Raw genomic sequence first — 72,089 nt, forward strand, 5'->3', positions numbered from 1 at the left:
AGAAAATATCTTTTTAAGGCCGACTGGTTGCAATACAACCAGTTACATCATCTATTGCATAATCCAAATATTTTGTCTCAATTAAATAGGCCCCTGAGAGCATTTGAAGAAGCCATGTTGGAACCGGTACCCAAAATGAAAGGAAAAACTGCGGTTATTTATAAAGAACTAAGCAATTTAAACATGCCCTTAGATAGCTCCATTATGAAGGCTTGGAACAAGGATTGTGGGATTACTATTACTCAAGAATGCTGGTCTAAACTCTGGTCATCTTATTTGTTCCATTCTCCCATATTGAATTTGAGGTTACAAAACTTTAAACTTTTCTCCAGATGGTACCTGACACCATTACAGACTTATTACGCCAAAAGATCAAAAGATGCCAAATGCTGGAGAGGATGTGGTCTCCTGGGCTCATTTATTCATTGCTGGTGGGAATGCCCTGTTGTGATGGAATTCTGGAGGAAGATTTTACCCACTATTGAACATATAATTGATCACAAAGTGCCCTTCACACCTGACTCCATATTGCTTAACCTATGGAAAAACGTGGAATTGCCTAAGCATAAACATGATTTGGCCTCAATGCTTATTTTAGCCGCAAAACTATTAATAGCTCACCATTGGAAAGCCTCTGTCTTACCTTCTAAGCGTGATTGGTTTTTAAAAATTTGGGACTTAGTAGTAATGGACAAGTTGGCTACTACCATAAAAAACTCTGAAGCATCCGATTCAGGTCTGGAAAAAAACACCTTTGTGGAGAAATGGTTTCATTTTTTTGAGTATGTACAATCTGAACAAAATACGCTGTGTAAATTACCGGATAAGTACTTAACTTTTGCTTTGTATTAGATCTATACTCTGTATAGTATGCTCATAACGCGATGGCTTGTAAGGTAGATTCTATGGTTGCTAGTGTTTTAGTTGATGTTTGTTGGATCGTATTTTTGTTATTATTTAATAAAAAAAATTAAACTCAAAAAAAAGAAAAGAAACACGATTTAAAAACACACAAAAAAAACAAAAACAGGAGAACTTAGAAGAAATTTGGAGAAAATTTAACCCTGAAGTAAGAGACTATACATTCTTCTCAGCAAGACATAACTCTTTCTCTAGAATAGACATGTTATGGGGTTCCCAAAGCTTGAGCCTCATAACAAAAAAAATTGAGATTCTACCAAAGGTTTGGGCGGACCATAATCCAATATGTTGGTCTACAAAATTGCAAAAGAAAACAAGAAGATGGAGAATCAATGAGGACTTACTACAAGACAAAGACATTGTGGCATCCTTAGAAAAGGAGACTGCAGCATTTTTCCAAATAAATGAAACTGATGTTATGGAATTTCAAACAGTATGGGACACCTATAAAGCAGTAATGAGAGGACTATTAATCACATTGAACAATAAAGATAAAAGAGCCAAAGAAGAAAGGTTGTCAGCATTGCAAAATGAAATAAATAAAAAAGAAAGGGATTTGAAAAAAAGGCCAGGAAAAAAGAAATTAATAAAAGAAATTATGATATTACAAACCCAAGTTAAGCACTTGCTGAACAAAGAATTAGAATGGAATTTAAAAAGTTTGAAGCAGAAATCGTTTGAAAGTGCGAATAAACCCGGAAAATATTTGGCCTGGCAATTGAAGAAAAAGAAAGAAAATAAAACCATAAATAAAATTATGGTAAATGGAAAAGCAATAGTAAATCAAGAAGGAATCAAAAGAGAATTTTTAAATATTATGCAAATTTATTTAAAGGTGTGAACATTAGGAAAGAAAAAGTGGAAGAGTATCTACAGAATATCCAAGTGGCATCTCTGACTGAGTATATGAAAAAGACTTTAAATGACCCAATAGAGAAAATCGAAATAGAAGCAGCAATAAAAACAATGAAAGAAGGCAAAGCCCCAGGGCCAGATGGATTTACATCAAAATTTTACAAAACTCTTAAGGATGAGATAACACCCAAACTGATGAAATTGTTCAATACGATAAGAGAAGAAGGGAAAATTCCAAATACTTGGAAGGAAGCTGTAATTTCTTTGATTCCTAAAGAAGACAAAGATATCACAAATGTAAAGAATTATAGACCAATTTCATTGCTGAATAATGACTATAAGATTTATACAAGAATTTTAGCAGAATGATTGAAGCAGTATTTGACTAACTTTATAAACAAAGACCAAGCCGGATTTCTTCCTAAAAGACAAATAAGAGACAATGTAAGAGCTGTTATTAATGTTGTGGAATACTATGAGAAGCATCCAGAAAAGGAAGCGGCCTTATTCTTTGTGGATGCAGAAAAAGCCTTTGACAATTTGAACTTGGACTTTATGTTTGCGGTAATGGAAAAAATAAACTTAGGGGAACAATTTATAAAAATGACAAGAGCAATATATACGGATCACCAAGCAAAATTGTGCATAAATGCAGATCTTACCAAAGAACTGAAAGTAAGTAAAGGAACAAGGCAAGGATGTCCGTTATCACCATTGTTGTTTATAATGACCCTTGAAATTTTGTTACAACAAATACAAAAGGATAAAGAAATAGGAGGACTAAAAATTAGAAGATTCTCTTATAAATATAAAGCTTTTGCAGATGACATAGTGTTCATATTATAGAATCCGATTCAAGTGTCACCATTGCTGTTAGCCAAGATAAAAGAATATGGAGAGTTAGCAGGACTATATATAAATAAAGAGAAATCGAAATTCTTATGTAAAAATATGCAACCAAATAAAATAAAAGAATTGCAAAGGGTGACGGGCTGTGAGGTCACTACTAAAGTCAAATATCTTGTAATAGAGATAACAATGAAGAATATTGATCTATTCAAAAATAACTATGAAAAACTGTGGTGTAAGATGGACAAGGATTTGATGAAATGGAACAGACTTAACTTGTCCTTATTGGGCAGGATAGCTGCAATTAAGATGAATATTTTGCCAAGAATAATGTATTTGTTTCAAACCATCCCGATTGTAAAAGATGCCAAACAATTTAACAAATGGCAAAGGAAGATTTCTGACTTTATATGGGCCGGAAAGAAACCAAGGATTAAGATGAAGATTTTAATAGATGCCAAAGAGAGAGGTGGTTTTCAACTCCCGGATTTAAGATTGTATCATGATGCGGTTTGTTTGACATGGATCAAAGATTGGATAATGCTGTTAGATAAAAAACCTTTGTGGTTAGAGGATCATGGGAATAAATTCGGCTGGCACGCGTATATGTGTTATGCGAAGAAAAAAATGGATGGTTTTTTCTCTCACCATTATATTCGAAACAGTTTACTAAATACTTGAATAAAATATAAGAAATATGGAGATGAGAGAAAACCACTGTGGATAGTGCCAGCAGAAGTAATAAAAATAACAGCTGAATCCGATGAAGAAAGAGAGATGTCATATAATCAACTGCTTAAGATTCAAGGAGACAAAATTGAATTAAAATCCTCAGAAGAGCTAAATAATAAGTACGATTGGTTTCAAATGGTGCAAATTAAAAGCTTGATGGAAAACGATATTAAATTGGAGGGAATTAGACGAGAACAAACAAAACTGGAAAGGGTCCTGCTTGGAGATAATGAAAAATTGATATCGAAAGTATACAAATTATTATTGAAATGGTCTACAGAAGATGAAGTAGTAAAGTCTCAAATGGTTAAATGGGCAATAAATATGAACAGAGAAATACAAGTGGATACGTGGGAGTACCTTTGGAAGAACTCGATGAAGATCTCAACTTGTCAGAGTATCAAAGAGAACTGTTTTAAGATGATGTATAGGTGGTATATGACTCCGAAAAAACTGGCTAAGATGAGTAAAAAGATGTCGGATAGATGTTGGAAATGTAAAAAACTTGAAGGTTCTTTCTTTCATATGTGGTGGACTTGTGAAAAAGCGAAAGAGTACTGAAAGATGATACATCACGAAATCTCCAAAATTCTGGGTTACGACCTTAAGAGAACTGCAGAGACTTTTTTGCTTGGATTACAACTAGAAAAATGTCCAAAGGAAGACAGGACTTTAATTTGGTACCTGCTCTCAGCTGCTAGGACATTGTATGCGCAGCTGTGGAAACAAGAAAAAATACCAGAGAAATGGGACTGGATTAAGAAAGTTTTATTGTGGAGTGAGATGGACAAACTAACTAGAACCCTAAGAGACTATGATTTAGATATATTCAAAAAGGAGTGGAAGAAATTTAAAGAATATATGGAGAAAGAGTGGAATGTAAAAAGACATTGGACAATTTTTTAGTATTAATGAGAAAAATATATATATTGAACTTTGATTGGTTAGTAGTACCTTTAGTATTGAATTTAAATCTATAACTTCAGGGAAGTCAACATTGGAGGGAGGGGGGATTGAAATACCATATGGGCTAATACAGAAAATGTATAATTAAGTTTTGTAACCATATGTTATCAATAAATTGTTAAAACACACCATTGCTAAGTTGTCATGCTCCAAAAAAGGGGCCAGCTGCCGCACCTGCTGAAAGTGCAAAAAGGCGGATATCGTAGTAGCTGCTATCTGGGCCTCCAATGTCAGAGAGGATTCCAGTAGCACTCCCAGGGTCTTGACCTTAGGGGCTGGAATTAGTGGCACCCTATCAAAAGCTGGGAAAGGGATCAACCTTCCTGGGCCACCCCAGCTCAGATAGAGAACCTCAGTCTTCATCGGATTCAGCTTCAACCGACTCAGCCTGAACCAAGATGCTACGGCTTGAAGGACCAAGTCTAGATTATCCGGGGTACAGTCGGACTGGCCACCCATCAATAGATAGAGCTGGGTGTCATCTACATACTGATGACATCCCAGCCCATACCTCCTGACAATCTGGGTAAGGGGATGCATATAGATGTTAAATAACATTGGGGACAGAACCGCTCCTTGTGGCACACCACATACAAGTGGGTTCCTTCAGGATGAGTCTTCCCCTATCACCAACCTTTGTCCCCAACCTTGGAGAAAAGAGGCCAACCATTGCAAGATCGACCCCTGAATCCCCACGTCAGCGAGGCAGCTAGACAGTAGCTGATGGTCAACCGTGTCAAATGCGGCTGTCGGATCTAATAATAACAGCATTGTTGAGCTGCCCCAATCCAGGTGGCACATAAGATAATGTATGAGGGCGAGCAGAAGCCGGACTGGAATGGATCCAATGCAGAAGTGTCAAGGCTCAAAAAGCTATGATCCCCGCCATAGCTTTGGCCCTCCAAAGTTGCCATTTTCCCAGGGAAACTGTACTTTCTAATTGGAGGATCAACAGTAACCTGGGGAGAGCTCCAGGCCCCACCTGGAGGTTGGTAATCTTAGGGAGGGGCTTGCTTGCTGTTTTGAGTTATACAGTGACAAGAGTGACCGAGCTGCCAGCCCACCAACCCACAAACTATCTGCTAAGGACAATCAGGAGGTAGGCAGGAGGCCTACCTAGAGTTGCCAATCCCCAGGTGGTGGCAGGGGATCTCCCAGTTTGGAGGCCCTCCACCCACTTCAGTGTTGGCATAGGAAATAATGCCAGTAAGGCATGAGGCACTGCTGCTGATCTGACAGCTACTGTCAGGTCCATCAGTGGCTATTAGCCACAGTGTGTGTGTGTGTGTGTGTGTGTGTGTGTATATATATATATATATATATATATATATATATATATATATATATATGGGCCATTGGCCTGATCCAACATGGCTTCTCTTATGTTCTTAAGATATTCATGCTGTATGTTATGGTATCTCCTCACCTTAGCTGTGTCTTTTTTTCTAAACTAAAAGGTTCCAGCTACTTTAGCCCTTCCTTAACAACCTAATCAACTCTACTGGTAGATCTGGTTGCTTAAAATAGTCCAAAGAGAAATGTCAGGGAAATGTATCTGAAGTGAAGACTTCAGAAGTTTCTGTTTCTGAAGTGAAGACTTATTAATGTTCTTGGGGGACACAGTCTCAAGGGCACCCAAAGATTTATTAGAAGCATTAAGTCTTTGATGCTCATCCGTATCACCTTTTTCTTTCCAGAAAACCTTTTGCATGGAGCACCAGCATCACAGCTGTGCTGCTCAGTAAAAGTACAGTAAAGTACAATAGATTTCTCCCCCAACCCAATGCTGACAGAAGATTTTTGATGATTTTTCTACTGGATGGAACAGTGCTTTCAAAGCTCTTGAGGTACAGTAATGGGAACAATTACAGGCAGCAAAGGCAACGGAAGTGGGACCTTGAACGGCTGACAGAGTCCAGGGGAAAAAAGCATTTGTGCTTCTTAAAGGAAATTATGATCTTTGGTAAAATTGTGGCTAGAAAAGAGAGAATCTGACCAATGAAACTGAGGGATTGTGAGGTATTTCAGGATTGTCAGCTGCATTCATAATTTGTACTTAATTGTAACAAAGTGCTTTCCTCCAGTTAGACTCTTCAAATTCCAGTTTCATTCAAAGACAGCCTGCCATCTTTATGTATGGACACTGTCGTGTTATTTTTCTATGCTACTGGGGAATGAAGTCTCTCTGAAAAATGTGTGGAGGTCCCTACCTGCCCGCAAGGAGGGTCTTTCATTCAGTGCACTGAACAACTGGAAGACCAGACATCTCCTCTCACAAAACCCCTCCTGATCATTCACAGGTCTGTGAAAAAAAATTAAATGTGTTTTGATTGATTTCCCTTCTCTCCCTCTCTTTCCCCACTCCAACACCAGTTTCAGAGCATCTGTCTAAACTAGTCTCTGTATACTCTCATATGGAATGGAAACTTTTGAAACTCCTGCTGATGCTGACAATTTCTCTGTCTTCATCTCATGTTTCTTGGTTCTGGTGGAAGAGTTCCATTCTGTGTGTTCATTTTACACCTGGTGTTACACTAGCCATAAGTGGCGTGAGACAAGCCAGCTATTTCATGGTGAATTCTGTCCAATTCATTTCTTCTGAGGTGTTATAGAAAATCATGAAAATAGAAATCGTAAAGAGACAATCTGCTTTTCACATCCTCTAGTTTTGATGGCATGAGCTATGTACTTTGTAAACCTCTCACCTCATCCTAACTGGAAAGCACAAGATATACAGCAGTACTAGCAATACAGAATGTCTATTTAAGAGATTGGTTTATTAAGTATGCAGACTGATCACATGGTAAACCAGTGTGGCATGGCCATTCCTTTTGTAATTCACCTAGATTTAAAGAAGCACCAATTGGCAGAGGACTTTATTACCTTTTATGGCTATCCAGACCAAATGGCCAAGCCACACTGGTTTACCATGTGATCAGTCTGCATACTTAATCAACAGACTGCTTGTATTTCAGCCCACAATACCTGAGCCCCTCGTCTGATGAAGTGTGCTTAAAGAGCACACGAAAGCTTATGTTCTGAAAAAAACTTGGTTGGTCTTAAAGGTGCTTCTTGACTCCTGCTTTGTTCAACATATATGCATACAAATAGATAAAACTTGCCAATGTGAGTCAAGACAAAAGAACCTTCTAAAAGGGTCTATAATCTGTACAAAAATAAGTCAATCTGTCTAATACAAATTTAAATTACAACACATTACTGCGTATAAGAAGAGCAGCCTGCAAAAACATTGCCACAGCATCAGTTGTGTCTCCATCTTTGTTGTTTAATAGATACAGCAGTTTATATGAATCCGGAAGCGCTAAGATACTATCAAGAATTAACGATAAAATGCTACGCTGAATATTAACATAATAAAAGCATTCTAACAACACATGAGGCACAGTTTCAAGGGACCCACTTGCACAAGGGCATGGTCTTTTAGCAAAAGGTGTACCGTTAGATCTCCCAGTTAATATCGCTGAAGGGTGGGGCATGGAACCAAGCAGGAGAAACCAGTGTATTCTAGTTAATATTTCTTCTGGAGCTGTATAATTTTTAAATTTTAAATTTTTAAATTTTAATTTTTTTATTATAAGTACTATATTTATTAAGCTAGAGGATGTTTGACCACTACTGTATTATTTGTCATATCTCATTATTCATATTAATGACCTATATGTTATTTTCACATTTACTTTTTAAATATCTTTCGTTTTACTTATTTAGGTCCATCTTGATTTTTACAATTTTTATGTGGTGGTTGTTGTTGGCCTGCATTGTGCTGTGTATTTGGTCATGGACCGTAATAAAGCAAACTGAACTGTATTGATTCTGCGTAATGCTGGAGTCTGAAGTTGGTAAAAGTAGCTACCAGTGGATAAGATCCCATGACTAAGAGACAAGCATGTCATTAGCTGCATTGTACAGTTCAGATAGCGCTACCTCAAATAATCTGTCCCTAATTGCTCACACCACCCATTAAAAGTCTGCCGTGAAAACGTTGTGAAAGCAATGTCACCCCAGAGTCGGAAACGACTGGTGCTTGCACAGGGGACCTTTCCTTTCCTATTGTTCACATTGCCTCTAATTCTGAAAGGGAGAGAAGAGATTCAAAGGAAATATTCAGTGTTCTTAGTTTGTTTTCAATATTCACCAGCCATGGGGAAATATTAGATTCTGTCAAGAATTGGCCACAGCAGCTAGAGGGCTCAGATCTATAGCACAATCAAAGCCAAAATTTAAAGATCATAGACCTCGCACTTGCGGTCATAAAATTTTGGCCACATTCCAGGCATAAGGCAGCATATGGTACCCAAGATGGAACACCCAAAATCTTCTGTAGAAAGCCTGACTGTACTTGTTCAACTGCTTTATTTATTGAATCAATCCAAATAGGGGTTCCATAGAGTAATTGAGGGTCAGTTTTCAAATTAAAAACTTTTAGCACAGCTGGAACATATTGATTCCCTTTTTCAGAAAAACAGAAGCACAGAAGTGAGTTAACATTTGCTTTAGCATTATTAATTGTTACTTTGCATTGTTGGGTCCATGATGTAGTAGCCTGGAAATGTAAACCTAAATACTTAAAGTGTTTTACTTGTTCAAGCTCGTGGTCACCCACCCTTCAAGTATATTGCTTTCTAGATTTGGAGAAGACTAACACTTTTGATTTCTCATAATTTAATTCTAATTGATTGATTTTACAGTACTCCTGGGCAGTGATTTAATAGCCAAAGTAAAAAATAAATAACCGTTGACATTTTGATTTCTGAGATTTGGAGAAAAGAACTTGTGACCATCTTTTTGCCGTAACTTCATTCCTACCTACCCTGTGCAGAAGATTACTCAAAGCGCATGTTTTGCTATTACTTCTTATTTATAATTCCTTATTTATAAGTACCCAGAGGAACAATACATTCTGCGAATTTAGAGGGAGGTATTTGTGAGTTTCCTACATTGTGCAGGGGGTTGGACTAGATGACCCTGGAGGTCCCTTTCAGCACTATGATTCTATGACTAAATGGATGTGATCTGAAACGTGGACATCCCCTTTCTCCCTAACTGGATGCCATGTCTTTTTAGCATTTCTCTTTCTATGGAGACAAATAGCCAGATGAGATTATATCGTATGCAATGATGACTCTGTTCTCTAATTCCAGATGGAGTTCACCAACAGGACAGTTCAGGAATTCATTTTGGTGGGCTTTGAAGTCGGGCAGCTGCAACGACTCCTACTCCTCACCTTTTTCACTTTTCTTTACATGCTTGCTATGGCAGAAAACATCACCATCCATCACGTTGGTGCATCTTGACACCCAGTTGTCCCGGCTTCCCATGTACATCCTCCTGAGCAACTTCTCTTGGCTGGAGATCTGCTATGTGAGCACCACTGTGCCCCGCATGCTCTTAGACCTGGCATTGTCCAACAAGATCATCTCCTTCAGTTCCTGCTTCCTCCAGTTCTACATTTTCTTCTCTCTTGGCAGTACAGAATGCTTCTTCCTCTCTTCTATGGCCTTGGATCGGTACTTGGCCATCTGCCACCCACTGCGATATCCACAGATCATGTCCCCAAATTTTTGCTACATCCTAGTAACTGCTTCTTGGGTCCTTGGCTTCCTGGCATACATTGTCCCAGTCACACTGATCTCCAAGATGTCTTTCTGTGGTCCTAATATCATTGACCATTTTTTGTGTGACCCTGGGCCAATTCTGGCTTTGGCTTGTCCTCCACTACCAAAGGCTCCCCTCATTAGTCTGATTTTCATGGATGTTGTGGTGATTCTCGGCAACATCATGTTTGCTGTGCTGTCCTACAGTTCTGTGATTGTCACTTTGATGAAAAACTCTAGCAAAGGCAATCGGTTAAAGTCTTTCTCCACCATATCATTCCACTTGTTGGTGGTCACGCTTTACTATGGCCCTCCAGCAGGGCTGTATGTAAACCCAGGAGGAGAAACGGATTCAAATGTCATTAAGACAGTAACACTCTTCTATACTGCCTTAACACCCTTTCTCAACCCCCTGATTTACTGTCTGAGGAATGATCAGGTAAAGGAGGCACTGTTCCGATTATGGAGGAGAAAGGCAGTCTTTTTGAAAAGAAAAGTGACCGTGTAAAAAAAGAGGAACATGCCATAGTAATCTCCAAGATAAAGCTGATGCAGTCAGTGCTAGACAACAAAGGCACAGATCCCTGTTCAGTGTTTCTGACTCCTTTTGTGCACTGGAAGGCAACAGTACACATTTCCACTAGAATCCTGTGCAAGCACTTTTCAAGTGTATGTTCTGTAACAAATACAATAAAATGAATTCTCCATTATTTTATAAGGCACTCACAACTGTACAATTTTTATGCATTCCAGCTAGTTCGATAAACATAATTGTATGTGGAAATCATTATTGTTTCTCTATATGATCTAACTGTAGGTAATGCTAATTTATATGTGTAGACACATGATAAGGATGAATATGCAAGAATTCATTTGCATATTAGACCACACCCACTGATATCACAATTGTTTCACGTAAGGCTTTTTTGCAGAAAAAGCCCAGCAGGAACTCATTTGCATATTATGCCACACCCTATGCCACCAAGCCCACCAGAACAGTGTTCCTGTGTGTTCCTCCTCAAAAAAAGCCCTGGAGAACATGATGGTGTTTGCTTGCCCCTTTCCTAATACCTGATATGGGCAGTGGAGATGTCTTACTTCTGCAAGGCTTTCCTCCCTTCCTAACATAAGGGGTCTCAAGGCTTGCATTTTCCAGGCTTCCTTGCATCCATACTAAGGACTTCATGCCCTGGGCCAAACTACTTCCCTGAGGTCCATTGCCAGAGTCCCTGAAACCCAGAGCGTCACATCCTCCAATGCTTGTCCTTGGGGATGGAGATGCAGCGGATGAAATTATCATCCAATTTTGAGAAGACATCTTGATGCAAATTCACAATGCCACTGAGTAATATAACAAGATATATTTTATCACTGTAGCTGTGACCTGCATGGTCCAGGCTGGCTTGATCTTGCCTGATCTCCAAAGCTAAACGAAGACACCTCGGTTGATACTTGGATGCGAGAACTACAAGGAAGTCCAGAGTCACTACGCAGTGGCAGGCAATAACAAGCCACCTCTGATGCAGTAGTAGCGATAACATCTCTTTGCTGAAATCCCTGCTGCTTTATAGGTCTTTCCAGGGCTTTTTTTTTTTTGTAACAGGAACTCCTTTGCATATTAGGCCACATACCCCTGATGTAGCCAGTCCTCCTGGAATTTACAGCAGGCCCTGTACTAAGAGCCCTGTAAGCTCTTGGAGGATTGGCTACATCAGGGGGTGTGGCCTAATATGCAAAGGAGTTCCTGCTACAAAAAAAGCCCTGGGTCTTCTAAAGAGCTCTGTACCACCATGACAGATTTAGTGTCAGTTCTCTGCCAAGGTCATTCTAGATGTCTCCTGGATCTCTTCCAGTCACCCAGCGGTAAACCGGTAGGGTGATTTCCACAAGAGGTCAATGAGAGGTAAAAATTCAATAACTTCAAGGAGGTTTACAGTCCACAATCCCACTGCAGCCTCAAGAGAACATATGTTTGGGATCCCAAGCATTTTGGAATCCTGTAGGATCCATGACTCTTCACAAGCACAGCACTGTATTCTGGGTCCCTTTCCACGAGGGTTTCCTACCCACTTTGTAGCAGAATGGTCTTGCTCTGTCCTAGGCCCTGTGCTACCCTGCCCTCCAAGGCTTTCCTAACCACCATCACCACCTGCCCTTTGTAGGAATTGCCCCTGTGATGGTCAGGACTCCCAACTTCCCTTCCAAGTTCTGAGGCCTTGCCCCTGCATCTCCTCTGCACCTGGTTACCATGGGAACAGCTTACTGCCTTGAGCACCACTGGGGGAACAGCCACTTGCCAACTGACTGTCCTCCCCTTCCTCCTGGTACTCCTTCGAAAATAGCATGTCCAAGATGGTGGGGGTCTGTGTAGCACAGAAAACCACTAAAAAGATCAAATTGTATAAAGCAGGGGCATCAAACTCATTTGTTATGAGGGCCAGATCTGACATAAATTAGACCTTGTCGGGCCGGGCCATGCATGTCATAAAATGTAATGCCAGATACTGGAGATATAAACTTTATAAAGGACACAGAAAAACACAAATTATTTTAAAAAAAAACTTAAAGTAAAACGCGTTTAAAAGATTAGCACTCTTGCAATATTTTGTCTATCTAACAGTTTCTGATAACTGACACCTCTTGGTTTGAATTATTGCATCAAAATCGAGAGACAATGTGCTGTAGTAATTTTGAGTACGCTGTGCGGGTGTTGTTCAGATGTGTGTCTGTAAGTTGCAAGCCTACCTTTGATTTATTGACATCCATTGCAGAAGTCTCATGGTCAATGCTTTGAGCCTAAGACCCAGGGGAAAACATGAAACGGCTGGGCATTGTGAGCTTATATACATAAGTTGCTTCATGTGCTGGTCAGCCAATAGAGAAAACAGAGGCTTTGCTCTGTAGCTCCTGTGTGGTTGAACAAGCCTGAAAAAGCAAGCCGTGATGCAGAAGGAAGCAAGAGAGAGGAAGAAGGAAGCAGATGACAGTGGGGCCTGATAGGAGCCGTCTGGGGGCCTGATCTGTCTCTCGGGCTGCATGTTTGACAGCCTGGGTATAAAGCCATTATTAAAGCAAAAATGTTCACAGGCATACTTTTAGCACAGTTTAGGGTGAGCAAGGGATTAAAAAGAAATGGGTAAAACACAATTCCTCTGTCCCTCTCTCTCTATATGCCCCATCAGATGTTAAACATAAGGCAAGTTCCTTAGCTTAGAAAGTTAACAGATCTTATACATGGTGTGTGTTTGTGTGGTGGGATAGTGCACACTATACCAGGGGTGGCCAACGGTAGCTCTCCAGATGTTTTTGCATACAACTCCCATCAACCCCAGCTATCAGCCGTGCTGACTGGGGCTGATGGGAGTTAATGACTGTGCTCTACACAGAAGTCATGAACACAGGAGCACATGAAGCTCCCTTATACTGAGTCAGACCATCGGTCCATCAAGGTCAGTCGTCTACTCAGATTGGAAGCGGCTCTCCAGGGTAGCAGGCAGAGGTCTTTCCCATCACCTCCTACCTAGGCATTTTGACTGGAGATGCTGAGGATTGAACCTGGAACCTTCTGCATGCCAGGAAGAGGCTCTACCATTGAGTCACACCCCCTCCCTCATGACAGTAATAGTGAATGGGCATCTTTTAAACTCTTGAGTGAGATCCAGTGTCCAAGGAGGTCGTATTAAGAATCGTTATACAAAGTTTGATTGGAGTCCTGTAGCTACAAGAATTCTTGAGTCATAAGCTTTCAGGAGTCAAAAAAAAGTTCAGGAGGGGCACCCATTTGTTTCTCCATCATTCACCGCGGCATCTCTTTTTCCAGAAAAAAGGCCCTGCATATGTCTTAGGTTGAGTTACACTACTAGATTTTTAGGGTGTTCTGTTCAGAACTTTTAATGATTCTATGCTCTTTGTTGCTTTATCATGTTTTAGGTTGTAAACCAGGTTGCACAGGTTCCCTGCACAAGTGGTGCAGACATGTTCTGAAGTAATAAACAAATAGATTTATCCAAGGAGAAGTTGCTCACTGATTTTGCATGGCTACTTCCTGTCTGAGAATCCCATCCCATTTTTTGTTGTTGTTGTTTGGATTGCAGCATGGATGGCCACGGCCTCTGGTGGTCTGACCACACCATTCCAGCTGCTAATCTTGCTAGATGAGATCAGACAAATACTTTTGCTTCACTATTTCTGCAGCCAATGACCTCAGGACATTACCAACAGTCTTCCAGAGGAGATTAGCTCCAGTATAATTACCAAAATGACTGTCATTTCTTCAATCAGTCGAATTTTCAGTAGTTTTCCAGCATGAAACAGAAAACAAATCTAAAATGAAATCTCCATGTTCTGGTTATAAAAGCTTCCATGGAGCCATTCACTGCTAAAATGAGAGACCATATTGCTACTCGATATCTCATGAGTAGCACACAAAGCAAACAGCTGGGACATGGAAGATAAGATTCAGACGTGTACCCTTTAAAAGTGTGTTGGAAGAGACAGGAGCCATCTGAGTCATCTTCTTGAAACCAGGCTGAAGATAATGTTGACAATACTCTACAGGAGACCCTGAAGAGGAGACTCTACAGAGAGTCCAAATGGAGAAAGGTGTTTTTTGATTGCATACGGCAGAATCTGTAATGTTGAACATATGAAGCTGCCTTATACTGAATCAGACCCTCAGTCCATCAAAGTCAGTATTGTCTGCTCAGACTGGCAGCGGCTCTCCAGGGTCTCAAGCGGAGGTTTTTCACATCTATTTGCCTGGACCCTTTTAGTTGGAGATGCCAGGGATTGAACCTGGGATCTTCTGCTTACCAAGCAGATGCTCTACCACTGAGCCACTGTCCCTCCCCTGCTGATACCGATGCTACTTCCTTGTGTATAAATCCCATAGTATGAAGTGCACTGGAAACCATCCTCCTCAGATTCCACAACAGTCATATCAGCCTGGTGAAATCCTGATTGGTGGAATTGTGTCTCATACTGGTTGTGTTTCGCAAAAGCTTGAATTTAGGCAGCATCCCTGCCAGGTTGATAAATGTTATCCGATGTAAGAGAATCATTGTTCCTCTAACACAGAGGTGGTGGTGGTGGTGGTGGTGATATCTGATTTTATTTGAGCAAATCTGCATATTTGCAAAGCTCAGTAGGCATTTTTAATAATAATGGATAGCATTAAGCATTGTGGCTACCCAAATAAAGTACTCACGCTCCAAGGCCAAAGATTATGCTTATACCATATTGCTTCATTAATAATTTATAAATAGATTGCACTTTTTTTGTTTTGTTTAGCATTTATACACTTTCCTAGATTAGTAAAGAGTTCAGTAGCATCTTAAAGACTGACAGATTTTATTGTGGCATAAGCTTTCAAAAAACAGAGCTCTCTCTGTCAGAACTGTGATGAAGAGAGCTGTTTCTCCAAAGCTTATGCTAAAATAAAATCTGTTAATCTTAAAGGTACTGCTGGACTCTTTACTATTTTGCAGCAACAGACTAACACAGCCAACTCCTCTGGATATATTTCCTTGATTAGAAGGTATATAGCAGGAGGTAGAGATTTTTTTTAAAGCTGCAGTAAATATAAAAAGTAAAAGGTAGTCCCCTGTGAAAGCACCAGTCGTTTCCGACTCTGGAGTGACATTGCTTTCACAACATTGTCATAGCAGACTCATTTTGCCGAGCTCGGAATAATGGAAGGCTGAGTCAACCTAATGCCGGCTACCTGAAACCAGCTTCGACTTGGATCAAACTTAGGTTGTGAGCAGAGTTCAGACTGCAGTAAATATACAACCACCCAAATGCAGGCTATATTGAGAAAAGCCAGTTCTACACAGGGGATGCCAAAACTTGAAAATAAAGTAACGAGGAGGGAACTATTGTTTGAAAAATATAAAAACTTCTGAGAAAAATGTCAGTGTGACATATATGCAAAAATATTTGTATGACACAAGAGGCTTGTGATATTTATCACTACAGACTGAAGCAACTGCGGCATCAATCGGCAAACATTTTTGTCCCTCAGGTTAAATATCTCCTGTATATAAGGCAAAAAGCAGAGAGATATTTTGGGGGAAGGGAGGGTTTGGGGAAAGCAGAACAAGAGTGTCTTCCCCACTGTTCACAACAGCAGAATTCAGAATCACTAAACTGTATTTATTTTAGCAGTATAGGTAGGACAGACATAAAATCTCTGCTGAAGGCTCCTGGATTGTGCATCCTAAAGGGAATTAGACAAATCCATAGATCTATCAAGGGCTATTTGTTTTGGTAACTAAAAGGAACCTCCAGTATCCATTTGAACATCAGTCACTGGCAGATGGCTCCATGTCCAGCTTGCAGGTTTCCCAAGAGCATTATACTATGGGAAATGAACAGAGAATCTGATGGGTCATTTCTCTCATTCAGCTGGGACCTAGTGATGTTCTCAGACACAATACTGTGACCAATCCAGATGCTGTGCATTGAAGCATTCTCTTCTTAAACAATAACTGGTTGTCTTTGCAGCCTGAAAACAAAGTTCTACCAGCATGTCCTGGCCTTGGTGTTTGCCATCTTTGAGATCAATGAGGACCCCACCATCTTGCCCAACATTACTCTTGGGTTCCACATCCATGACTCCACAGTAGATCCAAAATGGATTTACAGACCCACCCTGGACCTGCTCTTCACCGCAGCTGAACTTGTCCCAAACTACAAATGTGGCTACCAGAAAAAAATGGCTGGCATAATTGGGGGCTATAGTTCTGAAACCACATCAGACATGGCGACTCTCTTAAGTCTTTACAAGATCCCACAGGTACGATCAGAGAACTGGGATTATTTGGACTTTCACAAATCTCACACGTAGTTTAATCACCTTTGCTGATCTATTATCAAGTACTGCAAAGAATAAAAAAATAAGGGGCCAATTCTACACAGGGGATTTGGGAGTGATATGGATCTTGAAATGACAGTTGTCAGAAAGGACTCCAAAGGATGCGTGTTGAATATTCAAGTTGAAAAGATGGCTAATAAATGTTTCTAAATAAAATAAAATAATTACAAACAATTATACTAGTAGAAGGCTGAAATATGCAGACAAAGAATATGTGGAACACTCTGAAAAGCAGAGTTGTATTTTATACCATTTACATTGGGGATATTATAAGATCTGAAGTAACATTTAAATGACTTTTAAAGAAGAAGGTGATGAATAGAGTCAAGTAGTCTAATTATCCCTCTATAACAGGGGTGGCCAGCGGTAGCTTTCCAGATGCAAAAAACATCTGGAGAGCTACCGTTGGCCACCCCTGCTCTATAACATGACTTTTTGTTTCCTTCCTAGCTGTCATTTGGCTCCTTTGAATCGGATGTGGATGTCCCAACCAGTCGGTCATCTTTTTACCGCATGTTCCCCAAGGAAGCCCTTCAGTATGAGGGGATTGTCCACTTACTTCTGCATTTCAGGTGGAGATGGGTTGGGCTCATCACTCTGGATGACGAAAGGGGAGATCGTTTCTTCCAGACTTTGGAGCCGATGCTTTCCAGGAATGGAATCTGTGCAGCCTTCACAGAAAAGGCTACAGGACAGGTCCCCTGGGATGACATATCCTTTCTGAACAAATATCTATACAATAGTAATGCAAAGTTCTTGGACAGCGAAGCAAATGCAATTGTCGTCTATGGAGGAACTGGAGCATTTCTTTGGATAACGATCGTTATCTTAATGCCCACGATGGTGATGAATCTCACAGGGGCTGACTACGGGGAGAGGACCTTTACAGGAAAAGTGTGGATTACAACCGCCCAGATGGATTTTGCACTCACTCCTTTTCAAAAGGCGTTTGATATAGAGATATTCCATGGTGCTCTTTCCTTCTCAATTCATTCCAAGCCCATCCGAGGCTTCCATAGATTTCTTCAACTTCTAAAACCTTCCCAGGCAAAGGGGGATGGCTTCATCAAGGACTTCTGGGAGCAAGTGTTCGACTGTGCATTCCCAGGTTCTGTTAACCCAGAACACTCTGGTAAGACATGCACCGAAGAGGAGAAGCTGGAGACTGTCCCGGCACCTTTTTTTGAAATGAAGATGACCAGCCACAGCTACGGTATATATAATGCCGTCTATGCCCTTGCGCACGCCCTACACATCTTGGGCTCATCTAGAATCAACCACAGAGCAATGGAGACTGGAGGCAGCTTGGCTTCTTTGGATGTGCCACCTTGGAAGGTAATTCTTCTTCGTTGGGAAAAAAGAGAGTCCTCTGCCATGCTCCCTTTAAGGTGTGGAGTCTTGTGAGCAAAAACTCTGCTTCGTGAGCTACTGGCATTAAAGCTGTGAGCCAGTTTTGTGTAGTGGTTAAGTGTGTGGACTCTTATCTGGGAGAATTGGGTTTGATTCCCCACTCCTCCACTTGCAGCTGCTGGAATGGCTTGGGTCAGCCGTAGTTCTTGCAGAGTTATCCTTGAAAGGGCAGCTTCTGTGAGAGCGCTCTCAGCCCCACCCACCTCACAGGGTGTCTCTTATAAGGGAAGAAGATAAAAGAGATTGTAAGCTGCTCTGAGACTCTGATTCAGAGAAAAGGCCGGGATATAAATCTGCAGTCTTCTTCGTCTTCTACTGCATCAGTTAGCTTGCTCTGGGGCTGTGTTCCCTGAGCTAAGACAAAAATGTGTGAGCCGGAGGTTAAAAAACTGAGAGCTGGTTCACCCTAACTTAGCTTAGTGGGAACACTAGTCCTCTGCCATGTTTGGGGTGCAATATGTTGGCAGGAGTGGGGAAATGGGATCTTTAATCTTTTTCCCCTGCCCATCTGAGCAGGGCTGGTGCGAGGGTTTTTGGTGCCCTAGGTGAGCTGCCCACTAGCCCTCCCCCCCAAAAAAAATTAAAAAACAGAGAATTGTAGGAAAAATGAAGAAACTTGAAACTATTTACATTTTTAATCCACAGTTCTTTTCTTTTAAATTTATTTTTTTTAAAAAAACAATTGTGCAATTAAGCAAAAAAAATTGTGAGAATACTACTTGTTCTATTTAGCTGGATGTGCCACGGATAAGTCCTTGTGCATATGAGAAGGATGCTCTACCAGGCAAGTTGAGCCAAGAGCAGCTCAGTTGCTGGCTGTGCGTGCAGGCTGGGAGAGATGCAAGCGGGGGGGGGGAAACTGGCCCAGGGCCCCTGAAGGCATGGGGGTCCATAGGCCAGCCCCTACTTGGCCTATTTGTTAATCCGGCCCTGAATCAAGGTGTACTGAGACTAGCTGCAGCTCTCCAGAGCGTCCAGCAGAGGAAGAAGAAGAAGACTGCAGATTTATACCCCTCCCTTCTCTCTGAATCAGAGACTCAGAGCGGCTCAAAATCTCCTATATCTTCTCCCCCCACAACAGACACCCTATGAGATGGGTGGGGCTGAGAGGGCTCTCCCAGCAGCTGCCCTTTCAAGGACAACCTCTGCCAGAGCTATCACTAACTCAAGGCCATTCCAACAGCTGCAAGTGGAGGAGTGGGGAATCGAACCCGGTTCTCCCAGATAAGAGTCCAAATTGGGTCTCTTCACATCACCTTTTACATCACTTACTGCCCTGCCTTTTAAAGGGAAGTGCTGGAGATTGTCTCTGGGACCTTCTGCATGCCCAGCAAATCCTCAGCACTGAGGTACGGACACTTCCTGTTTGCCAGTTTAGATGCAGCAAAACCAAAATGGATGTTTTTGGAAGCTCTCTCAGCAGCATTCATTCAAGGAACACCCTGAAGCCTGCTGAGAGCCAGTTTGGTGTAGCGATGAAGTGCACGGACTCTTATCTGGGAGAACCGGTTTTGATTCCCCACTCCTCCACTTGCAGCTGCTGGAATGACCTTGGGTCAGCCATGGCTCTTGCAGAAGCTGTCCTTGAAAGGGCAGCTGCTGTGAGAGCCCTCTGAGCTCCACCCACCTCACAGGGTGTCTGTTGTGGGGGGAGAAGATAGAGGAGTTTGTAAGCCGCTCTGTGTCTCTGATTCAGAGAGAAGGACGGGGTATAAACCTGCAGTCCTCTTCTTCTTCTTTCCTTTGTCTTGTGTCTGGCAATGGAAGTTTATTTTCATGGTCAAAAGAACAAATTAGTTGCATTCATAAATAACTTCACTCCTAGAAGAAAGTAATCTAAAACTCTGTTTGACACTGAGAAGTATTGGTGAGCACACTCCAACCCATCCAATTCATTCCATGCCCTTAAATGCTCCTTCTCTTTCCCCCAAGCTCCACACCCTTCTTCAGAGACTTGCTTTCAACAACAGCGCTGGAGATGAAGTGGCCTTCAATGAACATGGAGAATTGAAAGGTGGATTCGATATTACCAACATGATCGCTTTTCCAAATAAGTCCTATGTCAGAGTCAAGATCGGGAGGCTGGATCCTCAGGTTCCCCGTAGTCAACGAGTGATAATTGATCAGGATGAGATTAAGTGGAATAGGCACCTTCCACAGGTGAGAAACCATCTCAGTGTTTCTCAAACAAATACAAAACCCTTCATCGTTTAATGAAATGGGTAAGGAGAAGGGTTAAGGGGAACAAATGGATTCCATGATGTTTTTAATCCATGACATTTGCTAAATCAGCTCTCTCTAAATCAGCATCCTGTATGGGGAGGGCAGGATATAAATCAAATCAAATCAATAAGCGCAACAAAAATGCCACATGTAATCATATTTTGGATAATCTGCATTCCTCTCACACACTATGAGCCATCTTTGAGATCCCAGATATCACACTTCCATTTCATTGACAACTTGTAGAGAAATTCTGAGACAAAGTACTCATGATAGCTTCTCAGTTTTAAGATCCAGGTGGGCAGCTGTGTTGGTCTGAAGCAGTAGAACAAAGTAGGAGTTCAGTAGCACCTTTAAGACCAACAAAGTTTTATCCAGAATGTAAGCTTCCGTATGCGTGTATACTTCTTCAGACGAGGGGATGGGGTACAGTGAGCTGAAATACATATAGCTGGTGAGTTAAGAGTATTATGCATACGAAACCTTACATTCTGAATAAAACTTTGTGGTCTTAAAGGTGCTACTAGACTCCTACTTTGTCCTCAGTTCTAAATTCTTGCTTTCTTCAAGGACAGGTGCCTCCTTCCTCCCTGTGTAATGAGAACTGCAAACTTGGTTACAGCAAGAGAAAGAAGGAAGGGGAGAAGTTCTGCTGCTACGATTGTGATCTGTGTCCAGAAGGGAAAATGTCAGACAAAGAAGGTAGGAGATGCTCTGGGAAAGATTCCTCCTTTTAAAGATTCCCCAAATGTTTCATTACTTGAAGTGTGGGAATTTGAAACATTTACTCTTTGAGGAATTATTAAAAAAGACTTAAATTGGCCATTTTGTCATTATACATTAAGAATGTTTAACAGAAGTAGTGCCCTACTGGATCAGACCAGCAGTCTGTCAGCTCCAGCATCCTTCCTCAATATTAGCCAACCCGTTCATCTGGATGGCCAACAACAGGGTATAGAGGCCAAAGCCTTCCCTTGACGTTGTCTCCTGGCTCTGAGATTCAGAGGTTTGCTGCCTCTGAATGTGGAGGTTCCCTTGAGTCAACATGGTCAGCAGCCACTGACAGGCCATCTTCCATGAATCTGATTCCCTATTAAAGCCGCCGAAGTCTGTGGCCATCTCTACATCAACAGGCAGCATATTCCATGACTGATTTCCCACCAGCCTTATGCCGCTCTCACACTTGTCTTCTCAGCGGGGGTTCTGTTGGATTTCACACTATCTGCCCCGCAGAGAAGAGGAGCGTGAGACCGGCGTAAGGCTCATGGGAAATCGGTCCCTGTTTTTAATTAGGTTGTGTGTAAAGAAGTGCTTCCTTTTGTCTGTCTGAATCTGCTGCCCATCTGTTTCCTAAAAAACCCTTGAATTCTAGTATTTTGGGTGAGTCAGAGAAAGCTATTTTGTTCTGCCCCTACTGTCTATCCCATGTTTATTTTCCAAACCTCTATCAGGTCTGTTCTTTTAGTCATCTCTTTTCTGAACTAATTCTTCAGCTTTTCCTCATCGGAGAAGTCCTCCAATCCTTTCATTACTGTGGTTGCCCTCTGCTGTACTTTTCCCAGCTGTGTGGTGTCCTTTTTGAGATACGGTTATCAGAACTGCACATCGTATTTCAAATGAGGCTGCACCACAGATCTACATAGGGGCATTGTGATACTGCTTGATACTGATATTTTATTTTCAATCCCTTTTCTAATACTGCCCAGCATATTGTTAGCATTTTTCACTGCTGTGGCACACCGGGTTGTCACTTCCATTGAGTTAGACACTAAGACCTCAAGGTCTCTTTCCTTCTCAGTTTCCCGAAGTTCAAACTTCATTAGTATATATTTCAAGATAGGATTTTTTTTTGTCACCTTAGACTTTTAAAAAATGTAAAGGAAATCCCCTGTGCAAGCACCAGTAATTTCTGACTCTGGTGTGACGTTGCTTTCACAACATCATCATGGCAGATTTTTTAATGGGGTGGTTTGTCGTTGCCTTCCCCAGTCATTTACACTTTACCCCTAAGCAAGCTGGGTACTCATTTTACCAGCCTCGGAAGGATGGGAGGCTGAGTCGACCTTGAGCCGGCTACCTGAACCCAGCTTCCACCAGCATCAAACTCAGGTCATGAGCAGAGCTTGGACTGCAGTACTGCAGCTTACCACTCTTTACACTTACTGGTGTTGAACATTCCTGTGTATTTCTCCATTTGTTTCCAGAGATTTTGTGAAGTTATGGGAATTTAGATTTAAAAGTAACAGAATTCCTGAACAGTAGTATGGCTTAGTTCTGTTTGAAGGACAGAGGCTATCTGTAAATAGCAAATAGCAAGCCTTTATTGGCATAAAACAGATTTAGCAGTAAAATAGCAATATAAATAATATAAAATCCTAGATTATAAAGTACATAGGGAGCTAAAATACATAAAATAAGTAAAATATATATGAGTCGAGTTTAGCCAAATTAAATAATTAAAAGATAAAATGTGGTCATTCCAGAACCATTCTCTGTCGTATTTCCATGGCCTGTTGGAGAAATCTAGCCACCATTAAAGTTACCCCAGTGCAAGTGTCATTTAAAAGTTTGTGGACTTTGCCTGAATCAGCACAGCCCAACATATCGGCTAAAGTATCTTTCAAGTATATACAACAAATATCATCATAAAGAGGACAGTTCAGTAGTACAAGGGAAATAGTTTCAATACACTTGGAATTACAAAGACAGTGTCTATTAGAGTACTCAATCCTGTTAAATCTACCAAATAGGATAGCAGATGGTAATGCATTACATCTTGTTAACGAGAATGCATGCCATTGCTGTGGAGCTTGCAGAGAGGAGAAATACGACGCTTATTTCCCTACTGAAAGAGGAAGTTCAAAATTCCGCGGGGAGCAGGACTTGTTGGCCAGGCTATATAACGTTTGCATTTCAATATCTAGAATTCTGAGCTTAAGTTTCAAAAAAGCTTCTTTTAAGGATAGCATAAGAAGTGAATCTAAATCAATGCCATAGATTTTATTTTCTTCTCAATAAATACTAGCCAATTTGACAAATTAGATACTGAGAGCAGTTGATATAAAAGGCTCTCTGAGTCAGAGTGGAAATGTAGTCAAAGCCAGTATTTAAGTGATATTAGCCATGCTTGTGTTTCCACAAGATTCGTCCCTGTTTCTAAACACAAAACTGCATATGGTACGCACTTTGGGAATTCCAGAATTTTCCATAGGAATTTTGATTGGACACCTTCAATGTTATTATCCAAGGCTGTGATCCACACTGGGACCCCATATAAAAACTGCGGTATCACTTTAGCCTTAAAGATTTTTAGCGCGGCTGGGATAAACTGATTGCCTCTGCTGTAAAAGAGGCGCGGGATAGCTGCAACACTAACATTGACTGACTTAATTATACAGTTACGATGATTAGTCCAAAGTGTGTTATATTGAAAATGAATTCCTAGGTATTTGTAGTATTTTACTTGTTCTATCTCTTTGCCACCTATTGACCATTTAGTTGGTTTCCAAGATTTGGAAAAAACAACAATTTTAGATTTGTCATAGTTCAATAGAAGCTTATTGTTGTTAAGGAAGGTGATACAGCGAACAAGCAAACGCTTTAATCCAATTCTGGAACAAGATAATAAGACTGTATTGTCCACATATAACAGTAAGGGAACATGTCTGGCATCAAGTTTTGGACTATGATGGTCAGTATCTGACAAAAAGGGAGCAAGATCATTAAGAAAGAGGTTAAACAAAAAGGGGGCCAACACACAACCTTGTTTAACCCCCTTTCTTAACGGGATTTTTGACATAAGATTGCCTGATAAAGAGCATTTGACTTGACAAAAGTTGAAAGTATATATTTTTTATGAGCATAAGGAGTCTTTTATCAATACTTGTTTGTTCCAGTTTATCCCACAACAGGTCTCTGTCAATTGAATCAAATGCTCCCTTTAAATCTAAAAAGGCTACATACAATTTCATCTTTTTCCCAATAGTGTATTTAAAAATTAGATGGGACAAAGTATTACAATGATCGAGAGTAGTTTTGCCTTTACAAAAACCCAGCTGTTCCGTACCAAGAATTTTTTCTCGTGTCATCCATTGCTCAAGTTTCCTCAGCAGATACTTAGAATATAATGTACCAATGGTGGATAGGAGACTAATCGGCCTGTAATTATTTGGGATGGCGGGATCTCCTTTTTTATAAATTGGAACCACTATTGAATTAAGCCAGGCTTTAGGAATTATGCCAGTTCTGTCAATACTAGTAAAGAGAGATGCGAGCGGAGTAGCCCAACAATCTGGATCTAACTTTAGGATTTCAGAGGGAATAACATCTGGTCCTGCTGCTTTACCTGATTTCAGTTGCAAAATTACATCTTTAACTTCATCAGAAGTCACAGAGGGCCACTCCAGAAGATCTACCTGAGAAAGTTCAAAAGGTCTAGAAGTGTATAGTTTACTTTGGGAGAACATAGAGAATAAATATTGGTACCAGACATTGGGGGAAATGGCAGACATAGAAGGGGCATCAACTCTATGGGCACCTGATACAATAGACCAGAATTTTTTAGAGTTCTTTAAGATTATGGCCTGGTATAGCTCCTCCCATTGAAGTTTAGCATAATCATTCTTTTTGCTTATAATAACCTGGGACAGCTGATTTTTAAGATCAAAGTACTCTGATGGTAAAAACAAAGCCCCAGAGTCGCGGTAACATTTGTAGGTGTTACGCAACAGAGTTTTAACGGCTCTACATTCTTCATCAAACCAGGGCTGCAGAGATTTTATATTTCTTCCCTTTTTTACATTTTTAGGTTTAACATTTAGTGAACTAAGAATGTTAGATACTAGAGAATCATAGGCTATTATTAGCACTGCAGAATTTGTTGCAGTGGTTAAAACCCTTCTAAGATTCAAAAGGGAATGAGAATTTAAAAGTAACTGAGCTGCTTGTTTAGTCTGACTATTCCAGCAGATTTTTGGTAAGGACGTAGACTCCAACAAGTGTATAGAGGGATTAAGGGAAGAGTCTGGGGAAGAGTCTGTATGAAGGGTCAAGATAAGTGGAAGGTGATCACTAATAATGAGATCACCTATACAGAAATCTTTTATGTAAAATTCTAGTGAGAAAGGGACAGTAATATAATCAATTATACTGCAACCTGTATTAGAAATGAATGTAAAATCCCCTGAATGAGAAAATCTTTCCAAACCATTTAACCAGACCCTATTGTGTTGGATACAAAATTTGGCAAAGCAAATGCCTGCCAAATTTGAATACCTATCCTTAGATTGCCTCCTATAGGAAAAAAAAAGGTGGTAAAGTATCATCTAGATTGAGGTTAAGGGCCTTAGAAAAGATTTTATCATCATTGCCCACACTTGCATTAAAATCTCCTGCTATTATTATTTCAAAAGAGGGAAATTTGGTTTCCAATTCACTCACAATTACATTCAAACGTTCCCAATGATATAAAAGGGCCAATTTATCTAGGGGATATATATGTTTACCAAAGTCAAGGAAAGTTTCCCATAAACAAGCTTGACAGCTTGTTCCATAACACTTCCAGCCTGTAGGGGGGATGTCTACAGAATTGTGAAGAAGAGACACAAATATAGACAAACCCATTTGAAAACGGCCTCTTGAGTTGGTTATAAAGGCTGGGAGCGAATAGGACTTATAACCTTCAAGATGAATCGGACTTTGGGACCAAGTCTCTTGTAGGAAGATGACATCAAAGTTCTTAAGGTAGCTAATAAATTCAGCATCTTTGGATTTATTCCACCAACCAGCAACATTCCACGAGATGATCTTAATGTCCTATAGTGGAGAAGTATTTGGAGTTGAAGACAATGAGGAGGATCTCAGTCAGTCATCTTGGGAAAATTGGTTTGGCAAGCAGGAAGAAACAAAAGTCATACCTTCATTTTCAAGGCCCCTAGAAATATTTTTGCTAAGTTCACAAAGGCTTGGCCAGATGAAATTATCCTTAGGATTGATGGAATTGTCCATAGACGTGGTGGGCGCTGGATGAATTTCAGCAACGACCAGCCTTTCCAAAGGCCGCCTGATTTCAGATTGGGGGTAAGTGGTTAGTGAAATCTCAGATGGGAAAGTAGATCTCATATTGTCCACATTCGAGTTTGTTAAAGGAGGGCAAATGGAAATTGAAGAGTGAGTGAGGAGGATCTTGATGATCTAGGTCAATCAAAGGCACATCTTGAAGCTCTCTCAACTCGATAGAAGAAGACCTAGGAGAGCTCTTTTGCTGCTCACTCTGCTTCAATAAGAGGCTTTCTTTCAACAAGTCTAGTCTTTTTAAAATGTCTTGTTGATCATAAGACTGAAGGGATTGGAACTGATCTCTAATATTGTCTTCCAAGATGTTGGTTGCAGAAAGAACCTCCATAGATTCATTAAGAGGGTAAGACTGAGGTGACAAATTTGCTGTGGTGGATGAAGTGTTTGCATTCAAGATGTCACCTGATCTATCTGCAACTATTGAAGAGTTATCCTGTAGATCTAGATATTTCTTTCGATGAATCAGGGGTAGAATGATTTCATTCTTGAAGACGTGCGTAGGGAAGATTCCTTTGGATGAGAGATATTTTTTTGATCGCAACAGAAGCTGAGGAATCTGCACTGACCTGAAAGATAAAAGCACCCTCTGTGACTGGGAACAAGCATCAAAGAGATCTATCTCATGTAGATCAATCCAAGCCGTTTCCCCTGGGAATAAAGTTCTTAAATGTCTTTTGGACACTGTTCACTCACTGTTCACTCTATTTAGACAGCCACGGGGCTGTGTGTGACTAGAGAAGAGTCACAGTAAAAGACCTGAGAGGTCACAGACACAGATGCACTTCTCTTAATAGCTAAAGTGTGTTCGGGGTTCTGGGCAATGAATGAAGGCGGCTGCCGCCAAAGCTCCAAAACGCTCTTTTATTAACCTTTTATACAGTTTTATTAACCTTTTAAACCTTTTTTCTGTTCCTTTAGGCTGTTAATTGTTTGTACTCTGTACAAATTCCAACCTCCAATCGTCTTGAGATTCTGGCGGACTATAATGATGATTTAAATAAACCAACTTTAAATTAATCAGTCTTAATCAAACAAAAAGTTGGTGATTCACATCCAGTAATTAATAACAGCTGTAAGCCGGAGGGGGCAGTGCGGAGTCCTCTAAGCAGCACTGAGGGCAACAGTTCTAATGACCCATCTGATTTGATCAGCCTTGTTGCTATAACAGTTGAGCACAACTATAATAAACTAAAACTGCTGCATAGTAAAATTGATCATGCCAGTAAGCAGCTCTCTTACTTTGGAAAGAGACTCCAGAAATTGGGAGAGATGGATCTCCAAAAAGCCCCTTTTTGGATAGTTATCCCAGAGGCTATCTGGTGAGGAAATTGAAAAGGATCAGCAGGAACAACAAAAGTTCTTCAACCACAATAGCTTGGGGGTATAGATAGTAGCTTTTGTGTCCCTGAATGCAGTGCTCTCTGGGGAACGTGTGGAGAAAGGCAGTCCTGTAGTAAGGCAGACTGTGTGCCGCACGGGCTAGGGCCTTCTTAGTGGCAGCACCAGAACTGTGAATGTCCTCCCGGAGGCGAGATGAGTCCTACGGGATCTCTCTCAACTCCACAGGGCCTGCGAAAGGGAACTATTTCAACAGGCGTTCAACATCTAAACCAGGAGAGGACTGCCATCCTACACTGCTGAGGAACAACGATCATAGGATCACTGTCACAAGATCCCGCATATACTGAAGTTGAAAAAGGTAAAGGTAGTCCCCTGATTTCAAGGTATCTCGGTATACCCCGGATGGTGCAAATGGTGTTATTGCTTCTTACTTATTTAAAATGTTAGGACAGGTTTATAAAACTGTTTTCATCATGGACTGAGGAAAAAATATTAGCTACTATCTTACAAAAAACTCTTCTTGTAGAATCAAAGTGCCTCAGTAGGTTTTCTTCTCCTTTCAGACATGGATTATTGCATCCCTTGCTCTGAAGGTCATTATCCCAACCAGGAACAAAACCACTGCCTTCCCAAGATCCCGAACTTTCTTTCATTTTGTGAGCCGATGAGCATTACTTTAGCCTTTTTTGCTCTTCTCCTGTCTCTGATAACAGCTCTGGTGATTCTGTCCTTTATAAAATACCGGGACACTCCCATCGTTAAAGCCAACAATCGGACCCTCACCTACATTCTGCTTGTCTCCATTTTCCTTTCTTTCCTCTGCTCCTTGCTCTTCATCGAGCAGCCTGACAAGGTGACCTGCCTCCTCCGACAAGTGACTTTTGCCATCATCTTCTCCGTTGCTGTTTCTTCTGTTCTGGCAAAAACCGTGACTGTCATTGTGGTGTTTATGGCATCCAAGCCAGGAAACCTTTTTCAGAAATGGGTGGGGAAAGAATTGGCACATTGTATTGTTATTTCTTGCTCCTTTGTTCAAGTTTCCATTTGTGCTGTTTGGCTTGGTTCTTTTCCGCCCTTCCCAGATATCGACAAGCATTCACTGAGTAGAGAAGTCATCATGCATTGCAATGAAGGGTCAGTCACCATGTTGTACTGTGCCTTGGGTTACATTGGATTCCTTGCCACCATCTGCTTCATTGTAGCGTTCATAGCCAGAAAGTTGCCTGACAGTTTCAACGAAGCCAAGTTCATCACCTTCAGCATGCTGGTCTTTTGCAGTGTTTGGCTGTCCTTTGTCCCCAGCTACCTGAGCACAAAAGGAAAAGATACGGTGGCCGTGGAGATCTTCTCCATCTTAGCTTCCAGTGCTGGCTTGCTAGGCTGTATCTTTTTGCCCAAATGCTATGTCATTCTTCTGAGACCTGAGTTGAACACAAGAGAGCTGCTGATACGGAAAAAACACTAAATTCTTTAGTCAGCCATCCACTTGTTCTCCAGTTATATTTTTATCAAATGCAAATAGAGAATTTTTGTTTTGTGGAGAGAATGAAAACAATGAACCATTCCCTGACATTCTTTCATTAGGCTAGGTTTACATTTCAAACAGATGAATTATACATTTGAATCTCTCTCTCTCTCTTTCTGAGAGAAGTAATGGAAATTAAAAAATTATACTCTGATAGTAATAAGAACATAAGAGAAGCCATGTTGAATCAGGCCAATGGCCCATCCAGTCCAACACTCTGTGTCACATAAAAAAATAAGTGAAGCCATGTTGGATCAGGCCAATGGCCCATCCAGTCCAACACTCTTTGTCACATAAGAACATAAGAGAAGCCATGTTGGATCAGGCCAATGGCCCATCCAGTCCAACACTCTGTGTCACACCGTGGCAATATTTACATATACACACACACACACAAAGTGAAAGAGTGGCTAATAGCCACTGATGGACCTCTGCTCCATATTTTTATCTAACCCCCTCTTGAAGCTGGCTATGCTTGTAGACGCCACCACCTCCTGTGGCGGTGAATTCCACATGTTAAGTCAAATCCAAGATGATAAAGAGATAGAGGGGCTAAAAATGAAAGGTTTTTCTTACAAATACAGAGCATGTGCAGATGACGTGATGTTTATAAATGAAAATCCCACCCATGTAACACCATTGCTGCTTCGTAAGATACAAAAATATGGAGAATTGGCAAGTTTTTATATAAATAAAGGAAAATAAAAAAAATTGTGTAAAAATATGAAAAACAGCAAACAGGAAGAACTACAGCGATTAACACAGTGTGAAATTACTTCAAAAGTAAAATGTCTAGGTGTGGAAATAACAACGAAAAATATTGATCTATATTAAAATAATTATGAAAAACTTTGGTGCGAGATTGATGGAGATATGATTAAATGGAACAAATTGAACCTGTCTACGCTGGGTAGAATCTCTGCCATTAAGATGAATGTTTTACCGAGACTAATGTTCCTGTTTCAAACAATCCCAATAGTGAAAGAAAATAAACAATTTGTTAGATGGCAAAGGAAACTTTCAGAATTTGCATGGGCCAGGAAAAAAACAAGAATTAAGATGAAAATTCTGACTGATGCAAAAGAAAGAGGTGGATCCCAACTGCCTAATCTAAAGTTGTATCATGATGCAGTTTGCCTGGTGTGGATTAAGGAATGGATGACATTATCAAATAGAAAGTTATTGACATTAGAAGGACATGGAAATGTCTTTGGATGGCTTGCTTATATGTACTATGGGAAAAATAAGATGGATGGTTTCTTCTCACATCACTATATCAGAAATAATCTGTTAAATACCTGGTTAAAATATAAAAGATATGGAGACGAGAGGAAACCGCTTTGGAACGTACCAACAGAAGTAATAAAATTGTATTCAGATATTAAAGAAGAGAAGTGGCTAACCTATAATCAACTTCTAAAAATCCAAGGAAAAAAGGTGGAATAAAAACAATGGAAGAAATACAACATAAATATAATTGGTTTCAATTGTAACAAATAAAGAGTTTGCTTGAACAGGACATTAAGAACTAGGGAATAAGACAAGAACAAAGAGGACTGGAGAGAATGCTATTTGGAGAAAGTGAAAAGCTGATTTCAAGGACATACAAATTATTATTGAAATGGTCTATGGAAGATGAAGTAGTTAAATCACAAATGTTAAAATGGGCGATAAAGATAAATAAGGAAATACAGATGGAGTTGTGGGAATACCTATAGAACAACTATATGAAAATTTCCACATGTTATAACATTAAGAAGAATTGCTTCAAAATGTTATATAGGTGGTATATGGCACCTAAGAAACTGGCAAAAATGAACAATCAGTTGTCGGACAGATGCTGGAAATGCAAATGCCATGAAGGATCTTTTTACCATATGTGGTGGTCTTGTGAAAAGGCGAAGCAATGTTGGCAAATGATTCAGAAGGAGATTTGAAAAGTCTTGGGATATAATATTAAGAAAGCACCAGATACTTTCCTGTTGGGATTACAAATGGAAAAATTTCAAAAGCAATATAGAACAATAATTTGGTATATGCTTTCAGCTGCACGGACATTATATGCACAAATGTGGAAACAAGACAAAATTCCAGAAGTATGGGAATGGACTTTGAAAGTTATGCATTGGAGTGAAATGGACAAACTTACGAGAATCTTAAAAGAACAAGATTTAGAGAAATTTAAAAATGACTGGGGAAAGCTTCAAAAATATATTGAAAAACAATGGAAGGTTAAAGGACACTTGGTGATCTTTGGAAATGGTTAATATTTAAAGAAACGATGTATGGATTACAGTTTAAAAGACATGATTATTGGACTACAACCTTTTTTCGTTTCCCCAATGACTAAGAAGAAAAATTATTAAAATGGATTATAACCTTTGAGTGTGTATGAAAAAGATTTTATAATAGACAAAACTTTTTACCTTATAACAAACTAGATTAAATAACAATATGGGGACATTGGATAGGGGAGCATGTACTATTGGGGGTCACAAAAGGGTGGGGGGTGGGATGGAGAAAATGTGATATATGTGTATTAACATTTAATGACAAATGAAGATATGCTACTACAATATATTACAATAAATTGTTTTAAACTAGGAAAACAGCAGTTACCTGTGGAAATCACCTGGGAGCAGCCTATCTCCAGAAAGAGAGCTTTTTTGGGTGAGTAATTATATTGTCTTTGAGGGACAAAGCCACCAGATACATATGCATTCTTCCTTCCTATCAAGCCTATCCAATGCCTCACAACTGTACACCCCAAGGAGACACAGTGCTTATGGTGTACCGTCTTCTGGATAAAGCATCACATTGAATACTATTGAAGTGCAGAAAAGGGATCTCCAAGGCATATGGGGAAGAGCTTACAGGGCTCTCAGTACAGGGCCTACTGTAAGCTCCAGGAGAATTGGCTACATCAGAGGTGTGTGGCCTAATATGCAAAGGAGCTCCTGCTAGAATTCCGCCCCTGGATGCCGCAGAGGAGGGTGGGGTCCCCAATATGGTGCCCATAGGCATTATGATGCCCACCAAAGTATATTTATTACTTTAGATTTCTACCCCGCCCTCTCCGCAAGCAGACTCAGGGCAGCTAACAATCAGTTCAAACATCTACAATTGCAATTTAAAAATGATAGAATACAATTAAAACATTTTATGGTGCTGTTCAACTTCAGTGGAGAGCCCCTTGGTGCAGAGTGGTAAAGCTGCAGTACTGCAATCTGAACTCTCTGCTCTTGACCTGAGTTCGATCCCAGTGGAAGCTGGTTCAAGTAGTCAGCTCCAGGTTGACTCAGCCTTCCATCCTTCCGAGGCTGGTAAAATAAGTCCCCAGATGACTGGGGAAGGGAATGGCAAACCACCCCGTGAAAACATTGTGAAAGTAATGTCACCCCAGAGTCGGAAACGACTGGTGCTTGCACAGGGGACTACCTTTACCTTTTTCAACTTCAGTGTAGGCGGGATCTTCTGACAGTGATCCTATGATCGTAGTTCCTCAGCAGTGTAGGATGGCAGTCCTCTCCTGGTTTAGTTGTTGAAGGACTGTTGAAATAGTTCCCTTTCGCAGGCCCTGCGGAATTGAGAGAGATCCCGCAGAACCCTTCTCGCCTCTGGGAGGACATTCACATTTCTGGTGCTGCCATCAAGAAGGCCCTAGCCCGTGCAGCACACAGTCTGGCCTCCCTTGGTCGGGGGATAAATAATAGCTTTTGTGTCCCTGAATGCAGTGCTCTCTGGGGAACATGCGGAGAAAGGCAGTCCTGTAGATAGGCAGGTCCCCAACCATAAATGCCTTTAAAGGTCAATACCAACACCTTGAAATGGACTTGGAACTCAATAGGTAGCCAGTGCAGCTCTTTCAGCACTGCTTGAATGTTTTCCCATCGAGGGAGCCCCAATAGCAGCCGTGCTGCAGTGTTCTGCACCAGCTGTAGTTTCTGAGTCAGGGTCAAGGGTAGTTCCATGTAGAGAGCATTACAGTGATCTATTCTGAAGGTGACCATAGCATGGATCACCATTGCTAAGTTGTCATGCTCCAAAAAAGGGGCCAGTTGCTGCACCTAGTGAAGGTGCAAAAAGGCGGATTTCGTAGTAGCTGCTATCTGGCCTCCATTGTCAGAGAGGATTCCAGGAGCACTCCCAGGGTCTTGACCTTAGGGACTGGAATTACTGGCACCCTGTCAAGAGCTGGCAAAGGGATCAACCTTCCTGGGCCACCCCAGCTCAGATAGAGAACCTCCATCTTTGTCAGATTCAGCTTCAACCGACTCAGCCTGAGCCAAGATGCTACGGCTTGAAGAGCCAGGTCTAGATTATCCGGGGTACAGTCGGACTGGCCACCCATCAATAGATAGAGCTGGGTGTCATCTACATACTGATGACATCCCAGCCAGTACCTCCTGACAAGCTGGGCAAAGGGGCGCAAATAGATGTTAAATAACATCGGGACAGAACCGCTCCTTGTGGCACACCACATACAAGTGAGTACCTTCGGGATGAGTCTTCCCCTATCACCATCCTTTGTCCCCGACCTTGGAGAAAAGAGGCCAACCATTGCTCTTTTGAGTTATACAGGGACAAGAGTGACCGAGCTGCCAGCCCACCAACCCACAAACTATCTGCTAAGAACAATCAGGAGGTAGGCAGGAGGCCTACCTAGAGATGCCAATCCCTAGGTGGGTGACTAGCAAGGGAGCCCCTAAGGGTTCTGTGACTAAACCAGCCTCCAATATAATCAACAAATTCTCATAGAAATTTATAAAGGAAACATAAACAACCACTTAAAGCAGTGAATTGTACATAAGGTGAAGTCATACAGTATGCACAGTCCTTTATAAGGACAAAATTAGGTGAAGTTATATTGCCCCGACAGTCGAAAGACGAGACAGACACAGGTGTTGGATTATAACCGGGCCGCTTTATTAAATCAATTAACCTGTAAACTCGGCAGGGATAAGACCTATCAGAACAAGCCCTGGGGTCACCCTTGACCCCGCCTTGTCCTAAGGACGAGCACCCCTGCCCCCAGCACAAACCCGCCGTAATTCGGGTTGTAACTGAGCGGCCAGGCCCCCAGCCATTCTCCACCTGGGCTAGCATCGATCCCCATGGAAAGATCCGCCCAGGTGAGGCTACCCGTGGTCTGCATTCCCCGCACTGAGCTGTGTAGCCCATCTGCGGTTCATACAGACCACCCGCACCACTGGTGCTAGGCCATAGGGGCTCCCCTGCAAATCCTGTGGGGCTCCCCTGCAAATCCTGTGGCCAAAACATCCCCCAGCCAGTGACCAACAACTGCAGAAAAAATTACAGGACCTAACACTACAAGGCAGTACAAGGTAGGCGAAAAACAACTCCACATGGGCCAATTATGTGAAGAAGAAAAAATTCCTACCTGGCCCCGAAAAAGGCGACCGGTCGAAACCTGTACTGCCTAGGGCGGGTGGGCGGGCAGAGAGCCAGTGGAGACGACAGACAGTCTGGGCGGAGCCAGGGCTTATAAAGCCCTGACCACGCCCCCCAACAGCTCGGGAGCATCCGACTGGCGGTCTGCTCCTCCCTTCATCCGTGGGGGCAAAGACGGCACCCAGCTTGATCGCGGGCGAAGCCGGCTTAGCTGGGAAGGTGCCGAGCCTTGCCCCCACAGTCGAAAGAAGAGACAGACACAGGTGTTGGATTATGACTGGGCCGCTTTATTAAATCAATTAACCTGTAAACTCGGCAGGGATAAGACCTATCAGAACAAGCCCTGGGGTCACCCTTGACCCCGCCTTGTCCTAAGGGCGAGCACCCCTGCCCCCAGCACAAACCCGCCGTAATTCGGGTTGTAACTGAGCGGCCAGGCCCCCAGCCATTCTCCACCTGGGCTAGCATCGATCCCCATGGAAAGATCCGCCCAGGTGAGGCTACCCGTGGTCTGCATTCCCCGCACTGAGCCGTGTAGCCCATCTGCGGTTCATACAGACCACCCGCACCACTGGTGCTAGGCCATAGGGGCTCCCCTACAAATCCTGTGGCCAAAACATCCCCCAGCCACCGCCAATGCCAAGCCTCTGCTTAGGCATTAGCGCCCCACCGGGCGGCCCAGAGCCGACCGCAAACCCTGCCGAATTTCTTCCAAAAAGGCCCGGTTGCCCAACTCCAACAGGTGGACACCATCCGGCCGATACAGGTCAGCATCCTCGACCCGTATGGCCGGATGAGGCAGGAACAAACCCAAACCACCCTCCATGGCTATCTGAAGAGCCCTATTAACCTTGCGCCTAGCGCGCTCAATCCCCCCAGGCGAAAGGGCATACCTCCACACCCTGCGTGGCAGAATAGCAGACCACACTAAAAGCACCCCCGGCCATCTCCATCTGATTTCTTGGAGATCAGCCAGGGCCTGCTGCGAGAGAGCCTTCCCTCGCAGCATCCCAAGGTCGTTCCCGCCCAAATGAACGACAAGGATGTGTGGAGGCCTGCCAGCCCTTTCCCTGAACAATAGGGGCATAATTCCGGGCCAACGTAGGCCCCGCCGTCCCAGCCATTCCACGACAGCCCAAGCACTGAGCCCCAGCTGGGTACCAACTGAAGACCGCCGAGCTTGATGGGCAGCCCAGAATACCATGCTGTGCCCACAGATGAGAATACGCCGTCTCTCACCCCGAGCCACAGCACCTGAAAAGACAGAATAGTGTTAAACCGGTGAATCAAAACCAGTAAAGCCCAAATTTGAATGACCTCTAACTAGGCCACCAATAGGCACCCTTCTAGGCCAACAACGGGCGCACATATGTCTTAAAGGCCGCTGACCGCCATCTCCCAATCCGTTGAATAGTGGATGGCGTGTAATCCATTGAAGCCGCTGTGGAGGCAGCTCCAATGCGAAACGAATGTGTACCAAATTTGACCCCCCTCAGGCCAATGGCAGCCAATGCTCGACTCGTCACAGCCCAAAACTGAAACTTGGTGAGCGGGGATCCATCCTCGTGCAGGAAAAAGGGGCCCTCCACACAGCCCCGGACCTGAATGTAATGTGTAACTGCCTGCACCGGACATAATTCCTGTACCTCACACGGACCAATTGTTATGATGGACCCCCGCTGCCTCTGGTCAGTCTTGGACCGCCGTAGCGTCAAAATGATCTGCCCCTGGACCATTTTGACATCCCCGGCTTGCAGCGCCCGACGGGACACGTCGGTCTTGGATTGCAAAACTAATTCGCTGATGCGCAACGCGCCAAAAAAACGCCAACAATGATGCCGCGTGAAACAACGCGGCCTCAAAAGGAGAAGAACAAATAACAGGCCAGCATCCAAACAACCCCTTCAAAACAGCAGGGGAAATGGGCTGCCGATTGTCAGAACACGGGCCACGCTCCCTGGCCCAACCCTCCAACATCTTCCTAATACGGAAGTCGGACGTATTGTCCACAAACCCCTGGGCTTTACTCAAAAAGGCCAAAGCAGCCAGTTGGCCCCTAATAGTCCTAAGCCCCAAACCCCTTTCCTTCTGGGAAACGCTGAATTGCATAATGTGGGCCGTGGGAATCGGCCAGCAATCCGGCAAATCAGCCGCCCTCCTGAACTCCCAGAATTGGCAGGCCGCTCTATTGTAGGCCCTTCTGGTGCTAGGCGCTAAAGCCAACTGAATGGCCCTACCGGCTTCGGCTTCCCAAGCTGCCATAGCTCCCATGGCATCAGCGCCGGCCGTGGGTCCGCTTCTGGGGCGAGCTGCCGAAAACGCTCCATCTGTTGACGAGATAGAGCGTCTGCCACCCCATTGCAGACACCGGGTACATGCCTCGCCGTGAACAAAATGTTCAACTGGAGGCAACGTAGCGTAAAGGCCCTAACCAGATTCATCACCACCTTGGATTTTGAGGTCAAGGAGTTGATAACATGTACCACTGCCATGTTATCACACCAGAAGAGCACAGAATGGTTGGCAAGCTGCTCACCCCAGAGCCAAACTGCAACAAGGATAGGGAAAAACTCCAAAAATGTCAGATCCCTCTCTCTCGGCTTGACTTCGCGAACGAAGATTTAAGAAGGGTACAATAGTCCACGTCTGCTGCAGGCTCGCTGGTGGCTGACAAGACCAATGCGGGACAGGCAGGTCCGGCCACAGTGGCTGCAGGGAAAAGTCTGATTTAGGGTTGGTGCTGTAGCAGTGCGATTCTTCCTCAATCTCCTTTTGTCCTCAAGACCAGCTATGCGTGCGTTCTCAAAAGAAGAGACAGCCTGGTGGATGGTGTGCCTCCATGCTTTGCGATCTGAGGCTAGGTCAGACCACTGGTGATGGTTGATGCGACAGGTGCCAAGGGATTTCTTCAAGGAGTCCTTGTACCTCTTCTTTGGTGCCCCTCTATTTCGATGGCCGGTGGAGAGTTCGCCATACAGGGCAATCTTGGGAAGGCGGTGGTTTTCCATCCTAGAAATATGCCCTGCCCAGCGCAGCTGCGTCTTCAACAACAGTGCCTCGATGCTGGTAACCTCCGCCCGCTTGAGAACTTCAGTGTTGGTCACAAAGTCACTCCAGTGAATGTTGAGGATGGTGCGAAGGCAGCGCTGATGAAAGCGCTCAAGGAGTCGCAGGTGATGACGGTATAAAACCCACGATTCGGAGCCGTAGATGAGGGTTGTCATCACAACCGCTTTGTAAACATTGATCTTTGTGCCTTTTTTCAGATGCTTGTTGCTCCACACTCTTTTGTGCAGATCCCTAATGAGCCCGCTATCCAGCCATTCTGCCGGCCACTGCTCTGCACACCAGTGCCCTCTGAAATAGACTCCAAACCCGGTCGACCCTGAGGCATCGGAGGAGATCTGAAGCTCAGCTTCAATCTTCAAATCCTCCCTCCAAAAGGAAACACCATTGAATTCCTCTAAAAACCTAACCCATACCTCCAGGTCCGCCCGCATGCCCGCAGATTTCTGGACCCTATGGTGCAGGAAGCGCAACTGGCACATAGCGTCGCAAAGACGCCTCAAAAAGGCCCTACCTGGTGCCACAACTTTGCAAGCAAAGTTGAGGTGACCAACCAACTGTTGCAGGTCCAACAAAGAGACCTTGCGCCTTACCATCAGGGCGGCCAACCTAGCCTTAAGGTCGGTTACCTTCGCCTCTGGCAGTCGAGAAGACCGGCTGAGCGTATCCAGCTCAATACCCAGAAAGGTAAGCACCTTACAGGGCCCCTCTGTCTTCTCGTGTGCCAGGGGCACCCCCCAGCTCATCAGCCAGCCCCTGGAAGGTGCGTAGCAACCTGCCACACTGCCCAGTACCCGGAGGACCCACGAAAAGGTAGTCATCAAGGTAATGCGCAGTGGCAGTACACCCAGTCTTGTCCCGTAATGCCCACTCCAAGAAAGAATTAAATCGCTCAGAAGCTGCGCAGGATATAGAGCAACCCATGGGGAGGGCACGATCCATATAAAATCTGCCCTCAAAACAAAAGCCCAGGAGCTCAAAATCCTCGGGGTGAACTGGCAAGAGGCGAAATGCCGACTTGATGTCGCATTTTGCCATCTCCGCCCCCACCCCACAACCTGGCACTATCTTGACCGCCTGGTCAAAGGAAGTGTACCTAACCGAACATAGTTCCTCTGGAATGGCATCGTTAACCGACGCCCCTTTGGGGTAGGACAAATGGTGTATGAGGCGGTACTCCCCGGGTGCTTTCTTTGGCACCACTCCCAAAGGGGAAACCCTCAATGCTGGGACAGGCGGAGTGTCAAAAGGGCCCAGGACTCTGCCCTCTTCACACTCCTTGGCGATCTTAGCTCGAACAATGTGCTCAAGACCGGCCACAGACCTGAGGTTGGACGCAAAATAAGGGGCCCTAGGCCCCTGAAATGGGATCCTAAAACCAAATGAAAACCCGTCCCACAAATATTGCCCATCTGACTTACGTGGGTACCTCCTCAGTAGGTTACTGAGTACCCTCAGCCGAATGGGACTGGGACCCTTTACCAGGGGGCTGCTGTCCTGCACTGTCACCACCAGGGCGCTTGCCCCCTCCCCTCAGCTTTGATCTACTACAAGCCGACATGGCGTGAGGCCCGCTACAGAGCGGGCACTCGTGTTTGAACTTACAGGGCTTCCTAGGGCACGCTCCTTTGGAAGCGAACTCCCAACAAAGCATCCGGGTTTGAACCGGCTGGCCCGCCGCTGGGCAGGCCCCTGTAAGCTGCAGCTGCTTGTGAACCAAATGTCCGCTGTCGGACCTGTCTCCCACATTCGGCTTGGCCGGAGACATCAGCTGCAACCAGAGCTGTTGGCTGACCTGGTCCCAAGGCAACCCTGGATTGACCGCCGCCCTCATTCGAAAAGCTTCATCATACTGCAGCCAAGCTGCACTGACAAAGTCCGAGTAAGCCCTATACACTATATCCATGTATTGGAACAAGGCGGCGGCACGTGCTGGCTGAGCCCGGGCAATGACTCCCGCGTAAATTAGAAACCCAGGCAACCAGTTTGCCCAGGTCCTATCCACCTTCCTACGCTTCAGCTTTTCTTTCTCTTTCTCGTCAAGCTCGTCCTTGCTTTTCTTTTCGAGCTCACGATACAGGAGACTAAACATGTCAATGTACTCACCACGCAAAATTTTGTCACACGTGGCGCTCGTTAGGTGATCTCCCAAAGGCAACGAAGTGTCGCCAAATGGGAGCGCGTGGCATGGTATGTTAGAGTAAGGAACGGGGGGGGGGTAAAACCACCCACCGCCAGGCCCCCGGGCCACAGCCCATGCCACTGTGCATATTGCTGCCCACCCCACGGCAAAACCCCTGGCATGGGTGCAACCGTCGCCGCCGCAGAGGTAGACGGGACAGCCTGCTGGACCGGTGTCTGTGGTCCAGGGCTACTCAAGCCAGCCACCCCTAAACCGGGCCCCTGCACTGCAGGACTCTGCAGGGCCCAGGCCCAAGGAGACCCCGAATCCCAGGGAACAGTGGATGCCCCAGGTTGCCCTCCGCCCCAAACCCCACTCCCCATCACTGGGGGGAGGGGTGGCGTCTGCACCGGTCCCCATGGCCAATGTGGTGTCTGTTGCAAAAAACACTTACCCGCATCCAAAGAAGGTCCTGCACCATCCGGAGTCTGAGGCACACCGTCCCCCGAGCCGCCGCCAGTCGACTGCTCCCCCGACGGGTCCTCACCAGGATCCTCCTCGTCATCCAACTGCTGCGGAGGATCAGGTACAGCTGCGCCGCCCTGCAATGCAGACAAACGGGCCAGCATCTCCGCTTCAAACATGGGTCACTTTGACCGCTCCGAAGCGCGGCGGAGACCCTGCCAAATAGGGGCCCCTGCAGCAACTCTCTGCTGCTCCAACGCCTCCAGCTGCTGGATAATGGCCAACCTAACCCGCTCTCCCGAAATCAGGCCCAAGTTGCCCGCCACAGCCCCTGGGCGGGCAAGCCGGCTGTTTGCCCTTAGCCTTCCCCAAACCCTTTCTAGGCGTCATGCTAACCAAATATTACGGCTAACACCCTGGCCTCACAAAGATGGGAACAAAACTCAAAAAGCAGACCCCCAAAATTGATCGCAGCACACGCATTTGATAATGCTGAACTTCCAGGCAATGCCTCTCAGCGCTGCCACAAAATGCCAGATGGGGACTCCCAGAAATGACTGCCACCCGCACCTGGCGTAACCAGCCCAACCACCGTCGCGCCAAAATGGCGGCCCAGCAATGAGCGTTCAGCCGATGTGCTTTAAAATGGCCGCCCAAAGAAGAACTCAGCCGAGCCCTAAAATTGCCGCCCAGTAACAGGCAATCCTCCCAGAGCACGCGGCTCAACCAAAATGGCCGCCACGCGCGCTTCATGCAGCACGAAGTTCAACCCAATGCCTAAAGCCCACCCGGAATCAGCCGCCGCTCGCGCTGTAGGGCCCCGCCGGAGATGACAGACAGTCTGGGCGGAGCCAGGGCTTATAAAGCCCTGACCACACCCCCCAACAGCTCGGGAGCATCCGACTGGCGGTCTGCTCCTCCCTTCATCCGTGGGGGCAAAGATGGCACCCAGCTTGATCGCGGGCGAAGCCGGCTTAGCTGGGAAGGTGCCGAGCCTAATATGCACAGTCTTTCTTGGGACCAAAAGGCCTCCAAATGGTTTCAGCCAAGAACTGGCAAAGTAGAGTCTTCTTCACAAGTCAAACTGCTGTAGAAAAAAAGCAAACAGTAGCAGGCAGCTACGAAGGCGGCGCCTCTCTGCCTCTGTTTCTCTGAAGCTTCCACAGGCTGAGTGAAGAAGAGTACAAACTGAGTATACAAATAATCCATACAAAAATAGTTTCAGATAAACAAATGAACCATTTTACCTTAATGCAAAAGATTACAAAGTTGATAATGGAAATCAATCCTTCAAGTGCAATGAAAGTTATATTTATAATGTGGTGCTCCAGCGACCATTAAAACCCACTATACAGTCATGAAATAGAAACACATTTACAGGTGTTCAAAGTTAACGTGATCATTTAAAGGAGCCACATCAAGTCTACAGATGCTGCAAACACTCATATAAAGCAGGACAAATCACATTCATAGTTTCAACCATTTGGTTGAAGAGAATTACATTTAAAAATCCAGAATGCCTCACGTTGTAATAACCATTTATTAACATCATTTCTGTTGTATACATTGAAATTGAATTTTTCAATAACAAAAAATCTTAAAGACTCAGGAGCATGTTTTTTTGTTGTGAATATGGTACGCAAGATGGAAAACCCAAAATCTTCTGTAGAAAGCCTGAGTGTACTTGTTCAACTGCTTTATTTATTGAATCAATCCAAATAGGGGTTCCATAGAGTAATTGAGGGTCAATTTTCAAATTAAAAACTTTGAGCACAGCTGGAACATATTGATTCCCTTTTTCAGAGAAACAGAAACGCAGAAGTGAGTTATCATTTGCTTTGGCATTATTAATCGTTACTTTGCATTGTTGGGTCCATGATGTAGTAGCCTGGAAATGTTACCCTAAGTACGTGAAGTGTTTTACTTGTTCGAACTCATAGTCACCCACCCTTCAAGATTGCTTCCTAGATTTCGAGAACACTAACACTTTTGATTTCTCATAATTTAATTCTAATTGATTGATTTTACAGTAATTTTGGCAGCAATTTAATAGCCAAAGTAAAAAATAAATAACCATTGACATTTTTGATTTCTGAGTTTTGGAGCTTAGAACTTGTGACCATCTTTTTGCAGTAACTTCATTCCTACCTACCCTGTGCAGAAGGTTACTCAAAGCGCATGTTTTGCTATTACTTTTTATAATTCGTTATTTATAAGTACCCAGAGGAACAATACATTCTATGAATTTAGGGGGAGGTATTTGTGAGTTTCCTACGTTGTGCAGGGGGTTGGACTAGATGGCCCTGGAGATCCCTTTCAGCTCTATGATTTTATGACTAAATGGATGTGATATGAAAGGTGGACATCCCCTCTCTCCCTAACTGGATGCCATGTCTTTATAGCATTTCTCTTTCTATGGAGACAAATAGCCAGATAAGAGTATATCGTATGCAATGATTACTCTGTTCTCTAATTCCAGATGGAGTTCACCAACAGGACAGTCCAGGAATTCATTTTGGTGGGCTTTGAAGTTGGGCAGCTGCAACGACTCCTGCTCCTCACCTTTTTCACTTTCCTTTACATGCTTGCCATGGCGGAGAACATCACCATCATCACGTTGGTGCATCTTGACACCCGCTTGTCCCGGCTTCCCATGTACATCCTCCTGAGCAACTTCTCGTGGCTGGAGATCTGCTATGTGAGCACCACTGTGCCCCGCATGCTCTTAGACCTGGCATTGGCCAAAAAGATCATCTCCTTCAGTTCCTGCTTCCTCCAGTTCTACATATTTTTCTTTCTTGGCAGTACAGAATGCTTCTTCCTCTCCTCTATGGCCTTGGATCGGTACTTGGCCATCTGCCACCCACTGCGATATCCACAGATCATGTCCCCAAATTTTTGCTACATCCTAGTAACTGCTTCTGGGCTCCTTAACTTCCTGGCATTCATAGTTCCAGTGACACTGATCTCCAAGATGTCTTTCTGTGGTCCTAATATCATTGACCATTTTTTGTGTGACCCTGGGCCAATTCTGGCTTTGGCTTGTCCTCCACTACCAAAGGCTCCCCTCGTTAGTCTGATTTTCATGGATGTTGTGCTGATCCTCGGCAACATCGTGTTTACTGTGCTGTCCTACAGTTCTGTGATTGTCACTTTGATGAAAAACTCTAGCAAAGGCAATCAGTTAAAGTCTTTCTCCACCATATCATTCCACTTGTTGGTGGTCACGCTTTATTATGGCCCTCCAGTAGGGCTGTATGTAAACCCAGGAGGAGAAACAGATTCAAATGTCATTATGACAGTAGCACTCTTCCCTACTGCCTTAACACCCTTTCTCAACCCCCTGATTTAGTGTCTGAGGAATGATCAGGTAAAGGAGGCACTGTTCCGATTATGGAGGAGAAAAGCGGTCTTTTTGAAAAGAAAAGTGACCGTGTAAAAAAAGAGGAACATGCCACAGTACTCTCCAAGATAAAGCTGATGCAGTCAGTGCTAGACAACAAAGGCACAGATCCCTGTTCAGTCTTTCTGGCTCCTTTTGTGCACTGGAAGGCAACAGTACACATTTCCACTAGAATACTGTGCAAGCACTTTTCAAGTATATATTTTGTAATACATACAATAAAATGAATTCTGCATTATTTTATAAGGCACTCACAACTGCACAATTCTTATACATTCCAGCTAGTTCGATAAACATAATTGTATGTGGAAATCATTATTGTTTCTCTATATAATGCTAATTTATATGTGTAGACACATCATAGGGATGGTTTTACTGTCATCCGAATACAGAATGGTTATTTCCTGAAGATTAGATAAATCCTTTTCTGACTTTGAAACATGAATGATCCCATTCTCCCCAAAATGCCATTGAGAACACCACGGCTTTTTTATAGAAAAAGCCCAGCTGGAATTCATTTGCATATTAGGCCTCATCCCCTGAAATCAACGCTATTCCATATAGTGAGATAGCAGGAACTTGTTTGCATATTAGACCACACCCGCTGTTATCACAATTGTTTCACGTAAGGCTTTTTTTGTAGAAAAAGCCCAGCAGGAACTCATTTGCATATTATGCCACACCCCCTGCCACCAAGCCCATCTGCCACCCACTGCGATATCCACAGATCATGTCCCCAAATTTTTGCTACATCCTAGTAACTGCTTCTTGGGTCCTTAGCTTCCTGGCATTCATTGTTCCAGTGACACTGATCTCCAAGATGTCTTTCTGTGGTCCTAATATCATTGACCATTTTTTGTGTGACCCTGGGCCAATTCTGGCTTTGGCTTGTCCTCCACTACCAAAGGCTCCCCTCGTTAGTCTGATTTTCATGGATGTTGTGCTGATCCTCGGCAACATCGTGTTTACTGTGCTGTCCTACAGTTCTGTGATTGTCACTTTGATGAAAAACTCTAGCAAAGGCAATCGGAATCGGTTAAAGTCTTTCTCCACCATATCATTCCACTTGTTGGTGGTCACGCTTTATTATGGCCCTCCAGTAGGGCTGTATGTAAACCCAGGAGGAGAAACGGATTCAAATGTCATTAAGACAGTAGCGCTCTTCCCTACTGCCTTAACACCCTTTCTCAACCCCCTGATTTACTGTCTGAGGAATGATCAGGTAAAGGAGGCACTGTTCCGATTATGGAGGAGAAAAGCGGTCTTTTTGAAAAGAACAGTGACCGTGTAAAAAAAGAGGAACATGCCACAGTACTCTCCAAGATAAAGCTGATGCAGTCAGTGCTAGACATCAAAGGCACAGATCCCTGTTCAGTGTTTCTGACTGCTTTTGTGCACTGGAAGGCAACAGTACACATTTCCACGAAAATACTGTGCAAGCACTTTTCAAGTATATATTCTGTAACACATACAATAAAATGAATTCTGCATTATTTTATAAGGCACTCACAACTGTACAATTTTTATGCATTCCAGCTGGTTCGATAAACATAATTGTATGTGGAAATCATTATTGTTTCTCTATATGATCTAACTGTAGGTAATGCTAATTTATATGTGTAGACACATCATAGGGATGGTTTTACTTTCATCCGCTCAATACAGAATGGTTATTTCCTGAAAATTAGATAAATCCTTTTCTGACTTTGAAACATGAATGATCCCGTTCTCCCCAAAATGCCATTGAGAACACCACGGCTTTTTTTATAGAAAAGCCCAGCTGGAACTCATTTGCATATTAGGCCACACCCCTGCAATCAGCACCATTCCATATAGTGAAATAGCAGGAACTCATTTGCATATTAGGCCACACCCACTGATATCACAATTGTTTCACGTGAGGCTTTTTCAGTAGAAAAAGCCCAGCAGGAACTCATTTGCATATTATGCCACACCCTATGCCACCAAGCCCACCAGAACTGTGTTCCTGTGCGTTCCTGGTCAAAAAAAGCCCTGGAGAACATGATGGTGTTTGATTGTCCCTTTCCTAATACCTGATATGGGCAGTGGAGATGTCTTACTTCTGCAAGGCTTTCCTCCCTTCCTAACATAAGGGGTCTCAAGGCTTGCATTTTCGAGGGTTCCCTGCATCCATACTAAGGACTTCATGCCCTGGGCCAAACTAGTTCCCCAAGGACCATTGCCAGAGTCCCTGGAACCCAGAGCTTCACAACCTCCAATGCTTGTCTTTGGGGATGGAGATGCAGCGGATGAAATTATCATCCAATTTTGAGAAGACATCTTGATGCAAATTTACAATGCCACTGAGTAATATAACAAGATGTATTTTATTACTGTAACTATGACCTGGATGACCCAGGCTGGCTTGATCTTGCCTGATCGCCAAAGCTAAACGAGGACACCTCGGTTGATACTTGGATGCGAGAGTAAAAGGAAGTCCAGAGTCACTACGCAGTGGCAGGCAATAACAAGCCACCTCTGATGCAGTAGCAGCGATAACATCTCTTTGCTGCAATCCCTGCTGCTTTATAGGTCTTTCCAGGGCTTTTTTTTTTGTACCAGAAACTCCTTTGCATATTAGGCCACATACCCCTGATGTAGCCAGTCCTCCTGGTATTTATAGCAGGCCCTGTACTAAGAGGCCTGTAAGCTCTTGGAGGATTGGCTACATCAGGGGGTGTGGCCTAATATGCAAAGGAGTTCCTGCTACAAAAAAAAAGCCGTGGTCTTCTAAAGAGCACTGTACCACCATCTGTCAGATTTAGTGTGAGTTCTCTGCCAAGGTCATCCTAGATGTCTCCTGGACGCCTTCCGGTCACCCAGAGGTAAACCAGAAGGGTGACTTCCACAAGAGGTCAATGAGAGGTAAAAATTCAATAACGTCAAGGTTTACAGTCCACATTCCCACTGAGATCCTATAGTTCCCCTGAGCGTTTTGAAATCCTGTAGGATCCATGACCCTTCACAAGCAGAGCATTGTATTCTGGGTCCCTTTCCAGTAGGGTGTCCTAGCCCTTTGCCCTTTGTAGCAGAATGGTCCTGCTCTGTCCTAGGCCCTGTGCTACCCTGCCCTCTAAGGCTTTCCTAACCACCACTACCTGCCCTTTGTAGGGATTGCCCCTGTGGTGGTCAGGACTCCCAACTTCCCTTCCAAGTTCTGAGGCCTTGCTCCTGCATCTCTTCTGCACCTGGTTACCATGGGAACAGCTTACTGCCTTGAGCACCACTGGGGGAACAGCCACTTGCTAACTGACTGTCCTCCCCTTCCTCCTGGTACTCCTTCGAAAATAGCATGTCCAAGATGGTGGGGGTCTGTGTAGCACAGAAAACCACTAAAAAGATCAAATTGTATAAAGCAGGGGCATCAAACTCATTTGTTATGAGGGCCAGATCTGACATAAATTAGACCTTGTCGGGCCGGGCCATGCATGTCATAAGATGTAATGCCAGGTAGTGGAGATATAAATTTTATAAAGGACATGGAAAAACACAAATTATTATTTTTTTAAAAAAAAAAACTTAGAGTAAAATGCGCTTAAAAGATTAGCACTCTTGCAAAATTTTGTCTATCTAACAGTTTCTGAAAACTGACACCTCTTGCTTTGAATTATTGCATCAAAATCGAGAGACAATGTGCTGAAGTAATCTTGAGTACGCTGTTCAGGTGTTGTTCAGATGTGTGTCTGTAAGTTGCAAGCCTACCTTTGATTTATTGACATCCACTGCAGAAATGTCATGTTCAATGCTTTGAGCCTAAGACCCAGGGGAAAACATGAAACGTTTGGGCATTGAGAGCTTTTATACATAAGTTGCTTCATGTGCTGGTCAGCCAATAGAGAAAACAGAGGCTTTGCTCTGTAGCTCCTGTGTGGTTGAACAAGCCTGAAAAAGCAAGCGGTGATGCAGAAGGAAGCAAGAGAGAGGAAGAAGGAAGCAGATGACAGTAGGGCCTGAGAGGAGCCTTCTGGGGGCCTGATCTGTCCCTCGGGCTGCATTTTTGACAGCCTAGGTATAAATCATTTATTAAAGGAAAAATGTTCACAAGCATACTTTTAGCACAGCTTGGGGTGAGCAAGGGATTAAAAAGAAATGGGTAAAACACAATTCCTCTGTCCCTCTCTCTCTATATGCCCCATCAGATGTTAAACATAAGGCAAGTTCCTTAGCTTAGAAAGTTACCAGATCTTATACATGGTGTGCATTTGTGTGGTGGGATAGTGCACACTCTATACCAGGGGTGGCCAACGGTAGCTCTCCAGATGTTTTTTGCCTACAACTCCCATCAGCCCCAGCCATCAGCCGTTCTGACTGGGGCTGATGGGAGTTGTAGGCAAAAAACATATGGAGAGCTACCGTTGGCCACCCCTGCTCTACACAGTAGCCATGAACACAGGAGCACATGAAGCTCCCTTATACTGAATCAGACCATCGGTACATCAAGGTCAGTCGTCTACTCAGATTGGAAGCGGCTCTCCAGGGTAGCAGGCAGAGGTCTTTCACATCACCTCCTACCTAGGCATTTTGACTGGAGATGCTGAGGATTGAACCTGGAACCTTCTGCATGCCAAGCAGAGCCTCTACCACTGAGTCACACCCCCTCCCTCATGACAGTAATACTGAATGGGCATCTTTTAAACTCTTGAGTGAGATCCAGTGTCCAAAGAGGTCGTATTAAGAATCGTTATACAAAGTTTGATTGGAGTCCTGTAACTACAAGAATTCTTGAGTCATAAGCTTTCAGGAGTCAAAAAATGATTGAAAGTTCAGGAGGGGCAACCATGTGTTTCTCCGCCATTCACCGCGGCATCTCTTTTTCCAGAAAAAAGGCCCTGCATATGTCTTAGGTTGAGTTAGACTATTGGATTTTTAGGGTGTTCTGTTCAGAACTTTTAATGATTCTATGCTCTTTGTTGCTTTATCATGTTTTAGGTTGTAAACTAGCTTGCACAGGTTCTCTGCACAAGTGGTGCAGACATGTTCTGAATCAATAAACAAATAGATGCATCCAAGGAGAAGTTGCTCACTGATTTTGCATGGCTACTTCCTGTCTGAGAATCCCATCCCATTTTTTGTTGTTGTTGTTTGGATTGCATCATGGATGGCCATGGCCTCTGGTGGTCTGACCACACCATTCCAGCTGCTAATCTTGCTAGATGAGATCAGACAAATACTTTTGCTTCACTATTTCTGCAGCTAATGACCTCAGGACATTACAGTCTTCCAGAGGAGATTAGCTCCAGTATAATTACCAAAATGACTGTCATTTCTTCAATCAGTCGAATTTTCAGTAGTTTTCCAGAATGAGACAAAAAACAATCCAAAATGAAATCTCCATGTTCTGGTTATAAAAGCTTCCATGGAGCCATTCACTGCTAAAATGAGAGACCATATTGCTACTCAATATCTCATGAGTAGCACACAAAGCAAACAGCTGGGACATGGAAGATAAGATTCAGACGTGTACCCTTTAAAAGTGTGTTGGAAGAGACAAGAGCCATCTGAGTCATCTTCTTAAAACCAGGCTGAAGATAATGTTGACAATACTCTAGAGGAGACCCTAAAGAGGCGACTCTACACAGAGTCCAAATGGAGAAAGGTGTTTTTTGATTGCATATGGCAGAATCTGTGATGTTGGTGCTGATACCGATACTACTTCCTTGTGTATAAATCCCGTAGTATGAAGTGCACTGGAAACCATCCTCCTCAGATTCCACAACAGTCATATCAGCCTGGTGAAATCCTGATTGGTGGAATTGTGTCTCATACTGGTTGCGTTTTGCAAAAGCTTGAATTTAGGCAGCATCCCTGCCAGGTTGATAAATGTTATCCGATGTAAGAGAATCATTGTTCCGCTAACACAGAGGTGGTGGTGGTGGTGATGATATCTGATTTTATTTGAGCAAATCTGCATATTTGCAAAGCTCAGTAGGCATTTTTAATAATAATGGATAGCACTAAGCATTGTGGCTACCCAAATAAAGTACTCACGCTCCAAGGCCAAAGATTATGCTTATACCATATTGCTTCATTAATAATTTATAAGTAGATTGCACTTTTTTTGTTTTGTTTAGCATTTATACACTTTCCTAGATTAGTAAAGGGTTCAGTAGCATCTTAAAGACTGACAGAATTATTGTGGCATAAGCTTTCAAGAAACAGAGCTCTCTCTGTCAGAACTGTGATGACAAGAGCTGTTTCTCCAAAGCTTATGCTAAAATAAAATCTGTTAATCTTAAAGGTGCTGCTGGACTCTTTACTATTTTGCAGCAACCGAATAACGCAGCCAACTCCTCTGGATATATTTCCTTGATTAGAAGGTACATAGCAGGAGGTAGAGATTTTTTTTTAAAGCTGCAGTAAATATAAAAAGTAAAAGGTAGTCCCCTTTGCAACCAGTCGTTTCCAACTCTGGGGTGACATTGCTTTCACAACATTTTCACGGCAGACTCATGTTGCCGGCTGAGTCAACCTCGAGCCGGCTACCTGAAACCAGATTCCGCTGAGATTGAACTCAGGTTGTGAGCAGAGAGTTCAGACAGCATCAAATATACATCCACCCAAATGCAGGCTATTTTGAGAAAGGCCAGTTCTACACCGGGGATGCCAAAACTTGAAAATAAAGTAACGAGGAGGGAACTATTGTTTGAAAAATACAAAAATTCTGAGAAAAATGTCAGTGTGACGTATATGCAAAAATATTTGTATGACACAAGAGGCTTGTGATATTTATCACTACAGACTGAAGCAACTGCAGCATCAATGGGCAAACATTTTTGTCCCTCAGGTTAAATATCTCCTGTATTTAAGCCAAAAAGCAGAGAGATATTTTGGGGGAAGGGAGAATTTGGGGAAAGCAGAACAAGAGTGTCTTCCCCACTGTTCACAACAGCAGATTTCAGAATCACTAAACTTTATTTATTTTAGCAATATAGGACAGACATAAAATCTCTGCTGAAGGCTACTGGATTGTGCATCCTAAAGGGAATTAGACAAATCCATAGTTCTATCAAGGGCTATTTGTTTTGGTAACTAAAAGGAACCTCCAGTATCCATTTGAAAATCAGTCACTGGCAGATGGCTCCATGTCCAGCTTGCAGGTTTCCCAAGAGCATTATACTATGGGAAATGAATAGTGAATCCGATGGGTCATTTCTCTCATTCAGCTGGCACCTAGTGATGTTCTCAGACACAATACTGTGACCAATCCAGATGCTGTGCATTGAAACATTCTCTTCTTAAACAATGATTGTCTTTGTAGCGTGAAAACAAAGTTCTACCAGCATGTCCTGGCCTTGGTGTTTGCCATCTTTGAGATCAATGAGGACCCCACCATCTTGCCCAACATTACTCTTGGGTTCCACATCCATGACTCCACGTATGATTCAAAATGGATTTACAGACCCACCCTGGACCTGCTCTTCACCACAGCTGAACTTGTCCCAAACTACAAATGTGGCTACCAGAAAAAAATGGCTGGCATAATTGGGGGCTATAGTTCTGAAACCACATCAGACATGGCGACTCTCTTAAGTCTTTACAAGATCCCACAGGTACGATCAGAGAACTGGGATTATTTGGACTTTCACAAATCTCACACATAGTTTAATCACCTTTGCTGATCTATTATCAAGTACTGCAAAGAATAAAAAAATAAGAGGCCAATTCTACACGGGGGATTTGGGAGTGATATGGAACTTGAAATGACAATTGTCAGAAAGGACTCCAAAGGATGCGTGTTGAATATTCAAGTTGAAAAGATGGCTAATAAATGTTTCTAAATAAAATAAAATAATTACCAACAGTTATACTAGTAGAAGGCTGAAATATGCAGACAAAGAACATGTGGAACAGTCTGGAAAGCAGAGTTGTATTTTATACCATTTACATTGGGGATAGTATAAGATCTGGAGTAACATTTAAATGTCTTTTAAAGAAGAAGGTGATGAATAGAGTCAAGTAGTCTGATTATCCCTCTATAACAGGGGTGGCCAACGGTAGCTTTCCAGATGCAAAAAAAACATCTGGAGAGCTACCGTTGGCCACCCCTGCTCTATAACATGACTTTTTGTTTCCTTCCTAGCTGTCATTTGGCTCCTTTGAATCGGATGTGGATGTCCCAACCAGTCAGTCATCTTTTTACCGCATGTTCCCCAAGGAAGCCCTTCAGTATGAGGGGATTGTCCACTTACTTCTGCATTTCCGGTGGAGATGGGTTGGGCTCATCACTCTGGATGACGAAAGGGGAGATCGTTTCTTGCAGACTTTGGAGCCGATGCTTTCCAGGAATGGAATCTGTGCAGCTTTCACAGAAAAGGCTACAGGAAAGCTCCCCTGGGATGACATACTTTTTCTGAACAAATATCTATACAGTAGTAATGCAAAGTTCTTGGACAGCGAAGCCAATGCAATTGTCGTCTATGGAGGAAGTGGAGCATTTCTTTGGCTGACGACCATTATCTTCATGCCCACGATGGTGATGAATCTCACAGGGGCTGACTACGGAGAGAGGACCTCTACAGGAAAAGTGTGGATTACAACCGCCCAGATGGATTTTGCACTCACCACTTTTCTAAAAGCGTTTGATATAGAGATATTCCATGGTACTCTTTCCTTCTCAATTCATTCCAAGCCCATCCGAGGCTTCCATAGATTTCTTCAACTTCTAAAACCTTCCCAGGCAAAGGGGGATGGCTTTATCAAGGACTTCTGGGAGCAAGTGTTCGACTGTGCATTCCCAGGTTCTGTTAACCCAGAACACTCTGGTAAGACATGCACCGAAGAGGAGAAGCTGGAGACTGTCCCAGCACCTTTTTTTGAAATGAGGATGACCAGCCATAGCTACGGTATATATAATGCCGTCTATTTCCTTGCGCATGCCCTACACATCTTGGACTCATCTAGAATCAACCACAGAGCAATAGAGACTGGAGGCAGCTTGGCTTCTTTGGATGTGCCACCTTGGAAGGTAATTCTTCTTCGTTAGGGAAAAAGAGAGTCCTCTGCCATGCTCCCTCTAAGCTGTGGAGTCTTCTGAGCAAAAACTCTGCTTCCTGAGCTATTGGCATTAAAGCTGTGAGCCAGTTTGGTGTAGTGGTTAAGTGAGTGAACTCTTATCTGGGAGAATTGGGTTTGATTCCCCACTCCTCCACTTGCAGCTGCTGGAATGGCCTTGGGTCAGCCGTAGTTCTTGCAGAGTTGTCCTTGAAAGGGCAGCTTCTGTGAGAGCGCTCTCTGAGCCCCACCCACCTCACAGGGTGTCTGTTGTGGGGGAAGAAAATAAAGGAGATTGTAAGCTGCTCTGAGACTCTGATTTAGAGAAAAGGCCGGGATATAAATCTGCAGTCTTCTTCGTCTTCTACTGCACCAGTTAGTTTGCTCTGGGGCCGTGTTCCCTGAGCTAAGACAAAAATGTGTGAGCCAGAGGCTAAAAAACTGTGAGCTGGTTCACCCTAACTTAGCTTAGCGGGAACACTAGTCCTCTGCCATGTTTGGGGTTCAATATGTTGGCAGGAGTGGGAAAATGGGATCTTTAATCTTTTCTCCCTGCTCATTTGAGCAGGGCTGGTGCGAGGGGTTTTGGTGCCCTAGGTGAGCTGCTGCTAGCCCTCACCCCCCCCCCCCCAAAAAATTAAAAAACAGAATTGTAGGAAAAATGAAGAAACTTGAAACTATTTACATTTTTTATCCACAGTTTTATTTTAATTTTTTTTTAAAAAAAAATGTGAAATTAAGCAAAAAAAATTGTGAGAATACTACTTGTTCTATTTAGCTGGATGTGCCACGGATAAGTCCTTGTGCAAATGAGAAGGATGCACTACCAGGCAAGTTGAGCCAAGAGCAGCTCAGTTGCTGGCTGTGCGTGCAGGCTGGGAGAGATGCAAGCGGGGGGGAAGCTGGCCCAGGGCCAATGAAGGCATGGGGGTCCATAGGCCAGCCCCTATTTGGCCTATTTGTTAATCCGGCCCTGGATCAAGGTGTACTGAGACTAGCTGCAGCTCTCCAGAGTGTCCAGCAGAGGAAGAAGAAGAAAACTGCAGATTTATACCCCGCCCTTCTCTCTGAATCAGAGACTCAGAGCGGCTCAAAATCTCCTATATCTTCTCCCACACAACAGACACCCTGTGAGGTGGGTGGGGCTGAGAGGGCTCTCCCAGCAGCTGCCCTTTCAAGGACAACCTCGGCCAGAGCTATGGCTGACCCAAGGCCATTCCAGCAGCTGCAAGTGGGGAATCAAACCCAGTTCTCCCAGATAAGAGTCCGCACACTTAACCGCTAGATCAAACTGACTCTCTTCACATCACCTTTCACATCACATTTTTGGTGTAGCGGCTAAGTGCACGGACTCTTATCTGGGAGAACCGGATTTGATTCCCCACTCCTCCACTTGCAGCTGCTGGAATGACCTTGGGTCAGCCATAGCTCTTGCAGAAGTTGTCCTTGAAAGGGCAGCTGCTGTGAGAGCCCTCTCAGCCCCACCCACCTCACAGGGTGTCTGTTGTGGGGGGAGTTTGTAAGCCGCTCTGAGTCTCTGATTCAGAGAGAAGGACGGGGTATAAACCTGCAGTCCTCTTCTTCTTCTTTCCTTTGTCTTGTGTCTGGCAATGGAAGTTTATTTTCATGGGCAAAAGAACAAATTAGTTGCATTCATAAATAACTTCTCTCCTAGAAGAAAGTAATCTAAAACTCTGTTTGACACTGAGAAGTATTGGTGAGCACACTCCAACCCATCCAATTCAGTCCATGCCCTTAAATGCTCCTTCTCTTTCCACCAAGCTCAACACCCTTCTTCAGACAATTGCTTTCAACAACAGCGCTGGAGATGAAGTGGCCTTCAATGAACATGGAGAATTGAAAGGTGGATTCGATATTACCAACATGATCGCTTTTCCAAATAAGTCCTATGTCAGAGTCAAGATCGGGAGGCTGGATCCTCAGGTTCCCCGTAGTCAACGAGTGATAATTGATCAGGATGAGATTAAGTGGAATAGGCACCTTCCACAGGTGAGAAACCATCTCAGTGTTTCTCAAACAAATACAAAACCCTTCATCGTTTAATGAAATGGGAAAGGAGAAGACTTAAGGGGAGCAAATGGATTCCATGATGTTTTTAATCCATGACATTTGCTAAATCAGCTCTTAATTACAGCATCCTGTATAGGGAGGGCAGGATATAAATCAAATCAAATCAATAAGCGCAACAAAAATGCCACATGTAATCACATGTGTGCATTCCTCTCACACACTATGAGCCATCTTTGAGATCCCAGATATCACACTTCCATTTCATTGACAACTTGTAGAGTAATTCTGAGACAAAGTACTCATGATAGCTTCTCAGTTTTAAGATCCAGGTGGGCAGCTGTGTTGGTCTGAAGCAGTAGAACAAAGTAGGAGTTCAGTAGCACCATTAAGACCAACAAAGTTTTATCCAGAATGTAAGCTTCCGTATGCGTGTATACTTCTTCAGACGAGGGGATGGGGTACAGTGAGCTGAAATACATATAGCTGGTGAGTTAAGAGTGTTATGCATACGAAACCTTACATTCTGAATAAAACTTTCTGGTCTTAAAGGTGCTACTAGACTCCTACTTTGTCCTCAGTTCTAAATTCTTGCTTTCTTCAAGGACAGGTGCCTCCTTCCTCCCTGTGTAATGAGAACTGCAAACTTGGTTACAGCAAGAGAAAGAAGGAAGGGGAGAAGTTCTGCTGCTACGATTGTGATCTGTGTCCAGAAGGGAAAATGTCAGACAAAGAAGGTAGGAGATGCTCTGGGAAAGATTCCTCCTTTTAAAGATTCCCCAAATGTTTCATTACTCAAAGTGTGGGAATTTGAAACATTTACTCTTTGAGGAATTATCAAAAAAGACTTAAATTGGCCATTTTGTCATTATGCATTAAGAATGTTTAACAGAAGTAGAGCCCTACTGGATCAGACCAGCAGTCTGTCAACTCCAGCATCCTTCCTCAATATTAGCCAACCCGTTCATCTGGATGGCCAACAACAGGGTATAGAGGCCAAAGCCTTCCCTTGACGTTGTCTCCTGGCTCTGAGATTCAGAGGTTTGCTGCCTCTGAATGTGGAGGTTCCCTTTAGTCAACAAGGTCAGAAGCCACTGACAGGCCATCTTCCATGAATCTGATTCCCTATTAAAGCTGCCAAAGTCTGTGGCCATCTCTACATCAACAGGCAGCATATTCCATGACTGATTTCCCACCAGCCTTATGCCGCTCTCACACTCGTCTTCTCAGCGGGGGTTCTGTTGGATTTCACACTATCTGCCCCAGGGCTGCAACTTGCTTCGCCGCAGCAAACAAGATCCTCTAAAAACCAGTTTCTGTTTGCCGTGGGGAAAAGGTGAAGCTAGTTACAGTCCCGGGGCAGATAGTGTGAAATCCGGCGGAAGCCCCACAGAGAAGAGGAGCGTGAGACCGGCGTAAGGCTCGTGGGAAATCGGTCCCTGTTTTTAATTAGGTTGTGTGTAAAGAAGTGCTTCCTTTTGTCTGTGCTGAATCTGCTGCCCATCAGTTTCCTGAAATACCCCTGAATTCTAGTATTTCGGGTCAGGCAGAGAAAGTTATTTTGTTCTGCCCCTACTTTCTATCCAATGTTTATTTTCCAAACCTCTATCAGGTCTGTTCTTTTAGTCATCTCTTTTCTGAACTAATTCTTCAGCTTTTCCTCATTGGAGAAGTCCTCCAATCCTTTAATTACTGTGGTTGCCCTCTGCTGTACTTTTCCCAGCTGTGTGGTGTCCTTTTTGAGATGCGGTTATCAGAACTGCACATCGTATTTCAAATGAGGCTGCACCACAGATCTACATAGGGGCATTGTGATACTGCTTGATACTGGTATTTTATTTTCAATCCCTTTTCGAATGCTCCCCAGCATAGAGTTAGCATTTTTCACTGCTGTGGCACACCATTGAGTTATCCACTAGGAACTCAAGGTCTCTTTCCTTCTCAGTTTCCCAAAGTTCAGACTTCATTAGTATATATTTGAAGATGGGAATTTTTTTGTAACCTTAGACTTTTAAAAAATGTAAAGGTAATCCCCTGTGCAAGCACCAGTAATTTCTGACTCTGGTGTGACGTTGCTTTCACAACATCATCATGGCAGATTTTTTATTTGGGTAGTTTGTCATTGCCTTCCCCAGTCATGTACACTTTACCCCTAAGCAAGCTGGGTACTCATTTAACCAACCTCAGAAGGATGGGAGGCTGAGTCAACCTTGAGCCGGCTACCTGAACCCAGCTTCCACCAGAATCAAACTCAGGTCATGAGCAGAGCTTGGACTGCAGTACTGCAGCTTACCACTCCTTACACTTACTGGTGTTGAACATTCCTGTGTATTTCTCCAGTTGTTTCCAGAGATTTTGTGAAGTTATGGGAATTTAGATTTAAAAGTAACAGAATTCCTGAACACCAGTATGGCTTAGTTCTGTTTGAAGGACAGAGGCTGTCTGGTGAGGAAATTGAGAAGGATCAGCAGGAACAACAAAAGTTCTTCAACCACAATAGGATTTGTGCGTTCATCTCGGTATACCCCGGAAGGTGCAAATGGTGTTATTGCTTCTTACTTATTTTCAATGTTGGGACAGGTTTATAAAACTGTTTTCATCATGGACTGAGGAGAAAATATTAGCTACTATCTTACAAAAACCTCTTCTTGTAGAATCAAAGTGCCTCAGTAGGTTTTCTTCTCCTTTCAGACATGGATTATTGCATCCCTTGCTCTGAAGGTCATTATCCAAACCAGGAACAAAACCACTGCCTTCCCAAGATCCCAAACTTTCTTTCATTCCGTGAGCCGATGAGCATTGCTTTAGCCTTTTTTGCTCTTCTCCTGTCTCTGATAACAGCTCTGGTGATTCTGTCCTTTATAAAATACCGGGACACTCCCATCGTTAAAGCCAACAATCGGACCCTCACCTACATTCTGCTAGTCTCCATTTTCCTTTCTTTCCTCTGCTCCTTGCTCTTCATCGAGCAGCCTGACAAGGTGACCTGCCTCCTCCGACAAGTGACTTTTGCCATCATCTTCTCCGTTGCTGTTTCTTCTGTTCTGGCAAAAACCGTGACTGTCATTGTGGTGTTTATGGCATCCAAGCCAGGAAACCTTTTTCAGAAATGGGTGGGGAAAGAATTGGCACATTTTATTGTTATTTCTTGCTCCTTTGTTCAAGTTTCCATTTGTGCTGTTTGGCTTGGTTCTTTTCCACCCTTCCCAGATATCGACAAGCATTCACTGAGTAGAGAAGTCATCATGCAATGCAATGAAGGGTCAGTCACCATGTTTTACTGTGCCTTGGGTTACATTGGATTCCTTGCCACCATCTGCTTCATTGTAGCTTTCATAGCAAGAAAGTTGCCTGACAGTTTCAACGAAGCCAAGTTCATCACCTTCAGCATGCTGGTCTTTTGCAGTGTTTGGCTGTCCTTTGTCCCCACCTACCTGAGCACGAAAGGAAAAGATACGGTGGCTGTGGAGATCTTCTCCATCTTAGCTTCCAGTGCTGGCTTGCTAGGCTGTATCTTTTTGCCCAAATGCTATGTCATTCTTCTGAGACCTGAGTTGAACACAAGAGAGCTGCTGATACGGAAAAAACACTTAATTCTTTAGTCAGCCATCCACTTGTTCTCCAGTTATATTTTTATCAAATGCAAATAAGGAATTTTTGTTTTGTGGAGAGAATGAAACCAATGAACCATTTCCTGACATTCTTTCATTAGGCTAGGTTTACATTTCAAACAGAAGAATTATACATTTGAATCTCTCTCTCTCTCTCTCTTTCTGAGAGAAGTAATGGAAATTTTTTTATTTATTTATTTATTTATTTGGGATTTATATCCCGCCCTTCCCACGAATGGCTCAGGGCGGCTTCCAACAATTAGTCAAACTTAAAAGTAAACAATTTCAAATATAAAACAGTTAAATAATTTAAGCAGTTAAAACATTAAAACAGAGTAATTCAATTTCCTATAAACAGATGGCTGGCCAGTTTCCTCAAGTTATTATCCTAGCTAAATGTAGGCTAGGTATAGGCTAGCCGGAAGAGGGTCGTCTTACAGGCCCTGCGGAACTGCGCTAGGTCCCGCAGGGCCCTCACCTCTTCCGGCAGCTGATTCCACCATACGGGGGCCATAACGGAGAAAGCCCTTTCCCTGGTGGCTTTCAGGCGGGCTTCTTTTGGCCCGGGGATAGTGAGGAGATTTTGTGTTCCTGACCTCAGTGCTCTCTGGGGAACATGTGGGGAGAGACGGTCCTTCAGGTAGGCAGGTCCCAGGCCATATAGGGCTTTAAAGGTAATAACCAGCACCTTGTACCGGACTCGGTATATCACTGGAAGCCAGTGCAGAGTCCGGAGACCCGGCTGGATGTGTTCCCACTTTGGGAGACCCAATAACAGCCGGGCCGCGGCATTCTGCACCAGCTGCAGTTTCCGGGTCCGAGACAAGGGCAGCCCCATGTAGAGGGCGTTGCAGTAGTCCAACCTTGAGGTGACCGTAGCATGGATCACTGTTGCTAGGTCGTCGCGCTCCAGAAAGGGGGCCAGCTGCCTTGCCCGTCTAAGATGAAAAAATGCGGACTTGGCAGCGGCTGCTATCTGAGCCTCCATCTTTAAAGAAGGCTCCAACAGCACCCCCAAGCTCCTGACCCTGTCTGCCGCCATAAGCGGCGCACCATCAAAAGCCAGCAGGGGGATCCCCCTCCCCGGGCCGCGGCGGCCCAAGCAAAGGACCTCTGTCTTCGTAGGATTTAACTTCAGCCCACTCAGTCTGAGCCACTCAGCCACGGCCCGTAGTGCCTGGTCAAGGTTTTCCGGGGCGCAGACAGGCTGGCCATCCATCAGCAGATAGAGCTGGGTGTCATCAGCATACTGGTGACACCCCAACCCATACCTTCGGGCAATCTGGGCAAGAGGCCGCATGTAGATGTTAAATAACATCGGGGAGAGAACCGCCCCTTGGGGCACACCACAATCAAGTGAGCGCCTCCGAGACAGCTCCCCCCCAATTGCGACCCTTTGTCCCCGACCTTCCAGGAAAGAGGAAAGCCCTGTAAGGCCAACCCCTGAATCCCTAATTAATCCCTAATTAAAAAATTATACTCTGATAATAATAAGAACATAAGAGAAGCCATGTTGAATCAGGCCAATGGCCCATCCCGTCCAACACTCTGTGTCACACAGTGGCTCTCTCTCTCTCTCTCTCTCTCTCTCTCTCTCTCTCTCTCTCTCTCTCTATATATATATATATATATATATATATATATATATATATATATATATATATAGAGAGAGAGAGAGAGAGAGAGAGAGAGAGAGAGAGAGGGGGGGGGGCTAAAAATGAAAGGTTTTTCTTACAAATACAGAGCATTTGCAGATGACGTGATGTTTATAAATGAAAATCCCACCCATATAACACCATTGCTGCTTCGTAAGATACAAGAATATGGAGAATTGGCAGGTTTTTATATAAATAAAGGAAAATCAAAAAAATTGTGTAAAAATATGAAAAAGAGCAAACAGGAAGAACTACAGCAATTAACAGAGTGTGAAATTACTTCAAAAGTAAAATATCTAGGTGTGGAAATAACAATGAAAAATATTGATCTATATAAAAATAATTATGAAAAACTTTGGCGCAAGATTGATGGAGATATGATTAAATGGAACAAATTGAACCTATCTACACTGGGTAGAATCTCTGCAATTAAGATGAATGCTTTACCGAGACTTATGTTCCTGTTTCAAACAATCCCAATAGTGAAAGACAATAAACAATTTGTTAGGTGGCAAAGGAAACTTTCAGAATTTGTATGGGCCTGGGAAAAACCAAGAATTAAGATGAAAATTCTGACTGATGCGAAAGAAAGAGGTGGATTCCAGCTGCCTAATCTAAAGTTGTATCATGATGCAGTTTGCCTGGTGTGGATTAAGGAATGGATGACATTATCAAATAGAAAGTTATTGACATTAGAAGGACATGGAAATGTCTTTGGATGGCATGCTTATATGTACTATGGGGGAAATAAGATGGATGGTTTCTTCTCACATCACTATATCAGAAATAATCTGTTAAATACCTGGTTAAAATATAAAAGATATGGTGACGAGAGGAAACCGCTTTGGATCGTACCAACAGAAGTAATAAAATTGTATTCAGATATTAAAGAAGAGAAGTGGCTAACCTATATCCAGCTTTTAAAGATCCAAGAAAAAAAGGTGGAAGTACAAACAGCGGAAGAAATACAACATAAATATAATTGGTTTCAATTGCAACAACTAAAGAGTTTGCTTGAACAGGATATTAAGAACTAGGGAATAAAGCAAGAACAAACAGAACTGGAGAAAATGCTATTTGGAGAAAGTGAAAAGCTGATTTCAAGGACATACAATTATTGAAATGGTCTACGGAAGATGAAGTAGTTAAATCACAAATGATAAAATGGGTGATAAATATAAATAAGGAAATACAGATGGAGTTGTGGGAATACCTATAGAAGAACTCTATGAAAATTTCTACTTGTTATAACATTAAGGAGAATTGCTTCAAAATGTTATATAGGTGGTCTATGGCACCTACGAAACTGGCAAAAATGAATAATCAGTTGTCGGACAGATGCTGGAAATGCAAATGCCATGAAGGATCTTTTTACCATATGTGGTGGTCTTGTGAAAAGGCGAAGCAATATTGGCAAATGATTCAGCAGGAGATTTCAAAAGTCTTGGGATATAATATTAAGAAAGCACCAGATACTTTCCTGTTGGGATTACAAATGGAAAAATTTCAAAAGCAAGATAGAACAATAATTTGGTATATGCTTTCAGCTGCATAGACATTATATGCGCATTATATTCGCAAATAGTTAAGGTACCCTTAACTATTAAAACAAAAACTTATATTCTTCTTCTTTTTAAAACTTAATCATTATCAAAAATTGTCCAATATCCTTTTATTTTCCACTCTTTTTCTATGTATCTTCTAAACTTTTTCCACTCCATCTTAAAAAACTTCTAAATCATTGTCTCTTAATATTCTTGTTAATTTGTCCATTTCACTCCATGTCAAAACTTTTATAATCCAATCCCATTTCTCTGGTATTTTTTCTTGCTTCCAGAACTGCGCATAGAATGTCCTAGCAGCTGAGAGCAAGTACCAGATTAAAGTTCTATCTTCTTTTGGAAATTTTTCCATTTGTAATCCCAATAGGAAAGTCCCTGCAACTTTCATTATTTCATATCCCAAGATCCTAGAAATTTCTTGTTGAATCATTTGCCAATACTGTTTTGCTCTTTCACAAGTCCACCACATACGGTAGAAAGAACCTTCATGTTTTTTACATTTCCAACATCTGTCTGGCATCTCGTTATTCATCTTTGCTAATTTTTTAGGAGTCATATACCATCTATACATCATCTTAAAACAGTTCTCTTTAATACTTTGACATGTTGAAAGTTTCATAGAATTCTTCCACAAATATTCCCAGGTTTCCATCTGTATTTCTTTATTTACATTAGTTGCCCATTTAATCCTTTGAGATTTCACTACTTCATCTTCGATAGACCATTGTAGAAGTAATTTATATACCTTTGAAATTAATTTATCATTGTCTCCAAGCAGAACTTTTTCCATTTCTGTTTGCTCTTTCCTTATTCCTTCAGTTTTAATATTATTCTCCACCAAGCACTTTATTTGTTGCATTTGAAACCAATCATATTTATGATTCAACTCTTCAGCAGTTTTCAGTTCTATTTTGCCACTTTGTATTTTTAATAATTGATTATATGACAACCACTTTTATTCGCCTATCCCCGCTGTTATTTTTATTACTTCAGCTGGCACTATCCATAACGGTATTCTCTCATCTCCATATTTCTTGTATTTTATCCATGTATTTAGCAAATTATTTCTTATATAATGGTGAGAGAAAAAACTGTCCATCTTCTTTTTTCCATAATACAAATACGCGTGCCAGCGAAATTTATTTCCGTGACCTTCCAGCACTAAAAGTTTTTTATTTAACAACGTTATCCATTCTTTCATCCATACTAAACAAACTGATTCCTGATATAATTTTAAATATGGTAGTTGAAAACCACCTCTCTCTTCTGCATCTGTCAAAATTTTCATTTTAATCCTTGGTTTCTTCCCAGCCCACACAAATTCTGAGATTTTCCTTCGCCACTTATCAAATTGTTTGCCATCCTTCACAATAGGAATAGTTTGAAACAAATACATTATTCTTGGTAAGATATTCATTTTAATTGCAGCTATTCTACCCAACAATGAAAAATTAAGCTTGTTCCAATTTAGCATGTCTTCATCCATTTTACGCCATAACTTCTCATAATTATTTTTAAACAGATCAATATTTTTCATTGTTATCTCCACCCTTAAGTACTTTACCTTGGAAGTGACTTCACAGCCCATTAGTCTCTGTAATTCTTGTTGCTTGTTCATCTGCATATTTTTACACAGAATTTTTGATTTTTCTCTATTAATACAAAGTCCCACCAACTCCCCATATTCTTGTATTTTAGCTAACAGCAAAGGTGTAACGTGTATGGGGTTTTCATTTATAAACATTATATCATCAGCAAAAGCTCTGTATTTGTAAGTAAATCCTTGTATTCTTAAACCTTCTATATCTTTTTCTTCTTGGATCTGCATCAGTAATATTTCAAGAGTCATTATAAACAACAGTGGTGAAAGCGGACAGCCTTGTCTAGTACCTTTGCTAATTTTCATATCTTCTGTAAGGTCTGCATTTATACACAACCTTGCACTTTGTTCAGAGTATATTGTTTTAGCATTCTTATAAAACTTTCTCCCAGCTCCATTTTTTCCATTACTGCAAACATAAAGTCCCAATTTAAATTGTCAAATGCTTTCTCTGCATCTGCAAAGAATAATGCTACTTCTTATTCTGGATGTCCTTCATAATATTCTACAATATTTACAACAGTTCTAATATTGTCTCTTATTTGTCTTTTGGGAAGAAACCCTGCTTGATCTTCCTTTATAAAGTTTATCAAATGTTGTTTAAGCCGTTTTGCCAAGATTCTTGTAAATATTTTATAGTCATTATTTAATAGCGAAATTGGTCTATAATTTTTTTACATTCGTGACATCTCTATCTTCCTTGGGTATCAACGAAATAACAGCTTCTTTCCATGTGTTTGGTACATTCCCTTTTATCCTTATCGTATTCATCAACTTCTGCAGTTTTGGTATTAATTCATCTTTAAAGGTTTTAAAATATTTAGCTGTATATCCATCTGGCCCCGGTGCCCCAGTGCATTTTTCATTGCGTTAATTGCTGCTCAATTTCTATTTTTTCAATTGGATCATTCAAAACTTTCCGCATATTTTCAGTTAAGGGCGCTATTTTTATCTTTTGTAAATACTCATCCATCTTCTCTTTCTTTATTTTAACACCTTTAAACAATTTGGCATAGTACTTAAAGAATTATCTTTTTATTCCCTCTTGAGTAACCACTTCTCTTCCATCTACCACAATTCTGTTAATAATTCTATTTTCTCTCTTTTTCTTCAATTGCCAAGCCAAATACTTTCCCGGCTTATTTGCTCCCTCAAAGGATTTCTGCTGAAGTCTTTTCAAACTCCATTCCACTTCTTTATTTAACAAATGTCTCAATTGAGTTTGTAATATTGTAATTTCCCTTAAAATTTTCTTTTTCCCTGGCCTTTTTCTCAGCTCCCCTTCCTTTTTCTTTATTTCATTTTGATTGTCCAACAACTGTTTTTCTTTTACTCTCTTATCTTTATTATTCAAAGTAATCAACATTCCTCTCATTACTGCTTTATAAGCATCCCAGACCGCCTGAAAATCAATATCCTCTTTGTCATTCACTTGGAAAAAAGCTTTGGTTTCATTTTCTAGGTATGTCACTGTTTCTTTATTCTGTAGCAAATCTTCATTTAATCTCCATCTTCTCAACTTCTTGGACAATTTTGTAATCCACATTATTGGGTTATGATCAGCCCCAATTTTTAGGTAAAATCTCTATCTTCCTTGTTATAAGACCTAAATCTTTAGTTCCCCACAACATGTCAATTCTAGAAAAAGTTTTGTGTCTTGCTGAAAAAAAAGTATAGTCCCAGACTTCAGGATTGAATTTCCTCCATATATCTTCCAAATTTTCTTGTTTCACCAATTCAAAAAAAGACTTTGGCAATTTTCCTTCTTTGCTATTGTTTTTTTCCCTCCAGACCTGTCCAATGAGTTCTTAACTATTCCATTAAAATCTCCCATTATCAAAACTTGGTCATAGGTCAGTTCATCAAGCTGTTGTATAATGTCTTTTAAAAAAGAATCCTTTGCGCCATTAGGCGCATACAATCCCAATAGCAACGCTTTTTTCCCGTTTAATATTGTCTCCACTGCTACAAATCTTCCATCTTTATCTTTAAACACTAATTTTGGCTCCAATTCTTGTATAATATACAAAACCACTCCCCTTTTCTTCTGTTCAGCCAATGAAAAAAATTCCACTCCCAATTGTTTGTTCCATAAAAATCTATAATCTTTTTGTTTAATATGCACTTCTTGCAAACAAATTATATTACAGTTTTGTTTCTTAATCCAATGAAATGTTGCCCTTCTTTTCTGTGGTGAATTTAGTCCATTAACATTCCAAAACAATAATTTGTAATCCATCATGGTGCAAATTCTTTATTTTCTTCAAAAAATCTACGCAGTTCCCAAGCATTTGTAATTGTGATTCTCTTACCCTGGAGTTCAAAGCTCAAACCTTCAGGTATTATGCATCTAAACCTCATTCCATTGTCTCTCAATTCTTCTGTCAACTTTTTATATGTTCTTCTATCGTTTATCACTTGCCTTGGCAGCTCTTTCACGATTCTCACTTTTTGCCAAGAAAAATAACTTACCAAGAGATGTACTCATAAGATATATGACAAAGGAAATGGTGGGAAGGATCATGAATACCAACTTTGAAAAGGCATTGATAGTAGAAGGCAGTAAAGTGCCTGCCTGCCCGCAAGGAGGGTCTCTCATTCAGTGCACTGAACAATTGGAAGACCAGACAAATCCCCTCCTGATCATTCAAGGGTCTGTGAAAAAAATTAAAATGTGTTTTGATTGATTTCCCTTCTCTCCCTCTCTTTCCCCACTCCAACACCAGTTTCAGAGCATCTATCTAAACGAGTATTTGTATACTCTCATATGGGATAGAAACTTTTGAAACTCCTGCTGATGCTGACAATTTCTCTGTCATCATCTCATGTTCTCTGTCATCATCTCGGTTCTGGTGGAAGAGTTCCGTTCTGTGTGTTCATTTTACACCTGGTGTTACGCTAGCCATAAGTGGCGTGAAACAAGCCAGCTATTTCACGGTGAATTCAGTCCAATTCATTTCTTCTGGCGTGTTCTAGAAAATCATAAAAATAGAAATCATAAAGACACAATCCGCTTTTCACATCCTTTGATTTTGATGGCATGATCTATGTACTTTGTAAACCTCTCACATCATCCTAACTGGAAAGCACAAGATATATAGCAGTACTAGCAATACAGAATGTCTATTTAAGAGATTGGTTTATTAAGTACGCAGACTGATCACATGGTAGACAAGTGTGGCTTGCCTATTCCTTTTGTGATTCACCTAGATATACAGAAACACCAATTGGCAGAGGACTTTATTACCTTTTATGGCTATCCAGACCAAATGGCCAAGCCACACTGGTTTACCATGTGATCAGTCTGCATACTTAATCAACAAACTGCTTGTATTTCAGCCCACAATATCTGAGCCCCTCATCTGATGAAGTGTGCTTAGAGAGCAAACAAAAGATTACGTCCTGAATAAAACTTGGTTGGTCTTAAAGGTGCTTCTTGACTCCTGCTTTTTCAACATATATGTATAAAAATAGATAAAACATGCCAACATGAGTCAAGACAAAAGAACATTCTAAAAGGGTCTAAAATCTGTACAAAAATAAATCAATCTGTCTAATACAAATTTAAATTACAACACATTACTGCGTACAAGAAGAGCAGCCTGCAAAAACATTGCCACAGCATCAGTTGTGTTCCCATCTTTGTTGTTTAATACATACAGCAGTTTATATGAATCCGGAAGCTCTAAGATACTATCAAGAATTAACGATAAAACGCTACGCTGAATATTAACATAATAAAAGCTTCCTAATAACACATGAGGCACAGTTTCAAGGGACCCACTTGCACAAGGGCATAGTCTGTTAACAAAAGGTGTACTGTTAGATCTCCCAGTTAAAATCGCTGAAGGGAGGGCATTGAACCGAGCAAGAGAAAAGATTCTGCGTAATGCTGGAGTCTGAAGTTGGTAAAAGTAGCTAGCAGTAGGTAAGATCCCATGACTAAGAGGCGAGCATGTCACTAGCGGCATTGTACAGTTCAGATAACTCGACCTCAAATATCTGTCCCTTATTGTTCACATTGCCTCTAATTCTGAAAGGGAGAGAAGAGATTCAAAGGAAATAATCAGTGTTCTTAGTTTGTTTTCAATATTTACCAGCCATGGGGAAATATTAGATTGCCCCCCCAGTCGGAATGAAGAGACAGACACAAAGTGTTGGGTATAAAAACCGGGCCGCTTTATTAAATAATTAATCAACCTATAACTGGCAGGGATGGGACCTGAATGGGACAAGCCCTGGGGTCACCCCCTGACCCCGCCTTGTCCAAAGGGCGAGCCACCCTGCCCCCAGCAGAAGCCCGCCGTATTTGGGTTGTAGCTGAGCGGCCAGGCCCCAGCCATTCTCCACCTGGGCTAGCATCAATCCCCCTCGGAAAGATCCGCCCAGGTGAGGCTCTCGGTGATCTGCATTCCCCGCACTGAGCCGTGTAGCCCATCTGCGGTTCCTACAGACCACCCGCACCACTGGTGCTAGGCCATAGGTGCTCCCCTAAAACACTGTGGCCAAAACATCCTCCAGCCACCGCCAATGCCAAGCCTCTGCTTAGGCATTAGCGCCTCAACGGACGACCCCAAGCCGACCGCAAACCCTGCCGCATCCCTTCTAAAAAGGCCCGGTTGCCCAACTCCGAAAGATGAACCCCATCCGGCCGATACAGGTCGGCGTCCTCGACCCGTATGGCCGGATGAGGGAGAAAATCCCCAAGCCATGCTCCATGGCTTTCTACAGGGCCCTATTGGCCTTGCGCCTAGAGCGCTCTATCCCACCAGGTGAAAGGGGCACCTCCAACTCTTGCATGGCGATCTAGCTGACCATACCAGGATCAGCCAAGAAGGACAAGCCCTGGGGTCACACCCTGACCCCGCCTTATCCTGGAGGGTGAGCCACCCTGCCCCCAGCACAAGTCCGCCAGATTCGGGTTGTTGCTGAGCGGCCAGGCCCCGAGCCATTCACCACCTGGGCTAGCGTCAATCCCCCATGGAAAGATACGCTCAGGTGAGGCTGTTCCGTGATCTGCAGTCCCCGCACTGAGCCGTGTAGCCCATCTGCGGTTCATACAGACCACCTGCATACTTGGTGCTAGGCCATAGGTGCTCCCCTGAAACCGCCCAAGTGAATGACCCAGATGTGCGGATGAGGTGCCCTCCTCTCTCCGCACTACGATGGCCTAATCCCCGGGCAACACCGGCCCCCGGCGACCTAGCCATTCCCCAACTGTCCCGTCGCTGAAGCCCAGCTGGGTGCCCATTGGAGACCGCCTGGCTTGATGGGTCGCCTGGACACCCTGCTGTGCGCGCAGATGAGAACACGATGCCTCTCACTACGAGCCACAGCACCTGAAAAACAGAAAATTGTCAGAACAGATAATAACAAAGAGGCGATGAAACCACCGCCCTCCACAAATACCCCCTAGATGACCAACGGGCGCACCTGGTTCAAAAGGCTGCCGTCCTCCACAGGCCAACCAATGTTGACATCCCTGGCCTGGGGTGCCCGCCCCGCAGTGTCAGTCTTAGTTAACTTGCTGATACATAACGCCGAAAAAGGCCATCAACGAGGCCGCATGAAGCAGGGCGGCCCCGAAAGGGGAACTGCATAACCCGTGCCACGGGACCAGCCAACTAATATGCAGTCCCGCGGTGCTCCCAAATGCCCGGAATTGGGAAGCCGCTCTGTCGTATGCCCTTCTGTTAGTAGGTCTTCTCAACGAACCCATGGGCTTTACTAATAAAGGCCAACGCCGCCAGTTGGCCCCTAATAATCCTCAACCCCAAACCTCTCTTTCTGAAACACGCAGAATTGCATAATATGAGCCGTCGAAATCGGCCAGCAATCCTGCAGCGCAGCGGCCCTCCGAAACTCCCAGAATAGGGAAGCCGCTCTACCATAAGCCCTTCTGGTACTAGGTGCCAAAGCCAGCTGAATGTCCCTACCAGCTTCAGCTTCCCAAGTTACCAGAGGTCCAGGGGCATTCGCGCCGGCCACGAGTCCACTTCCGGGGCGAGCTGCCGAAAGCGCTCCATCTGTTGGCGAGATAGAGCGTCCACCACCCCATTGCAGCCTCCGGGTACGTGCCCTGTCAGGAACCAAATATTCCACCGGAGGTAACGAAGTGTGAATAACCTAACCGGGTTCATCACCAACATGACTTAGAGGTCAAGGAGTTGATAACATGTACTACCGCCATGTTATCGCCCCAGAAAAGCACAAACTGGTTGGCGAGTTGCTCACCCCCGCATGATGGCCAACTCCTGAAAAGCATGTAAGAGCCAGGCGCATCACCTTGTGCCCGCTGGACCGACAAAAAGGTAGTCACCCCGGTAGTGCTCCGTGTCATTAAGCCCAGTCCTATCCTGTAACGCCCACTCAACCACGGAGCTAAAGCGCTCAAATGCAGCGCTGGAGACCGAGCACCCCATCGGGAGGGCGCGATCCATGTAAAATTTACTCTCAAAACAAAAACCCCAGGAGCTCGAAATCCTTGGGATGAACTGGCAAGAGGCGAAATGCCGATTTGATGTACTTGAAACCCCACAGTACGTTGACCGACTGGTCAAAGGAAGTGTACCGTACCGAAAATAATTCCATAATTTACCGACGCCCCTCTGGGGTAGGACCGGTGAAGAATGAGGCGATATTCCCCTGGCGCCTTATTAGGCACCACCCCCAAGGGAGATACGCACAATGTGGGTACAGGCAGCGTATCAAAGGGTCCCAAGACCCTGCCCTCCTGACACTCTTTGGTGATCTTAGCCCTAACTACATGCTCAAGACCCGCCACTGACCGAAGATTAGCAGCCAAAAAGGGGGGGGCCTAGGCCCCTGATAAGGGATCCGAAAACCCCTCTGACAGATACTGGCCATCCGCTTTACGTGGGTACTTACTCAATAATCTACTGAGTACCATCAGTCGAATGGGGCTGGGCCCCTTTTCCAGGGGACTGCTGACTGCCACCACCGCCCCTGCCGGGGCGCCTACCCCCAGGCCTCGGCTTCGACCTGCTACAGGCGGAGAAGGCATGAGCCCCACTGCAAAGTGGACACTCGTGCTTGAAATTGCAGGGTTTTCTGGGGCACACTCCCTTTGAAGCAAACTTCCAGCATAATAGCCGGGATTGAATCGGCTGGTTCCCCGTGAGGTAAAGGGGAGAACATTAAACTAACATATGACCATATGAAGCTGCCTTATACAGAATCAGACCGTGGGTCTGTCAGATTCAGAATTGTCCGCACAGACTGGCAGCAGCTCACTGGGCCTCCAGCTGAGGTTTTCTATGCCCATTTGCCTGGAGTCCTTTTTAGTTGGGGCTGTTAGGGATAGCAACAGGGCCCCTCAGCTTGCCAAGCAGATGCCCTGCAACCAAGCCAACGCCCCTCTCCAAGACCACAAGCGGAGGGGGGGTGCCTACCCACAACTCCAAAGATTGCAAAAGAAACCCACACTCCTCAAACAACCCGCTCAGCTCAGCCACCATGGCAAGGAAAGGGGGGGCAGGAGGCCCTCCGGCCTCACCGTGAGCCCTCCAACCCCCAAAACTCAGGCTCTCGGCACCCCCGCAATACCACTCCAGATCCCCAAGCAGGAACTGGCCAAACTCGTGCTGCCTTGCAGCAGCGGCGGCCCCCGCCGCCACGTCCCCAAGCCAAACTGGCCAAACTCGTGCTGCCCTGCAGCAACAGCCGCCGCCACATCCCCATGCCAAACTGGCCAAACTCATGCCGCCCTGAAGCAGCAGCAGCCGCTGCCGCATCCCCACGCCGAACTGGCCAAACTCATGCTGCCTTGCAGCAGCAGCAGCCACCGCCGCCACGTCCCCAAGCCAAACTGGCCAAACTCCTGCCGCCCTGCAGCAGCAGCCACCGCCGCGTCCCCAGGCTGAACTGGCCGAACTCGTGCTGCTTTGCAGCAGCAGCAGCCACCACCGCCACATCCCCACGCCGAACTGGCCAAACTCATGCAGCCCTGCATGCCCCAAGCCAAAGGCAGCCCGGAACCCCACCGCTCGGCAGGAGTTCCGGACTGCCCAGTGCGCCAAGCCCCACCCCCCGCCGCCGGGGGGAGGGATGGCATTTGAATAGGACCCCAGGGCCACCCTTGTGTCTGCTGCAACAGGAGCTTACCACCAATACCCAAGGGTGTTCCAGCCCCGCCCAGGGTCTGCTGCACTCCGCCTCCAGACGCGCCGCCGCTCGCCTGTTCACCCGACAGACCCTCGTCCGTGCCATCGTCCTGGTCCGGTTCCAATTGAGGTTCGGGCCCAGGTGCGCCGCCCTGTAAAGCAGACAAGCGGGCCAGCACCTCCGTCTCAAAAGTTAGCCGCGCCGAGCGCCCAGAGGTGCGACGACGCCCCTCCCAAATGGGAGCAACCCTGGTAACTCTTTCCCACTCGAGGGCCTCTAACTGGCCCATGATGGCCCTTCGGACCCGCTCCCCCTTCCCCGGCTCCTCAGCAGGACCAGGCTGCAGGCCTCGCCCCCGGGCCGGGCGGGCAGGCTGTTTGCCCTTAGACCTGTCCTGCTCTTTCATGGGTGCCATCAGGACGCCTCCCACCAGCAGCCAGGCCCACAGCAGTAACTGTGCGACACCTTCCCAGCCGGTCTCAAGTTCCCCTGTCAAGCCTAATTGACACAATAAGTGGATGGGTGCCCAGAAGGTTGATGCACCCTCTAGCCACCCGACCCAACTAGGGGAGAGAAAGATCAAGCAAGACCCCAAGCAGCTTCAAGATAGAAGGATGAGTCAAACTCGAGCCGGCTACCTGAA

The 72,089-nt window shown here is 43.6% G+C and overlaps 2 protein-coding genes and 1 pseudogene across 2 annotated transcripts; all 3 read left to right on the forward strand.

Moving 5' to 3' along the window:
• The first annotated feature begins 9,485 nt into the window (after positions 1–9,485).
• Positions 9,486–10,446, forward strand: LOC132583250 (olfactory receptor 11H6-like; annotated as a pseudogene).
• A 4,384-nt stretch (positions 10,447–14,830) lies between these two features.
• LOC132583251 (vomeronasal type-2 receptor 26-like) lies at positions 14,831–29,326 on the forward strand. The gene is made up of 6 exons (XM_060254919.1): positions 14,831–14,985; positions 16,443–16,734; positions 17,263–18,147; positions 20,155–20,382; positions 21,021–21,147; positions 28,575–29,326. The coding sequence occupies exons 1-6, from the start codon at positions 14,831–14,833 to the stop codon at positions 29,324–29,326; spliced, it is 2,439 nt and encodes an 812-aa protein (XP_060110902.1).
• Positions 29,327–41,392: 12,066 nt separating this feature from the next.
• On the forward strand, positions 41,393–58,496 carry LOC132583252 (vomeronasal type-2 receptor 26-like). The gene is made up of 7 exons (XM_060254920.1): positions 41,393–41,437; positions 42,931–43,706; positions 51,134–51,425; positions 51,956–52,840; positions 54,649–54,876; positions 55,505–55,631; positions 57,586–58,496. Exons 1-7 carry the CDS (start codon positions 41,393–41,395, stop codon positions 58,494–58,496), a joined length of 3,264 nt encoding a protein of 1,087 aa, XP_060110903.1.
• The last annotated feature ends 13,593 nt before the right edge of the window (positions 58,497–72,089 follow it).

The sequence above is a fragment of the Heteronotia binoei genome, chromosome 15 (genome assembly GCF_032191835.1).
Source record: "Heteronotia binoei isolate CCM8104 ecotype False Entrance Well chromosome 15, APGP_CSIRO_Hbin_v1, whole genome shotgun sequence".
NCBI classification, from domain to species: Eukaryota; Metazoa; Chordata; class Lepidosauria; order Squamata; family Gekkonidae; genus Heteronotia; species Heteronotia binoei.

Bases quoted from the DNA above. Each gene is read 5' to 3' on its own strand.
- LOC132583251 (XM_060254919.1), top strand. From the start codon at position 14,831: ATGAAGTGCACTGGAAACCATCCTCCTCAGATTCCACAACAGTCATAT. The intron at 14,986-16,442 runs GTAAGAGAATCA...TTGTCTTTGCAG, and splicing joins GTTGATAAATGTTATCCGAT to CCTGAAAACAAAGTTCTACC. The intron at 20,383-21,020 runs GTGAGAAACCAT...CTTCAAGGACAG, and splicing joins GGAATAGGCACCTTCCACAG to GTGCCTCCTTCCTCCCTGTG.
- LOC132583252 (XM_060254920.1), top strand. From the start codon at position 41,393: ATGGCACCCAGCTTGATCGCGGGCGAAGCCGGCTTAGCTGGGAAG. The intron at 51,426-51,955 runs GTACGATCAGAG...TTTCCTTCCTAG, and splicing joins GTCTTTACAAGATCCCACAG to CTGTCATTTGGCTCCTTTGA. The intron at 54,877-55,504 runs GTGAGAAACCAT...CTTCAAGGACAG, and splicing joins GGAATAGGCACCTTCCACAG to GTGCCTCCTTCCTCCCTGTG.